Source organism: Mixophyes fleayi, chromosome 10 (assembly GCF_038048845.1).
Source record: "Mixophyes fleayi isolate aMixFle1 chromosome 10, aMixFle1.hap1, whole genome shotgun sequence".
Lineage (NCBI taxonomy): Eukaryota > Metazoa > Chordata > Amphibia > Anura > Limnodynastidae > Mixophyes > Mixophyes fleayi.
This window is the reverse complement of record NC_134411.1, coordinates 76,082,671-76,140,852: the sequence shown is the minus strand read 5'-3', so window position 1 is coordinate 76,140,852 and position 58,182 is coordinate 76,082,671. Positions and strand designations below refer to the sequence as shown.

The 58,182-nt window shown below is 40.8% G+C and overlaps 1 protein-coding gene across 1 annotated transcript; it reads left to right on the top strand.

Moving 5' to 3' along the window:
- The first annotated feature begins 13,407 nt into the window (after positions 1 to 13,407).
- On the top strand, positions 13,408 to 57,930 carry LOC142103381 (5-hydroxytryptamine receptor 3A-like). Its single transcript, XM_075187445.1, has 8 exons — positions 13,408 to 13,509; positions 16,429 to 16,473; positions 20,079 to 20,188; positions 22,514 to 22,683; positions 41,514 to 41,674; positions 53,672 to 53,876; positions 57,375 to 57,581; positions 57,665 to 57,930. The coding sequence occupies exons 1-8, from the start codon at positions 13,408 to 13,410 to the stop codon at positions 57,928 to 57,930; spliced, it is 1,266 nt and encodes a 421-aa protein (XP_075043546.1).
- The last annotated feature ends 252 nt before the right edge of the window (positions 57,931 to 58,182 follow it).

Below are 58,182 nucleotides of genomic sequence, written 5' to 3'. Positions count from 1 at the left end.
ACATTCAGTCTCTCAACACAAAGTGAACCACAGGTCTTAAACACATTGCGTTCTTTCCTGCTATGCGACGCGTCCGTCAATCCACCCTTTGTTGAGGAACCGAATAACGTAAGCGTTGCATACCTGCCGGTAACTTAACTCACCTTCGAGCCCCCAAATTATTAAAGTAATTCTATCGTTTTAAAGTAAGCATTGCCCAATCAATTGTATGTGTTTCCAAAGCACAAAGTGATTTATTTTAGCAAATGTAAATAGTCAACAATTCAATACATTATTATATTATGATACAGTACAGTACAGCCAATACCAAAAGATAAATACATACCAATGCAATCGCTTGCGCTCGCTGCGCACCCACCGGACCCGGTAGACAGTATATCTGTTAGAATACTGTGTCAGAGTTGACTGAGGGCCAGGGTGTGTGCAGCAATGATTATATACAGTACAGTGTTACACTTGAACAATAGAGATGACGTAGATTGTTTCTATAGGTCCAGACGTTGGGTGGGTCCAGGGTAAACAGATCATAGGTTGATTCAATCTAAGGAATCCAAAGGTGGGGGTCGTCTCTCCAGGGGGTCTGCTCCTTTCATAGCCAGCATCATACAAAAGGATTATTCCCTAATATCAATAACTAAAGTATGCAATGTGCGATCTCTTCGTCGACTGCACCGGACAGCTGCTGATGATTAGGGGATCAATATGATATCAGGCATGACACCTTTCCTATAACCTAAACCTTTAATAACACTACAATGTACATATAATCACTATATATATATATATATATATATATATATATATATATATATATAGACTAATAATAACCCAAATACTATCTGCTCATAAATTACAGTGTAACGGAACCAATATGAATATGAATTGTATAAATAACTAAATGTTGTAATGCGAGTGTGTGCGTGCGTATTTTACCGTGCGATCGCATCACGCCACGTGTTACGTGGCGTACGCTTCGCAATACGCACGGCAAACCAATATTAAACCAATATACTTTCGTTCATCCAATTATACGATTTCGACACTACATTTCATCATCATCATCATCATTTATTTATATAGCGCCACTAATTCCGCAGCGCTGTACAGAGAACTCATTCACATCAGTCCCTGCCCCATTGGAGCTTACAGTCTAAATTCCCTAATATAGACACATACACACTCACTCACAGACAGACAGAAAGGGAGACAAACAGAGAGGGAAAGACTAGGGTCAATTTAGATAGCAGCCAATTAACCTACCTGTATGTTTTTGGAGTGTGGGAGGAAACCGGAGCACCCGGAGGAAACCAACGCAAACACAGGGAGAACATACAAACTCCTTTAAGAACACAATTGAGAACTTCCGATCTATTCAGCTCAAACTTGGAAAGGACACATGTAGACAACGGCAAGTATTTGCTAATTAGTGTCTGTGTTTACTCTACGGCTGGATTGACTGTTTCATTTTCTCCGCTATGGAATTCTCTCTCTAATGAGAAGGGACACAATAATTTAATTAAAATCTATGCTATCAAGTGACCCCTCATTTCTAATCCTTGAAGGAATTGCAAGCACACCACTGTTGTAATCTTAAAGACATTTACCACTGCTTATTTTAGAAATCTGAGTCACTATCCACCATTTTTTCTCTATATACATACTATTGAGAAATGATGTTGTGCGATTCTAGCATGTATTAAAAGACTAATACTACTATTACAATATAAACCAGTGTAGCATTTATATCGGTTGGTTGAGGTCTTTGGTTCAGATCAGATTTATATCCCCATATATGTGTTTTATATGGTTGTATTAATAAAATATGTCCTTTTAATATTCTTAAGAGTCGGGTGTTTAGGAGTGGAAGTGTTTTCTGGTCTCAGAGCTGTATATATATTTTTTATGCTTTTGATTCAATAATAATTCTGCATTACTAAAACTCAATAATATACTAAGACATTTACTGTCTGGTTGAACAAAAAAGTTTTCTCAAGTGCAAAGTATATAATTCAATCTATATATAATAAGCCTAATATTAGAAAATCAATTATGTAAATTCAATAAAATAATTAATAATAGAACATATTAAAAAATATTAATAGAAAAGATTAATAAAAAAAGATTAAGGCTGCTGTAAAAAATACGAGATTTGTACAACATCTTAAGACTTAAAACTAATTTATACAGCGCTCTAAAATCTGTGGAAGTAACCTTCATATGTTATATGTGTGTCATGTATTAGATGTTTTATGTATTTTATATTTGCCTATCTTTATATGCATATTTGATGTGATATTTTTTAACTCCAAAAATATGTGACTTAAATATATTTCTGCAGCTTCCATTTCTGCCCTCTATATTTAAATAAGTTACAATAGATTTTAGAGCGCTGTATAAATTGGTTTTATCTGTTAAATTAATATTTAGGAAAATGAATATTTGAGAGATAATTTGATCTCTATTTTTTTTTTTTATTAATAAGAACAAAGAAGCAGACAATTCAACTAGAAACATGTTAACTAGTAATTCCATTTGGACATCTAAGAAATATGTGGACTGTTATAAATGTAATACCTAGAAATGTATCACTTGTTAGTTAATTAAAAAATAAGTTATGATTTTCAATCATCAGCTACAGGTAAGGTATTCAAGGTTAACAGCTTCATCAATTGTAAAACTGCTTTTGTATTTTATTTAATAAACCGTAAATGTGGCATACAATATTTAGGCCATACAACTAGGTGTTTGAACATCCACTTTTTGGAACACCGGCAGAATATCCTAGAACAGAATGATAGCCATCATTTTCCAAAACATTAGTCCAGTGGTCAGAAACGTGACATCTGAAACTTAACTATTGGAGGTATAGAAACAGTTAGGTTAACACCTAGGGGAGGTGGCCGTTATTGATTATTCTGTAAAAGAGAGGTCAACTGGATTTTCTATTTAGTTGCCCTCTTTCCAGCTGGTCTAAATTAAAGTATCGAGTTGAACGACTTTTAGAAAATGTGAGTCATTTGGATGGATATATAAATTAAAATAAATATTTTATCTAACAGACCTTTTTCTATAGTATTATATATGCATAAAAATATTATGATTATATCATATTATTACAAGTTATGAATTTTAACTTTTCAATCTCAATCTTTATAGGTCTTTTTGTGTCTACATTTACTTTCATATGAATAACTAATTTGAAGAACTATATAGAAAAGTGTAAGTAGTTAGATATTATAACTCTGGAGAGTGTATCTGATGGTGAGCAGGAATACTTGGTCTATTAACTATATGGTAGATTCAAAACAATGTATATGTATGTTTTCAGTACTTATCCTAATGATGTGGGCTGATATGAATAATAAATCTGTGAGGCTGATCCATAATAAACAATATCTTTTTAAATCTGTAATTGTCCGACATCAGGAGGAATTTGTGATCTAAGTTATATTGCTGGATAGAGTGAGATTGGTTTAAATAAGTAAAAAAAAAGCTCACTTTGCTTTTTCATCAGGTCTAGTGGCCTTTCTTTTTGGCTTTAAATCGGAAATTATATATATAATTATTGTATTCTCTTTCCTTTGTAGGAGACCAACAACTGGGGCGGATTTCCCTTTTCTAAACTTGTTATATTTTAGGTATTTATCTAAATAACTCTAATTTAAACACTAGGTGGCAGAAGTTCTTGGTTATATGGAACATATAGGCTGCTATATAGAAAACACTCAGTCCATAGAACGGAGACATCGGGGAAGGGAGGGGGGATGTTTGCTAAAGGAATGTGTAGAAATGGACTGTGGATGCAATTTTCTGCTCTGAAATAGGGATTTATAGCAGTACCCCACAGGAAACTGCCTATAAACTGATTATTTAACCTTCTATCCTGGAACTTGAGTATCCAAGAAATGTGATTTCTTTTCAATGGTTGATTCAGCATATGAAGCTGTTTTACATATTTATGCTAATCAAGATTGAATGGATTTTAATATTCTCTGGTGATAAACTAATTCCATTAAAGACTGATCAAGTTTTACCTTCATAGAAGGACTGTCCTCTGGATAACATAGTTCATGACTGTGAATATAAGTATGGCCTGATTAATTATTTGTGCGCTTAAAGATACGTCCACATAGTTATCATCCTGAGATTATTGATGCAATTTATGCTGATTGTTTTTAAAGATGTTTTAATTTTGATTAATGCTGTCATGTATGTAAATTAAGTAAATACGAAGTCTATATTTAAAAAAAATCTTTTTGGGAATGAAAGTTTTCATTTTTGATTACACTGTAGTATCTACTGGAAATTTACATGTATTGCACTTTGATTTCTTGTGCAATTGTTAATTAAGTCATGAAAGGCTCAATCTGCTTTTTATTAATACCATAATGTATCAATTTTCAGTCTGTATGATCATCTCGGAAATACACATTGAGGATTTTATTCCTTTGTAATCCATAAACAAAGGTTGTTCACCTATTTTTTTTATTATGGGCACTTAGATTATCCATTGCAGTTTATATTGTGTATACTAAGATTTATCAATTAGCACACATACATTAGACACTGAACTGATTCATTTTCTTTCATAGCTATTCACTTGTTTTTTATATACTCATTACTTATGGAATGCATTTTACCTAATAGAAGTGTTGCTATCTATTTGAGACTTATCACTTTGATCTAAAATCTGTTGTAGGTTATATTTAATCTCATATTTTGGAGATTTTTTTAAGTATATATTTTACCCCTGGAAACGCACAGGGATAGTATATAGACCTATATCTTCATATATTCTTTTATCCAAATACAACTCGAGATGTAATTAATTATGGTGATATTAAATCCAATTCCTTCCTTCTATACTCAACTGCGAGAATTATCTTCCTTTCACGCTGTTCTTCTTTGCCTCCCCTCTCTGCCTTGTCTTACACTGGCTTCTTTTCCTTTATAGAATCCTTTTCAAAGTCCTCACCCTCAACTACAAAGCTCTCTCCTACTCCACTGCCCCTTACATCTCCAACCTCCTCTCCATTCACATTCCTGCCTGTTCCCTGCAATCGCCACTCTTCCACCCTGATCACCTCATAGCAATGAAGCTAGAGTGGGAGTGACAAGCGCACAAGAGATGTGGTTATCGCTTTAAACAATCTTAGTTCCTATATTTTGGAGACACTTTAACCATCCAATCTGCAACATTAAATCGATAGTGCCCACATTTAAAAAATAGGCCTATTTGCCATAATGAGCCCCAACATTACATTATTAGCCCACATACATTTTACTAGAGAATCCCCACAATCCCCATATCATATTAATAAATAGTCCCACATAAACACATTACATTAATAAATACCACTCCACACACACATTATATTAATAAATACCTCCCCCACAATAATATCAATAAATGCACACACACATTACATCAATATATACCCAATACAGACACACTGTCACAAATCCGATGGATATTTAGTGGATCCCTTGTAACTGCCAAATAATATGGCTCATTCAGGGGCGCGGAGGCTAACGGGTAGGTGGGGATCCCTGCAAGAGGGTATCCATTTTGCTGCTACTATCACGCAGGTCACGGTCCCCTGAAGGAGTGTTGGCAGAGTAATAGACAGAGCCTGGTACAGAGGAGGGGTGACGGTAGGTCAGAGAAATATTGTAAGTAGTGGCAGGGAAGCTGGTTTCATAGTAATGCAGAGCAGCGGTTGAGTAGCGTAGATAGTAGAGAAGAACTAGCTGATCCGTAGATGGTAACTCAAAGCAACAGCAGGTGAGTTACTGGTACAGCAGCAGTTCAAATAGAGGCAGTAGTGGAGAAGAACTTAGCTGATCCGTGGATTGTGACACAAAGCAACAGCAGGTGAATTACTGGTACAGCGGCAGTTCAAATAGAGGCAGTAGTGGAGCAGAACTTAGCTGATCCGTGGATGGTAACTCAGAGCAACAGCTGCTGAATTACTGGTACAGCGGCAGTTCAAATAGAGGCAGTAGTGGAGTAGAACTTAGCTGATCCGTAGATGGTAACTCAGAGCAACAGCAGGTGAGTTACTGCTACAGAGGCAGTTCACTATAGTCAGTAGCGAAATAGAATTTAGCTGATCCGTAGATGGTAACTCAGAGCAACAGCTGCTGAATTACTGGTACAGCGGCAGTTCAAATAGAGGCAGTAGCGGAATAGAACTTAGCTGCTTCGTAGATGGTAACTCAGAGCAACAGCTGCTGAATTACTGGTACAGCGACAGTTCAAATAGAGGCAGTAGTGGAATAGAACTTAGCTGATCCGTAGATGGTAACTCAGAGCAACAGCAGGTGAGTTACTGCTACAGAGGCAGTTCAATAGAGGCAGTAGCGGAATAGAACTTAGCTGCTCCGTAGATGGTAACTCAGAGCAACAGAAGGTGAGTTACTGGTACAGCGGCCGTTCCAATAGGAGTAGTAGCGGAGTAGAACTTAGCTGAGCTGAAGATGGTATTCTGAGCAGCAGCAGATGAGTCACTTGTACAGCGGCTGTTCCAATAGGAGTAGTAGCGAAGTAGAACTTAGCTGATCCGAAGATGGTAACTCAGAGCAACAGAAGGTGAGTCACTGGTACAGCGGCCGTTCCAATAGGAGTAGAACTTAGCTGCGCTGAAGATGGTAACTCAGAACACGGCTGGGGAATACAGATGCAGCGGCAGTTCTAATAGAGGCAGCAGCGGAGAGGAGCTCAGCTGATCAGAGGATGATAATGCAGAGCAACAGCATGTGAGTTGGACCGAAGGAAGCCAAATCCTTACTGAGAGTGAGTACAGGTAACTCGAAGAACAGGCATTGGACAGAAGGAAATGGGAGGTTTAAATAGTGTTCCAAAAGGCCAGAACCAGTGGGAACAGGTAGGAGGTTATAAGAAAGGGTAGTTGGTAGCACATATGCAGAACAACAGACCATGTGGATGTTGATCCAAAGGTGTAATCAGGATACCGTGATCACCGCTTATAGGAGGAAGGTAACAATGCCGGTGCCCGTCCGCGGGGCCGGCGTGTGACACACACATTACATTAGTAAATACCCCCCACACTACATTAATAAACACATATTACAGCAAAACCCTACAGCCCCCTTACATTACAGCAATAACTCTAACCCCTCTCCACATTAAAGCAATCCCCCGCACCCCACCACATTGCAGCAATAACCACCCTTTCCCACATACATACACTTACTGCATCACTGGGCCAGCCTGCTCTGACTTTGGCTCGTTCTCCACTTACGACACACTGCACATCTTGCGTCAGAGATGTCTTCCCCTCTGTGCAGGGCAAGCAGCAGGAAGTGATGATGGCGGATCAGCCCAGGGTTTATCCGCCCTGGCACATGTAATAAAGGGGCTGGCCCCATGAGGACCTCTGTACCTCTTGCATGATCCACACATTCGCAAACACATGCAAACACATAGCGTTCACATGTGTTTTCACATGTGGTTTAAAGTTGCATATTGATGCAAACACAACACCAGTGTGTAAAGTGTCTTAATATTAACTGTTTTCCAGGGATCTGTAACATTGTTGCAACAAAGTAGTTTTGGATGTTTGCCATATTCTTTTGTTTTTTATAGAGAAATAAAGGTTATAGGAGAGCAGCATGCATTTCACAAGTCTCAATTTTAGCAAGACTGTTCTGCAAAAAGTATGGCCTGTTAGACCTGTGGGTGAGGCATCAGGGGCAGATTGATTGTGGAGCTAGATTTGTCCCAGTTTTGATATTTAAAATGTTAGGAGACAGCATGTGGTAGCATGTATCTTTTCCGTTTGGCAGATAATAGGTTAGAAGCAATTATATGTTTATTTTCCACTAGAAGGCAGTAGACAATGTAACATCTCTAATTTGCAAATCATTTTATCATCAGTATGGGGGTATGACTTTAAATAATGTGTGAGCTTTCCTTAAACTGCTATGTTGGCTTTCCCACTCTCTGACGGTGTTGGACTAAGCTTTCCGAACATATGGTTTATCTCCTCAACCTTCCCCAGTGACTCCATTCTTCATCTCTCCGGAATTTCCTCCTGACTTTGTACCATCCGTGTTTTACCCACGGCAGTCACATGATATTAGATACCTGAATGATCTAACTCACAAGAATATTTTTCTCCAATTCTCTGATATTTAATTTAAATGTAATATTCCCACAATTTTTTTTTCGCAATAGTTACAATTATAAAACATCCATAGCAAAGTTAGACACCACCAACAGATGTCCACAGCTGGCCTGATTTCCACTCTATACTCAGAGCTCACTCTCTCTACCACCGGTACGCGTAATCCCCATGAATTGGCTTGGGAGTGGGATTTAGGAGAGGCCATGGATGATGATGACCGGGCTGAGATCTGGGAGAATGCCACCTCCAGTTCAATTTGTGTGAAAATAATAGAGAATGTACACAAAACTTTGTTTTGCTTGTATTACGTACCAACTTGGCTTAAGAAGACGCTCCTGAACTCCTCTAATAAATGTTGGCACCTTTCTCTGTTTATGGTGGTGTTGTCCGAAAATCGCACGTTTCTGGTTGGGCATAACGAATCGGATCTTTGCTGTACTCCAACTTCTCATTCTCTTAGAGCCTAAATTTTCCCTCCTCCCTCTTGGAATCCACTCAGTTACTCATCATCAGAATAAACTTGTTCGGCAAATAATCTCAGCTGCCACCTGTCAGCTTACAGTTTATGGGAAACATCCTACCCCTCCACCACTCCAAACCATCATTAGCAGGCTTTGGCTCATCTAACACATGGAATTCATAACTAGTAATTTAAGAACTCCTCTAAGTCTTTCAACAAGGTCTGGGGTCCCTGGTTATCTTTTTTCCAGTCTCGTTCACCCTTTATTTAACTTCTAATTTTTCATCCTTCCTACTCTCTATTTCTCTTTTGGAGATCCCTCTGAGTAGCAATTTCTCCCCTGTACTATCCCTTTCTCTTTAATGGTCTAAGCCATGCTGTTCCTTTCCCCTCGTTTTTTCTGTGACTTCCCTCTTTCTCATGCCCAAAACTTGGTTGTTACGTAAATGTTTATCTGTTGTAATTTATTGTTAACACATACTCCTGTTCATTTTGTCCTTAAGCCATTTGTCTCCAGTTTGTACTGTTGTTTTCTCGCTTGCACTGTTATGACCTTCAATGAAAAAATGTGTTTTTTTAAAAGCAAAAAAATCACACAATTCTCTTCCGTGTTAAGCACACTATATATACAAACGTATTTGGACGCTTGACCATTACACCAATAGAGACTGTAATGACATTGTATTCAAATACATATACTTTAATTTGGAGTTGGTCCCCCTTTTGCAGTGATAATAGCTTCCACTCTTCTTGGAAGGCTTTCCACAAGATATTGGAGTGTTTCTATGGGAATTTGTGAACTTTAATTCTGTAGAGCATTTATGAGGTCAGGCACTGATGTTGGAGGAGAAGGCCTGGCTCGCAATCTCCACCATTCCAGTTCATCCCAAAGGTGTTCTATGGGGTCGAGGTCATGTGCGGGCCAGTCATGTTCTTCCATACCGAACTCATCAAACCAAGTCTATGTAGTCCGGGCACAGATATGTTGGAATACAAAAGGGCCTCCCTCAAAATGTTGCCACATAGCAATGTCCAAAATGACTTGGTATGCTGAAGCTTTAAGATTGTCCTTCACTGGAAATAAGAGGCCTAGCCCAAAGCCTGAAAAAAAGCCTGTGGTTGGATCACTTATAATAATTTATGTTATAAATTTATGTAAAGGAAATAGCGCAGGGCGCTTATTTATATGAATTGAAATGTACTTATTTTATTATATTGTGTGCACTTTATTTAATAGAAAATGTATTTATGGCTGAGACAGAGCCAGGGAAGAGATTCATTTGTGTTTTGTAACATTGCTAGAGGAAATCTCCAGTTAGGCATATGTGGGAAGGTAGTCTGTTTTAATGATAGCATGAAATGCTAACTAAGTCTTTTGATGTGAAGTATCAAATGCCTGCTCTGGCTGAAGACCCGGCAGGGGGCCGTTACCTGTGTGCATGTCTTGTTAGACACACAGGAAACCTAACATTGCAAACAGCACATGATGTAGGATATCACAGGTAAGTGTAAATTTTGTTAAGTATGAATTGCATTTAAATCCATATTTGGGAAAACATGGTGCATCCTCATACTAAAAATAACTCAGACTTCAAGGGGCTTTCTTACCTCCTGTGAGGCTGTGTCTATCACTGTACAAAACAGCACTGGTTTGTACTAGAGATGCTCAGGCTCGGTTCCCCGAGAACAGAACACACTCGAACTTAGCAGATCCGAGTACCGAGCCGGTTCGGCTCGGCTCGATACTTTTGAGTGCCCTTGGAATTGAAAATGATGCAAAACGCCATCGTTACGTTGATTTTTGGATTCTATAAGTACCGCTCTCCACAGCGATCCAGCCCCATTTCACAGAGGGACACAGAAGGGGTAGCACAGTTCTTGGTAGTCTGTAGAGCAGTTGGACAGCGTCATAGGCAGAATAGTAAGAGGAGGGGGTAGCAGTGTACTTCAAAGTCTACAGTGACATTCAGGAGAGCTCCATTGCCATTGCTGAAATACAAATACTAGGGCTGGCAGGCTTGGTGTAAATCTGCAGTCAAATTTTAGGGTGTTATATAGGTTGCACACAAAGAGGAGCGCTCCATTGCTCCATTGCTAATTGTCATTGCTGAAATAGAAGTAATAGGGCTGGCAATCTTGGTCTAAATTTGCAGTTATATTCTACTGTGCCATAGCTCATACAGAAACAGGAGGGGTGGTATTGTTCTTGTCACTCTCCAGTCTCAGTCATGATGATACTAATCCCTCTACCTCATGTGCTAAAGTCTATGTTCAAGTGCATTGTGGTTTTAAGTCAGGGAAAACAAATGTAAAAAAAAGCTTGTACCTTTTTAAAGAAAAAAGCACCTCTCTAATAAAGGTGAAAGTTTACTGTGGAAAAACATTAAATTGCCAAGATGCCATTCTACCCAAAATATTATCAAGCATACCAGCATCAGCTAGCTCCCTTCTCTCAGCTAGATCTCAGCACCTGCAATCTACACTGTCATCATATTGACCTTCATCAGTGTGTACATCATCCTCAAACAATACTAATTCATCCCCGCTGAAATCCACCATCACAGAAGTCTGTGTACTTTGATGTAATTGCCGGTAATGGCCTTCCTCATGGAATTTGTAGTTCATTATATGGAAGAGCTGTCGCGATTTTTGTCCAATTCTTTTAGACCAGACCAAGGGCTAGATTTGCTAAGCTGCAGGTTTGAAAAAGTGGGGATGTTGCCAATAGCAACCAATCAGATTCTAGCTTTCATATATTTAGTACTTTCTATAAAATGACAGCTAGAATCTGATTGGTTGCTATAGGCAACATTCACACTTTTTCAAACCCGCAGCTTAGTAAATCTAGCCCCTAATGTCAAAATGTTGTGCAGACTCATCTGCCTCACTACTGGGTGTCTTTGGAAATCTAAGTTTTTTCTGAGCAGCAATTTCTAGAGAAACTAAAGGAGGAGACGTCATTGTGTCATGTACCACTTGAGCTGTCAGCTTGCTGACCAGGAACTCATTGCATCTCTTGAGATCTGGGTCAGTTAGAAAGAAAGAAAGAAAGAAAAGACATAGCTTTTAAACCTAGGATCAAGCACAGTTACCAAAATGTAATGATCCGATTTCAAGATGTTGATAACTCTTGGATGCTGGTGAAGCGAATAAAGTACTTAATCTACAAGTCCAACATAATTAGCGGAATTGCTTTGTTTCATTTCCTCCAATTTATCTTGCTGCTTTTCAAAAAGTCTAATTAGGGTAATCACTTGACTCAAGCTAACAGTGTCTGCACTCTCTTCACCGGTGACTACTTCGAGTGGTTTCAGCACCTTGCACAACACGCAAAGAATTCTCCACTGCGCTGGACTAAAGTACATTCCCCCTAAATGCTATTCTTCTTGCAGCTGCTGCATTCTCCTACTTGCTGTTGCAGAATCCCGAAAATGACCCTTAATGTTTCAGGACACAGACAGCATCGCCTGCATGTCATTGTCATTTTTTAAAAAGTGTTGTACCACCAAGTTGATTGTGTGAGCAAAACGGGGAATGTAATGGAATTTCCTCCGCTGTAATGCTCTAACAATATTGGTGGCATTATCAGAAATCACATATCCTCAGGAGAGTCCAAGCAGGATAAGTCATGTTGCAATTACATCCCTTAGTTTTTCAAACAGGTTGTCAGCGGTATTACCTCTGACCTGCGCCTTGTCTCGTCTCTGATAACCACCTCTCAATCCCGCCTTCAAGACTTCTCCGGTGCTACTCCCCACTTATGGAATTCCCTACCACGATCAATCAGACTTTCCCACAGCCTTCAAATCTTTAGATGCTCTTTGAAAACCCATCTCATTTTTAGAGGTGACCTTATCCTCGATAACACTATTCACACTAATGCACCCTCACAACTATCCCAATCTCCACTCTGAGCCACACTCGCTCCTCTTGTTTCAGCTGTGCCCTCTTCCTTTTAGAATGTAAGCTCTCTAATGAGCAGGGTGCTCCATACCCTTTGTTTTCATGTCTCCATTCATTTTGTCTGCCTTGCCTGTTCTTGTTTTATTTATGTCTTGTTTTATTTATGTCCTTGTCTTCCCTACTGTACAGCGCTGTGGAGCACTATGGCGCCTTACAAATCTATGATGATAATAATAATAATATGCCTCTTAGTGAAGCAGGTGATACACAGAGTAGCCTGCCTCTGAAAAATGTGATGTACTTGGGTACATGCTGCTGTTGTTCCTGCTGGTGAAGGTGAATCACAGTCATATAATCTTTAGTTTGCCCAGTTCCGCTTGTCCACATATCTGTGGTTAAGTGGACTGTGGGTTGAATGGCATTTTGCAGCCCAATAATTAAATTTTTACGAAGCTTCTGGTAGAGCTGAGGAATAGCTTTTCTAGTAGAATGGTGTTGTGATGGAATTTGGTAACGGGGACACAAGACCTCAAGTAATTGTCTAACACCAGCTGCATTAATAGTGGATATTGGACGCAGATCTAATACTAGCATAGTCGCCATGGCGTCTGTGATCCGCTTTGTGACTGGGTGACAGCTTTCATACTTGCTAAGGATTGTTTAACAGTCAAAACCAAAACATACGAGGGCGGTTTTGCCAAAACCTAAACCAAAACACAAAGTTAATCCAGATCCAAAACCAAAACCAGAACACGGGGGTCAGTGAACATCTCTAGTTTATACTGATATGTATCATTCTTGTTCCATCTGACCTGATCACTGGTACCTTAAACCAGTGTGAACTGTCCTTGTTAGGCCTACTGGAGCTAAATAAACATCACTTGCTTCGAAGAAATGCTTGACAACTTCTTCCGTGCTGAAATTCTTGTGACCTACAGATTAAACCCAACTCTAGTCCATTTCCAGCTGTTTCTGAGGTTTGGGCCCAGCTTTCCGGTATTAAAGTTGGCATAATGCAGTTAGGCAGGTAACGTTCTCCCAGCAATAACCAAACCCAGACTCGCCCATCTGACTGCCAAACAGAGAAGCGTGATTCGTCACTCCACAGAACACGTTTCCACTGCTCCACAGTCCAGTGTCGGTGTGCTTTACACCATTCCATCCGACGCTTGGTCTTGATGATGAGAGGCTTGCATACAGCTGCTTGGCATGGAAACCCATTCCATAAGGCCCCCGCCACACGGTTTTTGTGCGTACATTAATGCCAGTGAAAGGTTGGAACTCTTCAGCTATGGAGACAGCAGAGCATTGGCAACTTTTACCCACCAAGCGCCTTAGCTCTGTGATCTTACATGGTCTTTCGCTCTGTGGCTTAGTTGCTGTTGTTCCTCAACGCTTCCATTTTCTAATAATATCACTTACAGTTGACCGTGGAATATCCAGCAGGGATGAAATTTCACGAACTGTCCTATTACCACTGTTGAAGTCACTGAGCTCTTCAGAATGCCCCATTTTGTATTATTATTACCATTTATTTATATAGCACCACTAATTCCTCAGCACTGTACAGAGAACTCACTCAGTCCCTGCCCCATTGGGGCTTACAGTCTAAATTCCCTAACACACACACACATACACAGACAGACTAGGGTCAATTTGTTAGCAGCCAATTAACCTACCAGTATGTTTTTGGAGTGTGGGAGGAAACCGGAGTACCCGGAGAAAACCCACGCAAACACGGGGAGAACATACAAACTACTCACAGATGAGGCCATGGTCGGGTATTGAACTCATGACCCCAGTGCTGTAAGGCAGAAGTGCTAACCACTGAGCCAACGTGCTGCCCAATTTTGTATCGCAAATGTTTGCAAATATAGACTGTATGGTTAGGTGCTTAATATTATACACCTCTGGCAACGGGTCTGATTGAAAAACCTCAATTCAATAATTAACCGCTGTGGCCAAATACTTTGTATTTGTAAGTTCTGTGTACTTCATCGCCACCCATGGCTAAAAAATGAATGAATAATGTCTTTACTCCTGAAATAGTAATATGGTATTTAAACAGGTTTTTCTTCATTTTAAACAGTCCCTTCCACCTTTAACTGGCAATGCACTTATCAAATCAGTAACAGCATACTCTGCACGTCTCTTCACCATGTCTATGAGTGTCTTACCTCTGTTGCTCACAGTCACATTGATGGGTGAGTTACTTTATATTAATAATTTCTCATCACAAACAGATCATCAGCACTCAGTAGTATAACTAGACTATACCACTATTCTGTAATAAGCCATGTGTATAAACCTCTTAGTGTTACATCTTGGAGCTTATTGTGTTTAATATGTTATGAGGTATAAATGAAATAATCCAGGTAATTACCAATGGCATATTACTGTACCTATAGGTGGCATTGGTGGTCTTGGTGACAGGTGGCATTAGTAATTATTATGGAATTTGGGGCATTGTGAAAAAAACTTACTACAGCTGGGATTTTGCTGTGGATTAACACTGTATCAACAAACTAATTTTCTTAAAACTAGATGTAATGTTATGCTAGTAAGATTGCAAATGTAATCCCTTGACCAGCAATGGTTATACTATGGCTTAGATTTACTTGGATTTATTAAACCTGTCACTTATTGGAGACTGGTGTGTTACTGTATGCTGGAACTTTGCAACAGATCCAAGGATTCTAAAGGCTACTTTATACCAATTGCAAAGTGCAAACCTTAGCGTTCTTTAGACATTTCTGATCTGGTCACATCATTGCATCGTTTACATTTTTAATAATTATTTTTTTTCATTATAACATAATCAATGCTGTAAAAAAGAATCCCTGTGCTTTAGTAATAAATACTTTGAGCTCAATGTATTAAGGCAAATATAGAGGAAAATATATTTGCACTGCAAAACACTGGAGAAGACATGACGGGAAAATGAGGGTGCGCACGTATAGTAATGAGATTAATTATTACCATGTGACGTATTGCGCCTGTCTATCCTTCTCTTCCATACATCAAAATGGTAAATAAATATTACATATAATGCCACTATTAAGAGGGAGCACTGAGGATCTATGTACATTAGAACATAGAACCCATAATATGTATCATAATATGTATCATAAAGAACACACACAGTAAAAGTTATGTACTAAAACCACAAAAAAGCAAACTGCTTTCGTCACGTTGCACTAGATCGATCAAAGTTTACTGCTGAGTTGGGTCCCTGCACTTTTACATCACATTTGTAAATCTCCCGCAGCGAGTATAACTAATGGCAGACACTGTAGAAGGTGCCCACCTCCAGGAGTGACCGGGTTTTATTCACTCTACCTTCTTGTTTTGCCCAGGTAAAGTCTTTTGTGAATCTGACTGTAGTTTTCAGAACCTGCTAGAGTCATTGAACCTAACTAATCCACCCCCTGATGAACGACCCATCCACAACTGGAAGAATGTCTCTATTGTGTACCTGGATTTGATATTATATACCCTTATAAAACTGGTAAGAACCAATTGTAAAATTGCTGAGAATCGTATGGCGAGTGCATGCTGTGATATCGTGTAGTCACCATGTGAAAGACGATCTACAGTGTTCAATATGATGGATTTTTACTTGACCCACTGTATTGGTACAAAATGCTCTGTTCCTGAACTTCCAACTTAATGTCCTTTTAAAGCTGCATGGGCTGAGTTAATTAATATGCAAAACATGAGGTTACTGCCTAAGTGCAGAAAGCAATTCAGAAGCAGAGCATCTGCTGTCAAGTAAATGATAGGGAGATGTTCGATTTAAAAACATATATTTTATAATTGCAAAATAATAATATCGATTGAGTAAAAAAAAGTACAACTAAATTTTTGTATGCTGCATTAGATTTCCACTCAATGATCAGATCTTGTTTCTTACAGGATATGAACCAACAAACTGTAGTCTTATATGTATGGTTATCTTTGGTAAGTTCCCAATTCTTACATTATATAATAAATTATAGCTGTAGAATTATTTCCAATATTTGAAAACAATTTCCTGGGACCCTATGTATATCATGTGCTTCAAGACTTCACTATAATAATCGCTGCCCTTTTCAAATGCAGGATCCTGTACGATATTCAATGCAGGCGCTCCCCCTATCCCATCGGAGGGGGTGTAGCTGTTGACTCTCCCATTGTCCCCCTCTCTGCCATCCCCCAATATTCCATGGTTTTATTTCCTCCTCATGGGTCTCTCGATCAGTCAACATTTGCATGTTATTGATAGCAGATGAGTGTGTCCCTTCCCAACCATGGTGTCCGACTGATCCGCAGCCAAATTTGATTCACAAGATATTCTGCCATAAATACACACTTCTCTAAGCTAAATGAATCTCAAACAAGCAATATATCTGTAGAGAACAATAAAGGTCCAGTTTAAAGATGGGAGCCATGCCCTTACTTGATATTCTTAGCAGTACAAATGGAAAGAAAGGCGAACAATACATAACAAAGGTTTTTTTTTATTATGGGCACACAATACATTTCTATTTGTGAATATCTGCCTAATTATCTGCCTCATACATAACAAAGAGCATAGAAAGTGAAAAAAAACAGATTAGAAGGCACAACAATAGAGATGTAACCTTTGGATAACGTGATCAGCTGTAGGTATCCAGGCTCTAAAACATATATAAATTGAAAACTATAAACAAACAACGCTCAATCACTAGATCAGTCAGTAGGGATAAATAAACATTCGTAAAAACATATGAAGTGATGGAATAAGGATGTATCTGAAAGGTGTTCCAACTTGTCTTCGTTAAGTCAGATCCAGAATCCTAGTTATTGTTGTATTATATAAGTAGCAATGTCCTAGTTCAATATGCTTGTAAAAGAAGGTCTTTAAATGGCAATTCCACTTGTATCTTCCCTCCAGATTAGTGTTATATAAATGAAAGAAGGACATGCCATAGAATAAATATTGTAGTGAAATACTGCCAAATGATGTGAACAATAACGTGATATTAATGACTTACGGTTAGGTAATCTCTGTGGAGCCTTGTTATAGTGCACTTGGGATCTTCGTCCTTATTTTGCTAATGTCGTTCTGTTGTTCCTCTATTCCTTTTTGCCTGTCAGTACAGGCAAACAGTAACGAATAAATGAACAATATATACAACCAACATATTTATACAATATATACAACCTACATATTTGAACAATATATACAACCTATATATTTATTTATGATGTTAAGTCTTTATTCCTAGATGGTAAAGAGATATACTACAAGATATAGGCGGAGGAGATGAAGGTTTATCTATCTCTATATAATTTGGATTGTAATTAATATTCAAACCAGTAGGTGCTAGGGTTTTCAGCTTAAAAATCAGCTTAAGTCTTTGCATCTCTAATTTATACTTAGAACTTGGTTGCATTTTACCCAATAGCATATTATCAATGCAATACCCTGTATGTACACCATTTTGGCACGGTCAGTACTATGTCTATATGTTATTTTTCATTGTAATGATTTTCAGTGACACATCAGAGCTGTTGGCCTCTTATTCAGAATATCATTTGAAATATCAATTATGACAATTTATATTGTACTATCGCAATAACATTACCTGATGGGTGGAGAGTTTTTCACTCATATTAAGATTGTTTTTAAGTTATTCTTAAAACATTACTATGTATACTAGTTTGCACACCAGAGCATTAATTAGTTCCAATCACGAGTCCACTCCATTTAGCAAGTTATATCTTATAGCAGGCTTGTTTCATTTGAGCAAGAACTTCCTGAAAAGTCCCATCAAGAGATGAAACACGTTGAGTATGCAGCGACAGCACTATTTGATCTACAAGCATGGTATTTAATTGATGCTCATATGAACATCTAACCTATTCAGTCCTTGGACTAAGTGCAATTTATTTTATTTTGATGAGACTTGCTAGCCCTTGCAACTGACAGCAAGAGCTGGACTGGAAAAGTTAATCGCACATTGAGTCTGCTACTTACATGTAATCTTTTAATATATTTTTACTTAATAAAATGCGTTACCTTTTACAATGATGCCTCTTTTTCCTTATGTCAAGAACCACTGAGACCGGGCTGCATAGAAGCACATTCTGACTACAGCGTATTTCACTACAATATATCTTCTATGCATCTCGTTCTTTAATTTATATAAGCACGGAGGGAAGATATTGTTATTATGAAGCACTACGCTTCGTGTCCCATCTTGGTAGTGGTGTCCCATGTGATCTAGTGAACACAGGAAGTGGGGCAACCTCCAGTCGTGTGCATCGCTCTACTAAGCATATACAGACATGAAGTTTAGTTCTCAACAAGGTTCTTTCAGTGTCAGCTGACATGATATAACTTGAGCTTTATCCTTTTTGTGTAAACTTACTTATATATAGATATATAAAGTGAGCAGAGGCAAAAAATATATATGAGCAACCTGTTCTCTGACACTGTTCACAAAATAAGCTTACCATCTGCATATATTAATGTACTATAATATAGTTAAGTGCGTTAACTGCATAAGTTTGCCATACTGCCTGTCTGTTGCAGTCAGTATCAACTGTGAGCCACTGCATATATGTATATATCATCTGTTACAACAAATTCTAAAATAAAACCAACAAATTGGTTAAGTCTAAAAGTTTTTTGTGGTTTAACATCTACCACCAACGCCGCTAACAGCTATTACATTTAACAGAAGAAGTGCCCTTATAATAGGTTTCATGCCCAATAGATACAAGTGGAATTGTCATATAAAGACCTTCTTTTACAAGCATATTGAATCATATAATACAACAAATACTAGGATTCTTGATTCTGACTATATGAAGACAAGAATAAGGTTGGAATGTTTTCTCAGATACATTCCATTGCTTCATATGTTGATTTATTCCTACTCACCCTGTGATTGAGCGCTGTTTGTTTGTATTTTTCAATAACAAAGAGCGCAACTGGAAATGGAATGGTGGAAAGAGTAAATATGTCAATTATAAGGCGATGTTATATTAATTTCCTACTGCCTTCTAAATATTGTTGGTATGCATAACTATGTTTGCTGCTTATATAACCAGACAACCAAAATGTGTACCTTGTTTAGAATCACGGTCTACTTTTAATCATATGTACCCACCTACCCACACTCGCCCATCTGCGTTGCTCCCTCTTATTATTCTGTACTTCCCTTCCCCCTCTTGTCCCTACCTTGAATACCTGTGTTATATGCAGAACCAAGAAAAAGTTCTTATAAAGAAGATAAAAAAAAAACCTTTTCTCTTGTTGAACTGGCAGAGTACCAAAATGTAATGTCAGAAATGGGCTGAAAACCCTCCGTAATCAAAGGCTTTAGAAAAAATTAAACCTGCTTTTTTTTGCCACATATAAAGGTGGAAAGACAATCTTCAAAGAAATAAAAAAAAATGGGGAATACTGATCAGACACAAATGAAGAACACATGAAATGTTTTGATGACATCAGTTGTTTCATTTATTTGATTCACTTTAGCATAAAATTATTTATTAGATGATATTTTAATCAGCTATGATTTTTCATACTCCAGTCTTGGCAAAATGATTTTATAAGCTGGAACCCAGATGACTTTTGTGGAATTAAGAGCCTATTCATTCCCAGTGACTACTTTTGGAAACCAGATGTCTACGTCTATGAAATGTAAGTTGGGCGATATAAACACATAGTTACTGATGATTTATGTGAAACGTTAGGAGTGCCTCTCAGGCCATGATTGTTTTTTCTGAATCTTGTGCTTTTTGAGTTAATAATAATTTTTGTTTGTGTTAATAACACTTTCTATCTGGGGAGGCATACAGTATACACAGGGGAGTTTTATTGTGTGATTACTTCAATTGTGTAATATTATATATATCAAGAGAGACAGCAAACGTCTTTTACTTATGCCATTTGCACCTATATTTCAGCGAATGTCCCTGTTTTCTAGAGATTTGGATTTGTAGGCCAAGATGACAGTGTCTGAATGGGTGATACAGTTTGTGTCTTCTGATGGTGGGAGGTGGGTGAATCACAGTGTTCCTTGGTGACTGTGCGGTAGGTGCGTGTAAACTTGACACACAGAAAAGTGATACATTGAATAGAAATGACATTTCACTCTATTTTACCACGCCTATTTACAAACACGCAATAGGCGCAGATTTACTTCCTGGGGTGCAGTTATGTAAATGTTAGTTATCTATATGAGCACCGGGTTGGCAAATAGGTAGATTTCATCCAGTTGGAAATCTCTGTGAGCCTGCAAATTTTTTTAATTACCAAATTCAGGCAAAGGTGTCCGCTTTTTCCTTGGTATTTGTCCTTTGCATGAAAGCCTTGGCCAGATCAATTAGAAATAACCCTAATGTGTCGGGGTGGGGTGGGGGTCGGAACATAATTTGGCCCTATTTGCTGATAATCTCTTAACTGCCATCACCAATCCTGCGGTATCTTTACCCACCTTAATGGTGGACTTTAAGAAGTTTGGTGAATTATCTAATTTCAAAATAAATTATGCCATATTTTTGGCTTTCAATCTCTCGATTGCTCCGTTGGCTCTGGAGGGGCTCCAGCACTCCTTCTCCTTCACCTGGCATCCCACCCACATCCAATTTTTAGGGGAATTAGTTACAAATCTATACACAGCTTTTTTTGCCCCCTTGCTTCCTAAATTCTGAATGGAGTGTCGGTAATGGTGGTCCAAAGGCTTCTCCTGGCTAGGGAGAATAAACATCATTAAAATGAATATGCTACCCAAACTTTTCTATCTTCTCTAAACGCTCCCTATTCACATTCCTCCCAGATATTTAAAGGATAATTTGTGATTTTGTTTGGGCTGAGAAACCCCCCAGATTTCGAATGGACATTCTCTATAGGCAGAAATTACAGAGTGGATTGCAATTACCCCTATTCTCTAAATACTATCAAGCTGTGTTAGGTAATAGGATTCTTGAATGGACTAGAGCCCCTGACCCTAAACATTGTGTCATGATTGATGGTCAGTTGATGGGTATCCCATCCGGAGTCCTTCCGTGGCTACCCAAACTCCCCCATTCATTCCATTCCATAATTGGACCTACTCTTCAGTGCTGGGCTAGACTATGGACTCTGAAATTCATATCTTCTTGATATCCTCTCTTACTCTACTGTCCTCTAATCCAAATTTCCCTCTGGGGCTACTCCCAGAAGCTTTTAGGTCATGGTCTGACGGGCAGTAGTCAGGAGTGGTCAGCTGATGGCAAGTGGTCATATATGTGCCTTCTCTGTCTTGTGGAAAAATTGGGCCTTCACTCCTCTGAATTTTGGTTGTACTTACAAGCCAGAAAAGGCTGTCCTGAACAGGGCAGGAAGGAGCCTGACTGGCTTTGAGGATCTCTGCTAAATCTTCCACACACCCAAACATACAATCTTTAATATTTATAACATACTTATTGTTACCCTGGAAGACTCCCTACCAGGTTATGCTGGGTCTTGGGACCGGGACCTGGGAAAGATGAGCAGTGGGCAAAAATGTCCCAATTTATTCTAGCTGGCTCTATGAGCCTTTCAGTAGTGAAGACACAGTTCAAGGTACTCTCCAGGTGGCCATATAAGCTTAGTAAAATGTATCCAGGGGTCTCGGGGTCCTGCTGGAGGTGTGGCTTGGGACCTGGGTCTTCTCTGCACACCTAGTGGGACTGCCTGGTCCTCCTTCTAGAGTCAGGTTAGACAATGCTCTGAAGAAAATCTGGGATGTCCAGTGCTGGAAGGTCCAGACTTCTCATTATAAAGACAGGATCTGTTTCACAGAAATGTTCGAGCTACAGCATGCATTTTGCAGGGCTCTGCTAAGGGGAAGGATAAGCTCATTAAACTTTACCATTTAACTTCAAGTGCTCCTTTCCATTAAGGGGATGGGTGAATATACTGCATTATAACCTCGCTTTGTCTCTGCAGCACACTTTATAACCCTTAGGGGTCATATAACACATCACAAATTGTATATTACAGGACTGAAAGTGATAAGATCCCAGTGATTTCATATTATAAACTGAATAATGATGGAAAAATTGAAAAATCTTATCCATTACGGCTCGTCAGTACATGTCATTTGGACTTGTTCAAGTTCCCCTTTGATACCCAGGTCTGCAGAGTGACCTTTGGTTCGTATATTTATACAGGTAAGCCTTAAAATATATATAGTATTGGTGAGCCAAAATACAGCAAATACATCAATCTGTGGTGCAATAAATTATTCAATAAAGATTCAATAAATATTACTCCAGTTGTACGTCAATAAAAGTCTATATACTGTAATTATGAAAATATGTCACCAAAATATATTATCTAGAACAGTGCTATCCAAACTGTCCAATTTGGAGGGCACCATTTTTTTTAAGACTTACATAATGGAGGGCCAGACATATAATATAATTATCAAGAAAATCATAAAATAAATACACAACAAATTCCATTATTAGCACAATTCCCAATTTTAAATACAAACATATTCACAATTTGACACATTTACAGAACATCTGTCATGAACAGACACATGCAATTTTATTGTAAATACTTGTAGTGAGTTAACATCAAGTCACCAGCCGAAGTCAGGATCGAAGGTGAGCTTTATTGAAAGTATCCACAGCGTAACACAGCAACACATGTGAACAGCAAAACAAATCAATGCAGAAACTTGATAGTGTATTTGCTCTTTCAGGAGGAGAGTGTAAGACTTTAACCCTCCCCACACTCCAGCCAAGACTAGACTGAATTTGAGCTCTTAAATAGGCCCAAACTCCTTGTCACACACCGGACCCTACACTTTTCTTACGGGAGTCTGAGGCGCAAGCCTGGCCTCCGCAGTTGGGCTCCCACTCGGTAGCTACGTTGCGTCGTCCTTCAATGGTGCTCGCAATCTTGGATTGTGGGCATGAGGACTCCAGTCTTTTAAAATCTTCCCTTTCACAGAATAAGCTGCTTTTTCCCCACCCCTCTCTTTCACCCAACCTATATAAGCCCCTGTTCTGGATAGATGGTGCCAGATCTTCATGCCCAGATAGCCTGCTGCTGCTGGATCGATTGACTCCTGTTTACTTTGCTTCTCAGTGTGTCCTGGTGTCCTGTATTCTGGTACTTCGCTGCATATCCTGGTCTCCAGCGTCCTGTGTGTCTCAGCTAAGTCTGGTATCCAGCTTGCAATGCTTCTCTGCAAATCCTGGTCGCCAATGTCCTGTTCTTCTCAGCTAATCCTGGTTTCAGGTGGCTGGTAATTCTTGGTTACTCTTGGGGGTAAATGTATCAAGCTGCAATTTTTCTGGCTATTTAAAATGGCTGCAATCACTGCAAATTGCCTTAAATCACTAATGATTTGCATCTCCAAACTATCTGATGTATCATCCTCCGTTTAGGAGGGTCCAGCGATGTGTGACAATTTCAAAACACTAATCGCTGTTTTTTAGACCTACTTCTGATAGGCTAGATAATTGCATGTTGTTTGAGCTCTCACCATTCATAACACAAGAGGAGGCACCATTAACTTATGAATTAAAGAGCAAGCTTTATTTGATATGATTATTTAAGGGGCAATACTATTTTATTATTATATTGATGGGACATAATATTTGATTACCAATGGGGGCAATAATAATTTTTTTGTGACTGGACAACACTTATTATTTCATGATGGGGACACAATTAAAGTGCATGCTTGTGACACTACAATTGCTAGCATGCATGGGTACAAGTGCTATCATACACTTGCATGCTGCCACTTGTACTGCCTCAAGTGTGCACTTTAATTAGTGTTCTCATCATGAAATAATAAGTGTTGTCCAGTCATAAAAAATGATTATTGCTACCATTGGTAATCAAATATTATGTCCCAATAATATAGTAATAAAATAGTATTGCCCCTTAAATAATCATACATGAAATTTGGGCCACTAATATATTAATAAAATAATTTTTGCCCCTCTAATCAAGAAATAATGATTATCCTCATAATTAATAATTGCTTTGTGCCTCCAATTATGTTCTGAATCACCAGGCGATTTGAGCTATCTTCCCTTTCAGAACCACCTCTATTTTTCTGCTGTTTTTTTTGAGTGATTTAACATCTATTTGCATAACCGCAAATCGATGGTAAATCACTCAAGATTTACCATCTTCAGTGATTTAACATAGATTTCACGATTTGTATTCTTATCATGGCTAAAAGTTGGGACGGCGGTTTGTAATGTGGTGCTTTTGAAAATGTTGTTTCTTTTCGGCAGTTTTCTATTAATTCTTCCTTTCATACATTAGAGATTAGCATAGCTCCAGAAAAAAATAAATTGCTGAAATATGGCGATTTGGGCAAATCGCAGCTTGATACATTTTACTCCTGGTGTCCATTGTCCGATATCCCTCTGCTGCTCTAGTATCATATATATATATATATATATATATACCTATATATATACACATATATATATATATATATATATATATATATATACAAGTTAACCCGTGCATGATACTCATGCATTCTAGTCAAATCAAGCTACTTAAGGTGTTGAAAAGGTTCTTGTCATGCATTTGGGCCTAGCCCAGGCCTCCTCAGGGGAAGAGCGTTACTTCCCGACGTAAGCGCCCTTTTTTAACGTGGTTTTGTCCACATGTCACCACATCATCATTCTTCTCCATCACCTCATCCTTCATTTTCATCGCCACATCTATCCAGATGTCTATCCAGACACAGGGATCTCTCTCAGCGGTCCTGAGTATCACACTCCTCTCACTCTGTCACCCCTGGCAACCACCAACCACTCCCCACTGTCACCCCCGGCAACCACCAACCACTCCCAACTGTCACTTCTCCTTCAAGAAATATATATATATTTTTTTTAAATCTTTATAAACACTTTTTTTTTTTTTTTTTTTTAAAGTTTTATTTTTGAGAAGGTCAATAATGAGCATCAGTCCAAGACAAAATCTGTTACAATCAGGTTATGCATGTTCAGGGACTAATACAATCATTGTATATCATAATAAAAAGAGTTTTGATATTGACCAAGTTTTAACTATAAGAATAGAAGAAAGAAGAGACAGAAAAGAGAGGATAGTCAGAGAAAAGTGGGCAAGATAGATTAGGAGGCGGTGTGGCAGGCTGCCAAAAGAAGAAAAGAAAAAGAAAGCAAAGCAAGAGGTAGAAGAGAAGTGGGGAGGGGGAGGCAGGGGGGGCGGGGGATGGTAGCAGGTTGAGGGGGGATATCAAGTGGAATGTTTTAGAGGAGTCATAGAGCAAAAGGAATTTGGATTTGAAAAAATGACATCCACGGCTCCCAGACTTTGTTGAATGATTTAGAGGTATTGCGCAGTATGCATGTCATAAACTTCATTTTGTATGAGTGCCAAACTCTATTAATAATTGTCTGCATAGTAGGCGCGGAGGGTTGTTTCCAATTAGTGGCAATTTGACACAGTGCTGCAGAAACTATGTGGCGGAACATTTTTGTTTGATGTTTAGTTGCGGATGGAATCCCAAGTGGGAGAAGGAAAAACCTGGGAGAAATTGGGATGTCAATCTGTAGAATCTGAGACGCAAGGTTCCGTAGTTCCAACCAGAATAGGGCAAGCTTGTGGCATTGCCACCAAATATGGAGGAAGGACCCTTCCGACGAACATCCTCTCCAACATGAGCTAGATGAGTCCGTAAAGATTTTTTGTAATCTGGTCGGGACCAAGTACCATCGATAAAGAAGCTTATAGGCATTTTCTTTCAGCTTCACACAGATTGAACTAGAGGCCGTGTTGGCTTTTATTTCATCCCAATCTTCCCCATCCAATGGACCCCCCAGATCCTCCTCCCAGGCTCGCTCATGGGAATCTTGGGTGTCTGAGTCAGGGACTCTCAGCTCTCCATATAGCCGAGATATAAGGCCATTGGTAGAAGATCGCCGGAGGAAAAGTGACTCGAATGAGGTCAACGGCCTGATTCTTAAAGATGATTTAGTGGTGGAATGAAAATTTCTTAGTTGCAGGTATTGGAAAAAAAAAAGTGTTGGGAATATTGAATTTGGTTTTTATGTCTTCGAATGAGGGAAATGAAGCGTCTGTAGTGATATTATTAAGATAGTAAACATCGTTCCTTTTCCAAAATTCAAAGGACGAAACTATACGACCCGATGGAAAATCTGGGTTATCAAAAAGAGGAACAATTGGACTAGTAGCCGGGGCGAGATTAAACTTTGAGTTTGCTCGGTCCCAGAGAGAGAGCGAATGCGATACAATTGGGTGATAAAGAGCGGACCGAGGACGTTTAGTGCGAGGGAGCCACAGGAGAGAGGAGGCGGAGGAAATACCTAAGCTTTCGGTTTCGATCGAGACCCAAACTCTGGAGGAGCCCGGGGAGTTCCATAAAATACATTGGGCAAGTTGCGCTGCCAAGAAATAGTTTTTAGAAATTGGGGACTCCCAAACCGCCCTCCCGCGTCGACCTTTGTAGGACAAGGAGCCGAACTCTTGGACGTTTTCTACCCTATATGAATTGTGAAGTATAATGTTGCAAAAATTTGAATACATAAGGGGGGATGCGTATGGGAAGGGCTTGAAAAAGATATAATAACCTGGGCAAAATGTTCATTTTGACTGAGTTGATTCGTCCTATCCAGGAAATGAGGTTTTTACTCCAGGTTTCTGAATCAGATTTAATTTGGGATAGTAGTTTAGGATAGTTAGCTTGGAAAAGCTGACTATATTGTTTAGTTATGTAGACGCCTAAATATTTTATCTTTTTTTGGTGCCATTTGAAGGGGAATTGTTGAGTGAGAGAAGATTTCATACTATCTGTGAGATAGAAATCCAGAGTTTCTGTTTTTTGAGGATTGATTTTGTATCCAGAGATGTAACTGTAGGTTTTGATGTCTGCAAGAAGGGGGGGAAGAGAAACAGCGGGATCCGAGAGAGTCAAAAGAACATCGTCAGCATATAATGATATTTTATGTTCGGATTTCCCTGTTTTAACTCCATGTATCGCCCCGTTAGATCGGATTTTTGCTGCTAATGGTTCAATTAACAGGGCAAAGATTAAAGGGGAAAGTGGGCATCCCTGCCTCGTCCCATTAGAAATTGAAAATGGGGAAGAGGCGACTCCGTTTGCCACTACCGTTGCTCTGGGAGACTGATACAAAGCTAATAGGCCGTCTAAAAACTTACCAGAGAAACCCATCGACCCCAAAACCCTAGACATAAAGGTCCAAGAGATGCGATCAAACGCTTTTTCGGCATCAAGTGCCATGATTAGTGATGGTGATTTACCAGAATAAATAGAATGTATGAGGTCAATAGCCCGACTGGTGTTGTCTATAGCTTGGCAGCCTGGTATAAATCCGACCTGATCTGGGTGGATCAGGGAGGGGAGAAGGGTGTTCAAGCGGTTAGCTAAAATTTTGGCATAGATCTTGAGGTCCACGTTTAATAAGGATATAGGCCTATAACTGGGACAGGAGGTAGGATCTTTATCTGGTTTTGGTATAACAACGATAGTGGCCAAGGTTGTCGCCTCATTAAAAGGTGAACCCATTAAGATGTTGTTAAAGAAATCTGTCATATGTGGGGCAAGGTCTATGGCAAATTTCTTATAATATTGTGCCGTGAATCCATCGGGGCCTGGGGCCGATGATGATTTCATCATTTTTATCGCTGAAATTGTTTCTATCTGGGTGATATCCGCGTTCAAAAAAGCGATATCAGTGTCTGAGAGATGTGGTAGTGAGAGAGATGACAGAAAAGATGTAATTTCTGTATCAAGAGATTCGACAGAGGCTGAGGTCTCGGGGAGATTGTATAAAGCTTTGTAATAATCGTGGAATTCTTGAGCGATTTGCACCGGGTCATACATAGGCTGCGAGTTAGGAGATTTTTTGAGTTTTGTAATCTGTTCTCGAGATTTTTTTTTATAAACACTTTTAACAATTAACAAATTAAATTAACAAATTAAAAACATCTTAGTATACCAAATTTCAGCCCTTTCTGAATTTTTTTTTCCACACACACTAAGAATTTAGTAGGTCAGTGTATAACTCCGCCCAGCAGGTGGCGCTGCAGCTTGGTTTTATTTTTTCCACACACACACACACAGACAGACTAACACACGCCACTAAGCATTTATATTATAGATATGCATATATATATATAAATATATATATATATACATGCACATATATATATATATATATATATATATATATGTATATATCTATATATATATATATATACACACGCACACACACACACACACACGCATATATGTACATATACGTGTGTGTGTGTGTATATATGTATATATATATATATATATATATATATATATATATACAGAGTCTAAACAGCAACAAAGAACGGACCTCCTTGCGAGCGTTCCTGGTGAAGACTTACGTCATGTTAAACTATGTGCCTCTGTTTGCTAGAATCCTATATTCCTATGAGGAATGGGTGGGAATTCCTCCTGACTCCCGGAAGGTTAACCCTTTCCTCAGATTTGGCAGTTTCTTAGCCTGCCGCAATACTGAAAAAATATTAACTTACATAGATACTGAGAAGTCAATCCAGCTTACAGAACAAGAGAATTGTACAGTTGCCCATACACAGAGTAATGCAAATGCAGTACAAATGGGTGTGCTAAATGTTGGGCAACACATAGTTGTGAGCTGTGAATTGTGGCTCCTGGCAAGGAGCATCAACTAAGTACAGTGTTCCAGCCACTGGCAGGGGCAGATTGGAAAGCATTCAGCTAATCGACTGACTGAGAGCAGCCACGTCTTGTGACATCCTCTGCACAATTCAGGGAGGTCACAGTGTCACAGACAATCCAATGAGAGAAGGAGGAGGAGAGAGTGCAGTGTGCTCTTCCTCCTTCCTCTGCATGGGCAAGTAAGGGACACATGAGATCTGATGGCATGTGAAGAGGCTGATGGGCATGTAAGGAGATGTGATGACATTTGGGGAGATGGAATGTGTGGATGTCTGTTGGCATTAGGGGATGTCTGAAGGCATGTAAGGGCATATAAGGGAGTCAGATGGCATGTGGGGAGGCTGATGGGCATGTGGCAAGTTCTGATGGCATGTAAGGAGCATGTGGGGAGGTCTGATGGCATGCAAGGGTATTGTGGGGAGGTCTGATGGCATTTATGAGGAATGTGGGTAGACCTAATGGCATGTGGGGAGGCTGATAGGCATGTAAGGACACGTGAGGAGATCCGATTGCATTCAGGGAGGCTGATGAGCATGTAAGGGGCATATGGGGAGGTCTATTGCATTTAAGGCGCATATGGTGAGATCTGGTGGCATGTGAGGAGGCTGATGAGCCTCCTCACATGTTATGAACATTTTGGCAATGTTGAATAATTTCTTTTTCTCTTAGCAATGTATGTGTGTATGGTATGTGTGCGTGTATTTATACTGGGTAAATGTATATGAACACACATATAAAAAGTAAAGTTGGCCCGTTGTGATACCTATAGATATTTATGATTATACTATAATATACTATACTATAGGGAGAGAGGGAGCGGGGGGAGGGGGGGGGCTATCTATACTAAACTATAAGGAGAGACGGGGGCGCGCCTATACTAAACTATAGGATAGAGGGGGGTCTGCATTTACTATACTATAGGGAGAGAGGGAGGGGGGCTATCTATACTAAACTATAGGAAGAGAGGAGGGCTGCCTATACTAAATTATAGGGAGAGAGGAAGGTGGGAGCTGCCTATTCTAAACTATAGGGATGGAGGGAGGGAGGTGGGGCTGTTTATACTAAACTATAGGGAGGGCAGTGGGGTTTTGCTTAAGCTACCCTAAAAAGAAAACTAAAGGGAGAGGGCTACACAGAGAAAACTATAGGGGGGCTATAATGTGTGAAGGAATGGGGGGGACTGTCTTAATAGTACATGGGTGGAAGGTAGGCTGTTAATTTAATGGTGGAGATTAGATGGGGGCTATTTATGTAATGGATGCTATTTTATTTGTGGGGTGATAGTGGAACAATTTAATTAATTGGTGGAGCAATTTAATTTATTGGTGTGGCCTACTAAGTTAATATGGGGTGACGGGACCTTTAATTTAATGCTGGGATGGTTTTGGTCTATAATTAAATATGAGGCTCAGTTTGGGGAGGAGTGCTATTTATTAAATGTGCATATTAATTATTTAATGCCAGGGATGTTCGTGGGAAATGGTTATATTAAACATAAATGCTATTACTTTATTGCTGGGGTTCTTTAAAGAGAGGGAATTTGGTTTATTTATTAAATGGGAATACTATTAATTTAATGCTGGGGTTGGTTGGAGGGAAATAGATCTATTCATCAAATGTGAGTACTATTACTTTTGTTGTTGGGGCTGGAGGAAGGCTTAATTATTAAATGTGGGTGTTATTGATTTAATCTCCAGGCTGGTTGGAGTTTTCTAGATTTCATGTAACCATTTTTTTTTTCCAATAGGGCATCCAACATTCCAGGATCAAGACGAGCAGGAACTGATCTAAAGACACGAGCAGCCACAAGTGGTGAAAGTGACAAGACAGGTAGGAGAGAGCAGGATAGTCTGCCAACTCTCCTGAATCTGATGGGACAGTCCTGAATTTGGGTGACTGTCTTGCTTAGTCAGGATTTGGTCCGACTACAAGGACAGTTGGGAGGTATGTCCCGCTTCACACTGTACTGCTCGTGAAGGCAGAGCTGCGTGCAACTAACAATAGTGCCTGTGTATTTGTCTAAAATGTGTCTAAAATGATAACCCCCTGTCTTAAGTGCACCAAGGCCCCCAACACCCCCTTTGCAGTGAAACATGGTATTGGTTTCCCCGGTGGGCCCTTCATGCCCCAGTCCAACACTGCACAGGTGGAAGCCTGACAGGCAGCTTCTTATACTCCCTGCTCCCAGGGAGTCATTCTTAATTTCTCTATGTTTACTTAGGGTTGAGCTCTCCCTTTCAATTTTTGACTCCCAGTGGCTGCAATTATTATAGTCCTATTATCACTAGGGAGTGCTGATTTCTCACCCTAATCATCTTTTTATGCACCATACAAAAAATAAAAAAAACACTCCTTATAGAACATTGAGTATTTCAGATGAAAGGACTGGACTGCCACCTGATCAGGTATAATTTAGTAAAAAGACAATGTTCTGAAATTTGTTTGTATATGTAAGCCCCAAGTTTTCTGTAACTGAAATATGTGGACCCACAAATATTGCATGTGTCACTAACCTAATCTGCTCTCTTACTATTTTCCATGTTTTATATGGTATGTACTGACTCACATTTATTATTTATGAATAGCTTGCATGTCATACGCTATGAGTTTGCAGGTTTGATAATTTGCTGGAATATTTTGCATACTGAATTGTATATGCTACAAACACTTTATATTCTTTCAGCAAGGTTATTTGTAGGTGGGTTTCTATCACAGTAGTGGTCAGAGGCATAACTAAACATTTGTGGGGATCATAATACCCCCCATGTACTCCCCAAGGAAAAAACACATACACACATGAGGATTGACAGGAAAGGCGGCTCCCTCAACTGCAGGACCCATAACGACTGCATCTCCTGCAACTATGGTGGGTACACCTTTGGCAGTGGTCCATGTCATGTTCTCAATACTCAATATGTAAAGAATTGGCTCAAAGCGCTTCTTGGCCTTTTGGCTGAGATCAAGTATAGATCTTCCTGCACCCATGGGTTTAAGGGAATCGAGTGGTGGTGAGGGAGTGTCACTTGGTCTTCTGCCCATAGGCTGAGATGTTGGGAGACTGAGATGCCATTGATATACCCTACCCAGGGTGAGGATCAGCATCATTTTTTTTAGTGTAATGTCATATTTAAATTTAAAACTCTCCTAAAACTCTCCTTAAAACTCTCCCTTTGACTGTTTCAGTGAACTGTGTCCTCATGCTGTATTATAGGCTATTCTTGCAGCAATATATATAGTTATGCGAGCCAATTCTACACATAATAGTTCATTAATATTAGGGATGTGCACCGGCGACTTTTGAGGTCTCGTGTTTTGTGTTTTGGATCCGGATTTTCGTTATTTTTGAGGTTCGGATTTGTCTCGCAAAACACTTGACGAAAGGTCTCGGTTCGGATTTAAGGTATTGGATTCGGATTTTTTTTGAAAAAAACATAAAAAGTTTAAAAATCAAGTTTTTGGGCTTATTTTCACTCCTAGGCTATTATTAACCTCAATAACATTCAATAACAAGCATTTCCACTAATTTACAGTGTATTCTGAACACCTCACAATATAGTTATTAGTCCAAAACGTTGCAACAAGGTATCTTTCTGGACTGCGTAGAGGAGTGGGTCACCACAATATATATTAAAAACCCTGAACTTTTATGATTCGCACCAATAATTGTACCTGGACTGCGTAGAGGAGTGGGTCACCACAATATATTAAAAACCCTGAACTTTTATGAATCGCACCAATAAATGTACCTGGACTGCGTAGAGGAGTGGGTCACCACAATATATATAATAAGAAAACCATCAACTGGTTTGATTCGCACCAATAAATGTACCTGGACTGCGTAGAGGAGTGGGTCACCACAATATATTAAAAACCCTGAACTTTTATGAATCGCACCAATAAATGTACCTGGACTGCGTAGAGGAGTGGGTCACCACAATATATATAATAAGAAAACCATCAACTTGTTTGATTCGCACCAATAAATGTACCTGGACTGCGTAGAGGAGTGGGTCACCACAATATCTTAAAAACCCTGAACTTTTATGAATCGCACCAATAAATGTACCTGGACTGCGTAGAGGAGTGGGTCACCACAATATATATAATAAGAAAACCATCAACTTGTTTGATTCGCACCAATAAATGTACCTGGACTGCGTAGAGGAGTGGGTCACCACAATATATTAAAAACCCTGAACTTTTATGAATCGCACCAATAAATGTACCTGGACTGCGTAGAGGAGTGGGTCACCACAATATATATAATAAGAAAACCATCAACTGGTTTGATTCGCACCAATAAATGTACCTGGACTGCGTAGAGGAGTGGGTCACCACAATATATTAAAAACCCTGAACTTTTATGAATCGCACCAATAAATGTACCTGGACTGCGTAGAGGAGTGGGTCACCACAATATATATAATAAGAAAACCATCAACTTGTTTGATTCGCACCAATAAATGTACCTGGACTGCGTAGAGGAGTGGGTCACCACAATATCTTAAAAACCCTGAACTTTTATGAATCGCACCAATAAATGTACCTGGACTGCGTAGAGGAGTGGGTCACCACAATATATATAATAAGAAAACCATCAACTTGTTTGATTCGCACCAATAAATGTACCTGGACTGCGTAGAGGAGTGGGTCACCACAATATATTAAAAACCCTGAACTTTTATGAATCGCACCAATAAATGTACCTGGACTGCGTAGAGGAGTGGGTCACCACAATATCTTAAAAACCCTGAACTTTTATGAATCGCACCAATAAATGTACCTGGACTGCGTAGAGGAGTGGGTCACCACAATATATATAATAAGAAAACCATCAACTTGTTTGATTCGCACCAATAAATGTACCTGGACTGCGTAGAGGAGTGGGTCACCACAATATATATAATAAGAAAACCATCAACTTGTTTGATTCGCACCAATAAATGTACCTGGACTGCGTAGAGGAGTGGGCACTGGGCACCACAATAAAATATATAAAAAACCTTCAACAGGTCTGCATTACACTACACATACGGCTGCTCCTCCATCCTCTCCATCATATACATGTTGGAGTTTTAGCATGTGACAACCTCTTGTTTTTGATAATGTCAGTGCATTTTGAATATTTTTCAATTTGCCCCACACCACTGAATGTACTTTATCTATGATACGCATCTATCTATCTTGACTGCGTAGTGTGGTGGCCCCGGTACACAATTTGGTACCGGGGCCACAATAAAATAAATACACCCTCCACGTGTCAGAATTCCACCAAACAAGTATCTGGACTGCGTAGTGGGGTGGCCCCGGTACCCAACTTGATACCGGGGCCACAATAAAATAAATACACCCTCCACGTGTCAGAATTCCACCAAACAAGTATCTGGACTGCGTAGTGGGGTGGCCCCGGTACCCAACTTGATACCGGGGCCACAATAAAATAAATACACCCTCCACGTGTCAGAATTCCACCAAACAAGTATCTGGACTGCGTAGTGGGGTGGCCCCGGTACCCAACTTGATACCGGGGCCACAATAAAATAAATACACCCTCCACGTGTCAGAATTCCACCAAACAAGTATCTGGACTGCGTAGTGGGGTGGCCCCGGTACCCAACTTGATACCGGGGCCACAATAAAATAAATACACCCTCCACGTGTCAGAATTCCACCAAACAAGTATCTGGACTGCGTAGTGGGGTGGCCCCGGTACCCAACTTGATACCGGGGCCACAATAAAATAAATACACCCTCCACGTGTCAGAATTCCACCAAACAAGTATCTGGACTGCGTAGTGGGGTGGCCCCGGTACCCAACTTGATACCGGGGCCACAATACCTCCTCCAAACATGCTACAGACAATTCGTCATTGAGATCCCATTAAGTATGTTAAAGACAGACAGGGTCCAAGTGTTATTAGTTGACTTTGTAAAGAAAAAAACTGTCCCTGTTGCACATAGTCGTGCAATGAAGACTTACTTTTTCATTTAAAGGCACGATCTTTCAAGTGTAGTGTTTGTAAGTCTAAGTCATATTATACTTTTGGTAAAATTGGTTTTTTTGGTTCCTCTTTATGTTAATTAATTAGTAATAGAATTAAAGTAGGAAATAGAATTAAATAGAATTAAAGTAGGAAATAGAGTGGTATAGAGTTGTAGTGTGGTATAGATAGAGTGGTCCACACAATATAATAATAAAACCCTCAACTGGTCTGAATTCCACCAAACAAGTATCTTGACTGCGTAGTGTGGTGGCCCCGGTACACAATTTGGTACCGAGGCCACAATATAATTAAAAAACCCTCCACGTGTCGGAATTCCACCAAACAAGTATCTGGACTGCATAGTGGGGTGGCCCCGGTACCCAATTTGATACCGGGGCCACAATACCTCCTCAAAACATGCTCCAGACAATTCGTCATTGACAGACCCCAGACAGACAGGGTCGTAGTGTTACTGTTTGACTTTGTAAACCCAAAAAAATGTCCCTGTTGCACTTGCACATAGTCGTGCAATCAAGACTGACTTTTTCATTTAAAGGCACGATCTTTCAAGTGTCAGAAAGAGAGAGAAGACACAGGAGAGGAGAGTTGTAGCTGGGGACCTGGGGTGGAAGCTCCCAGGCTCCCCCAGCATTGCCTGGAAGTCTGAGCGTGGTGACTGAGCCAGGGCAAGGAATGTGTGCCCTGGATGAGGGGGAGAACTCCATGCCACTATAGTGAACCCAAGAGAGAGGGGGACACTGCACATGGAAGAGGCCCTGGAGTGAGGGCTGCTACAAGAGGCATGGTAGCTGTAGTGTCAGATCCTGAGGCTGAGAGTACACAGAGTGACGTGTCAGAGCACAGGAGACATTATCCCCGCAGAGGAGGGATGAGCTGCAGTTGAGAGGTCTGCTGTTGAAATAGGACATGCACACTTTAACAAACCAATCATTTCAGCGACAGGGCCTACCAAACAACTTTGACTGAAATGATTGGTTTGTTTGGGCCCCCACACCAAAAAAGCTATTCATCTCTCCCTGTACAGACTAAACAGGCTCTACTGAGGCAAGATGTCGTCCTCATCCTCAACCTCTGATTCCTCTCCCCCTACAGTGTCTACTTCCTCCTCATCACACATTATCAATTCGTCCCCGCTGGACTCCACAACCACAGGTCCCTCTGTAGTATCTGGAGGGCAGTGCTGTACTTCATTGAGGAATTGATTATTCATTTTTATAAACATCATTTTTTCAACGTTGTGAGGAAGCAACCTCCTTCGCCGCTCACTGACCAGGTTCCCCGCTGCACTAAAAACTCTTTCCGAGTACACACTGGAGGGGGGACAACTCAGGTAAAATAGAGCCAGTTTGTACAGGGGCTTCCAAACTGCCTTTTTTTCCTGCCAGTAACAATATGGACTGTCTGACATGTCTACTTGGATGGTGTCAGCAAAGTAATCATCCACAATTTTTTCTATTGTGACAGCATCCAATGCAGCGAGAGTAGACATGTCTGCAATGGTTGGCAGGTCCTTCAGTCCGGACCAGATGTTATCAGCATCCCCGCCAGTGCCTCTTTTGGGAAAACTGAGCTTTTTCCTCGCAGCCATAGATGTGGAAGAAAATGAGGGTGGAGCTGTTGGCATGTCACGGTCCTCTTCAGAGGACAATCTCCTGACCAGCAGGTCTTTGCACCGCTGTAGATTTGTGTCCGCCGGAAACAGAGACACAACATACGCTTTAAACCGAGGATCGAGCACGGTGGCCAGAATGTATTCCTCTGACTTTAAAAGAGTGACCACCCTCGGATCCTGGCAAAGCGTACGAAGGGCTACATCCACAAGAGCTACATGCTTGCTGTAATCGCAATGGCTTACCAGCTCCTCCCTCACTTTCTCCAGCTGCTTCTGCAACAGCCTGATCAGGGGAATGACCTGACTCAAGCTGGCAGTGTCGGAACTGACTTCTCGTGTGGCAAGTTCAAATGGCTGCAGAACCTTGCACAACACGGAAATCAGTCTCCACTGCGCTTGACTCAGGCGCATCCCCACTCCTTTGCCTATGTCGTAGGTGGCTGTGTAGGCCTGAATGGCCTTTTGCTGCTCCTCCATCCTCTGCAGCATATAGAGGGTGGAGTTCCAGCGCGTCACAACCTCTTGTTTGAGGTGATGGCAGGGCAGGTTCAAGCTTTTCTGATGTGCCTCTAGTCTGCGGTAGGCACTGGCTGAATGCCGAAAGTGTCCAGCAATTTTGCGGGCCACCGCAAGCATCTCCTGCACACCCCTGTCACTCTTGAGGTAATGCTGCACCACCAAATTAATGGTGTGGGCAAAACATGGGACGTGCTGGAAATTGCCCATATTTAATGCCCGCACAATGTTACTGGCATTGTCTGACACCACAAATCCCCATGAGAGTCTAAGTGGGGTAAGCCACTGGGAGATAATTTCCCTCATTTTCTCTAATATGTTGGCAGCGTTGTGCCTCTTATTAAAGCCTGTAATGCACAATGTTGCCTGCCTTTGCATGAGCAGCCATTTTGTAGATGCTGCTACTGATGCAGCTGTTGCTGTTGCTGCGGAAGGGGATGCATCTACCCAGTGGGCTGTCACAGTCATATAGTCCTTCGTTTGCCCAGAACCACTTGTCCACATGTCCGTGGTTAAGTGGACAGTGGGTACAACCGCATTTTTAAGAGCACTGAGGACACTTGATCGTACTTCTCTGTACATTTTTGGTATCGCCTGCCTAGTGAAGTGGAATCTCGAGGGGATTTGGTACCGGGGACACAATACCTCCATCAACCCTCTAAATCCCACTCCACTGATGGCGGACACCGGGCGCACGTCTAACACCAACATTGCAGTTACAGCCGCAGTTATACGCTTTGCAATAGGGTGACTACTATCGTATTTGGTGGTCATGGCAAACGACTGTTGGACGGTCAATTGTTTGGTGAAAGACTTAGCGGTCTTACGACTTCCCCTCTGGGAAGATGACCGACTAACAGCAGCAACAGCAGCAGTGGCAGTAGTAGGCGTACCGCTGCAGGATTCCTCGGATGAATCCCGTATTGAGGAGGACTCAGTCTGGCTGGTGACTTGGGCTGCAGGACTGAATCTGATGGAGATTGTGGAGGAAGTTGACGAGGAGGGTGTTGCTGGTGTGTATCCAACTGGACCACGGGATTTAGGTGTCCCTGTACCGATGAGGGTCCTAGCCCCAGTTCCTGAACTAACCACTGAACTATGAAGGTTATTCAGGTGACGTATAAGGGAGGATGTTCCTAGGTGGGCAAGATCCTTACCCCTGCTTATTTGAGCTTTACATAAGCTACATATTGCCATACATTGGTTGTCTGGATTTGGATAAAAATAACTCCAGACCGAAGAGGTGCATTTTTTGGTCTTCTGACCAGGCATGACGATGGGCTTTTTCATCCCATGGACATCAGCTGTTTCCCCCCCTGGTGCCTCATTTACAATAACCACATCACCATCCTCATCATCAAGTTCCTCCACAGCGCCAGCTACATCATCAATAGCCTCCTCCCGAGCCACCTCTTCCCGTACAGTGATGGGAAGGTCAGGCTTGACAACCACCAACACGCTTGGACTCGCCTTGGGGATTTGTGATAATTTCTCTTTAGAAGGCAGAGTTGTTTGCTGTTTTGTTGCTGACAGCATAACTCTCTTCAATTTTTTGTAGGGGGGGGGAGGAGGAGGAGGGCTAAGATCCGTGGGTGAAGCTGAACCACTAGTCATGAACACGGGCCAGGGCCTAAGCCGTTCCTTGCCACTCCGTGTCGTAAATGGCATATTGGCAACTTTACGTTTCTCCTCAGATGATTTTAAGTTTCTCTTTTTGCTACTTTTTCTTAACTTGGGCTTTTTGGATTTTACATGCCCGGTACTACGAGATTGGGCATCGGGCTTGGAAGACGACGTTGATGGCATTTCATCGTCTATGTCATGACTAGTGGCAGCAGCTTCAGCATTAGGAGGAAGTGGGTCTTGATCTTTCCCTACTTTATCCTCCAAATTTTTGGTCTCCATTATATGTAGCACAAGATACTGCAGAATGTGTGAACTTGGTAATATTGCAGTACCAATGGACTTATAATGCTGGATTGGTTTTGCAAATTTGGTTATAATTATTATATATATTTTTTTTTTTTAAATTTTTTATTTTTTTTTACTTTTTTTTTATTTTTTACAAACTTGGGAATAATGGGGAAATAACTATGCCCTTAGAAGCACAGAGCACAGGACACAGCACCACTGGACTGAACAGGACACGGCACAGGACCCAGCAGCACTACGGAACTCAGCAGGACAGAGCACAGGACACAGCACCACTGGACTGATACTGCAGAATGTGTAAACTTTGTAATATTGCAGTACCACTGGACTTTTACTGCTGAATGTGTGAACTTGGTAATATTGCAGTACCAATGGACTTATAATGCTGGATTGGTTTTGCAAATTTGGTTATAATTATTATATATTTTTTTTTTTTTTAATTTTTTTATTTTTTTTTACTTTTTTTTTATTTTTTACAAACTTGGGAATAATGGGGAAATAACTATGCCCTTAGAAGCACAGAGCACAGGACACAGCACCACTGGACTGAACAGGACACGGCACAGGACCCAGCAGCACTACGGAACTCAGCAGGACAGAGCACAGGACACAGCACCACTGGACTGATACTGCAGAATGTGTAAACTTTGTAATATTGCAGTACCACTGGACTTTTACTGCTGAATGTGTGAACTTGGTAATATTGCAGTACCAATGGGCTTATACTGCAGGATTGGTTGTGAAAATTTTGTGGTAATTAAAAAATATTAAAGTAGTTTTTGGTATTTTATAAAAAAAACTTTTTTTTATTTTTTTAAACACAGGGGAATATTGGGGAAATAACTATGCCCTTAGAAGCACAGAGCACAGGACACAGCACCACTGGACTGAACAGGACACAGCACAGGACCCAGCAGCACCACTGACCTCAGAAGGACAGAGCACAGCACACAGCACCACTGGACTGATACTGCAGAACACAGCACAGCACAGCACAGCACAGCACTAAACAGCACAGCACTAAACAGCACAGAACTAAACAGCACAGAACTAAACAGCACAGAGGACCACCTAACACACCCTCCCTCTACCCTGATCAATGCCCGAGTGAAGATGGCGGCGACTAGCGGGGAATTTATAGGATCCGAGTATCGCGAGATCCGACAACGGGATTATGAGTCAGAGCCTCAGTTTCACTTTTGAATTTGGCGCCAATACCCGGATCTGTCTCGGATCCGACTCGGATCCGCAACGTTCGGGTGGGCTCGGATTTCAGAAATCCGAGCGCGCTCATCCCTAATTAATATGTATATTGTGGGGTCATTTAACAAGGAGGGCCATTCAAAGTCAAACCTCCAGTTCACCCATTTGCAGGTTGGAAAATGGCAAGTACTCATCATCATCATCATCATCATTTATTTATATAGCGCCAACATATTCCGTAGCGCTTTACTCCAGGTTGGGTATAGAACTTAGAAGAATGTCCTTGAAATCCTCCTATGGGTCAACTGACCATCCATATCTGCTCCATCAGTTGTGGTAGCACCGGCCCTGTTCATAGCTGAACTACGTTTCAAAAATGTAAAATTTGCCATTCAGAGGACAAATGTGATTACAAAAATGATCTCTATATTTAGGTAAGACTGTATAATTGGCCAATGAGTTGTTAATCAGCAGGACTCCCTAATTTTGTTTTCATCTCTTTTGTATAGAACATGTATAAAAGTTATGTTAGATATTTGTTAGATATATACCACAAGTTAACCCGTGCATGATACTCATGCATTCTAGTCAAATCAAGCTACTTAAGGTGTTAAAAAGGTTCTTGTCATGCATTTTGGGCCTAGCCCAGGCCTCCTCAGGGGAAGAGCGTTACTTCCCGACGCAAGCGCCCTTTTTTTAACGTGGTTTTGTCCACATGTCACCACCTCATCATTTTTCTCCATCACCTCATCCTTCATCTTCATCGCCACATCCTTCATCAAGCTACTTAAGGTGTTAAAAACTCCCCACTGTCACCCCCGGCAACCACCAACCACTCCCAACTGTCACTTCTCCTTCAAGAAATAGGTGGCGCTGCAGCTTGTTTTTTTTTTCCCCATACACGCCACTAGGCATTTATATAGTAGATCTCAAACTCGCTTACATAGGCTATGGCTTTTATGGTCATTAATATAAATGTGACTATCAACTGCTTTTATGTTCCACCAGTTATGGATTTGATCATGGTGCCAAAGACCAACTCTTCCCAGGTCGTTAAAAACTCAAAAGAAGCGTTTATTAGTAAAGGAGACTGGAAACTGATTAACATCACTGTACATAATTTGACATATGGTTTCCTGGACAAAGGATTCAGCCAAGTCATTTATGAGGTGAGGCATTTACCAACAGCTTGATTAAACCAGATAGATAGAGGTGTTATAAGACAGGAACATTTTTTTTTCTGTATAAAGTATTAACACATTAACTCTTCAATTTGTAACAAAAGCATGCTAACACTTAATTGTCTGTAAATATTCAGCAAAACATTTCTGTTGTTTCTTTTTTTCTTTAAAACTCTGCATTTCTTTTAAACTGCATAAAAAACACAGAGATAGTGACACAGTCCAACAGTAGCACGGAAAGCAGCAACTCAAATCACATTGACAGCACACACCAGGAAAACATAGGGGCTAGCATTTCAGTTATTTCTAATGGAGAACTTTTTATTTATTTCCATATTTGTATTCATGGTTGCCATCATCAGTAAATTTAGTGACATGCAGTAAAAATATAGGGCTTTATTTCTAGAAGAGACGTAAACAGCGTTTTTGTGCATATGATCCATACAATTACTCTGCGCATGCCCAGAATCGGATCATACGCCACAGAACACAGCAATGTTCAATTCATCTTCGAGCGCAAAGGACGCTTACTACAGCCTACGATTTCAGGTTAGGGAATGGGGCGGGGAAAGGGGGGCGTGCCCCTAGTCAATGTACAGTAAGGGCGTGCCAAGCTCGAGTGCACGTAGCAGCATCCAATCCAAGCTCAGGGCATCGCTCAGGTACTTGTTTTTCAGCCATATCTCTTGCTCCAGCTACAGGTCTAGTCTAAGTGCTCATAATTTGTGATGACGGCTGAGTATATATGCCAGGACATGTGCTTGCAATCAGGATCAACTGTAAAAATGTATTTTATATACTGCAGACATCCATTGAAAAAATCCCCCAAAAAAACTCCACTTTTAATTGTTTTTATGTTTTATCACTAATGCCTATATTATTAACAGGCGACATTAATTGATCATTTCTTTTTTCTGCGTGTTCTTTTGTGAGTTTATATTCCACATAGGTATTGGACTTATCCTGCAGTGTCTTGTCTAGTAGGTCTAAACCTGTATTCCTCACGCCAAGTATCTTTAGATGCACTCCTTGTTGAATTCGTACATGTGTATACCCGATTTGCATGCGTTTATTAAAAACGCACATTACGTTCAGTATGCGTCCCTTAATGAATCAGACCCATAGTGTCATTATATACATAAGTGTAGATGTATGTCCTGCCTTGAGCTCAAGAGAACTGACATCAGGAATTGGTGGAAGGGATCAAGTATCTTGTCAGTTATTACTGCTTGTGTGTTGTTGAGTAACACATTTGTGTTACATCGCTCCTCCACACTTGCATCCAATTTTTATTAGCACCAATTTACAGTAAGTACCAAACAAATTTTAGACACTGCAGGCTTGTAAACCCCTTTCTTATCTTCTACGTACCTCCTTCCCTCTAGATGCTGTTATTGCTTACATGTTTTGACAAATTTTAATCTAACATAACAATGAAGGTAGATTCAATTTGGCGCATGGTGACGCGTTATGTATCTGGAATTGTCCGCTGAGACATATCGCGTCTGTCCCTTTTTCCCTCAAGTACCATAATGGAATAAACCAACAAAGTTTACCCAATTTACAAAGTTGGCCTTCCTAGAAGCATACACTTTAGTTCCAGGCCCTCCTTTGTTTTTGTTAACCCCATAAACATAGTTCACCTTAAAATAACTGGTACCTAATCAAGTGAATTACTGGTGGTCAGTTCATGTACAATCCTTTTCGATAGAATTATTAGTTGACCGCTATGCTGGGACTATACATCTTTTCATTATTTAATGCAAATAGTTACCCAGGTCTGGCCCAGCCAAACTGATGACTATGATTGACATTGAATTTTTCACCCTAAATGCTTTACCTTTTACGGTAAAATGCTTTACTGGTATTCATTTGAGTGGCAGTATTCAGAGCCCAAAGAACTTTCTTAATATTTCTGGAGTAGTTATTGGTATCCAAGAGGTTTAGATATCTCATTGAATTTGTCTTCCTCTTACTTAGGAACCATCCCCAAAAGTGATATAACCAGAACGTTTATAGAGATCTAACAAATGGCCCTGACATTCTCTTTAGTCAAATATCTCAGCTGATGCTTGGATTTCCCCTTTAACTAGTCTTTTCCAGAATATGCAAAAGTGTTCTTCTCCAACTTCATTGTCTTTGGGGCATTCTGTCTGTGTATGTGAAACAGTGCAAGATGAGCAAATATGTCTGAATTTTCAAGCTAAACAATATAACACTGTTGTGCGTTATATGCCCAACATTCCATCCTTGGCCTAAACTACTCTTTTCCACTAATATTTCTGCTTAGTGACATGACATGGGAGACTAAGCATGGCCAGAAGGCCAGGTCATTTTGGCCAAACCTTAATTAAGCATTCTAATCATCTTTTTCGTGAACATTCCACCATCTTTTCCCCACCTGGAGTCGACCAAAAACACTGTTTTGTGTTATAGTCGACTTTGAAGCTAAAGTAGAGGATCGAACCATTGTATTACATGTAGACTTTATTTCTTGCTTTAACATGGTCCTCCTTATCTTGCACTGCCTCCCTTATGACTTCAAATTAGGGATGTTCATTGACTCCTGTGTTTTGGTTTTGGATCTGTATTAACTTTGTGTTTTGGTTTTGACAAAACTGCCCTCACCTGTTTTGGTTTTGGATGTGTATTTTGTTTTAAAAAATTGCTAAAATCACATAATTTGGCTCTTTTTTGGTTCCTACATTATTATCAACCTCAATGACTCTAATTTTCAGTAACTTCCAGCCAATTTTGACCACCTCATAGGTCACAATATTATTTTCACCCAGTTGTGGCCAAAGACTGCAGTGAACTGGCTGGATGCTAAGCGACAGAGCAACAGCACAAACACATGGCAGTTTATAGCACATTTAGGAAACACTTCCACACAGCAGTGGCAGAAAAGAAAAGCGGTGCAAGATGGAATTGTCCTTGGGATTGAAAAGGACATGTACAGTTTAACAAACCAAGCACTTTAATGACAAGGAGTGCCACTTTTGTGGCTGAAGAGCTTGGATTGTTTGGGCCCTCACAAAACAAGCAACCAAAGGTCTTAAGGCAGCTAAGCTAACAGTGCTATCATTGAACTCTACAGTGGCAAGATGTCATCATCCTCACCTTCATCAGTATGTACATCATCCTTACACAATATTAATTCATTCCTGCTGGAATCCACCATTACAGAAGTCTCTGTACTTTGCTGTAATTGCTTGTAAAGGTCTTCCTCGTGGAATTTGTAGTTCATTTTGATGAACATCATCTTGTCCACATTTTTAGGAAGTAGCCTCCTACGCCGATCGCTGACAAAGTTCCTGGCTGTGCTGAAACTTTTTCTGAGTACACACTGGAGGGTGGGCAGCTTAGGTATTGCAAAGTGAGTTTGTACATGGGTCTCCAAATTGCCTTTTTATCCTCCCAATATATAAAGGGACTGTCTGACATGTCTACTTGTACATTGTAATTAAAATAATCCTCCACCATTCTTTAGATATTGATAGTAGGATCAGGTGGCGTTATGACAGAGATGTCACGACTTTTGGGCAATTCTTTTAAACCAAACCAGATGCCAAAATGTTGTGCTGCTCATGTGCATCACCACTAGCTCTCTTGGGAAAGCTAAGTTTTGCAAACCACAATGCAGTTTATAGTACATCTATGAAACATTTTCACACAGCATTGGCAGAAAAGAAAAGTGGTGCAAGATGGAATTGTCCTTGGGCCCTCCGATCCACCCTTATGCTGGATATTAAAAAGGACATGTATAGTTTAACAAACCAAGCACTCTAGCGACAAGAAGTGCCACTTTTGTGGTTGAAGAGCCTGGTTTGTTTAGGCCACCACAAAAAATGCTACCATAAGGCAGCAAAGCTACCAGTGCTATTAATGAAGTCTAAGACTGAAGCGAGCTGGCTGGTTAATTATTGGTCAGAGCAATGGCACAAACACATGGCAGTTCATAGCACATCTAGGAAACATTGCCACACAGCTGTGGCAGAAAAGAAAAGTGGTGCAAGATGGAATTGTCCTTGGGCCCTCACACAAACCCTTACATTGGATTGACATAAAATGATTGATGGGCAGCAGACTAGATAAAGTTAAGGCAACAATATAATGACAGTATTATTAGGACAACAATTGAAATGTAGACAGTATTATCTCTTGCCCTTTCCCTGGCCCTATCCCTAGACCTGTCCCTATCCCTGTCCCTAGACCTGTCCTTAACCATATACCTAGCCCTATAATAATACTGTCCACATTTGAATAGTCTACCTAATCATACTGTCCACTATGTGAATTGGCGACCCAATAATACTGTTGACAACTAAATTGTTGACTGTTGCACAAGCTGATAGCCCAAGGCCAGAATGTCAAACAATGCAAGATGGTATTGTAGAGACTTATGAGGACTACACATGTAAACAAGACACCCTCCAGCAGAGGGTGCAACAGTTACTGGAGTCCATGGGGAATGGAACAGATTCTTCCTCACTATCCTCAGAGAAGCCAGCGGCACAAGACACTATGACTACACATGACTGTAATGGTTATAGTAGAAACCATTTGAAACCCTCAACAAGCTTCTTCACTACAGCAAGCCACCATGATCATTGATGAAATTCTGAAGAAAGTCATGGACAACATAGACAACATAGAAATAATCAGTTGATGTCTTTGTATGCCTGCTGTACCTCAGATGTTCCACCGGGACCCATTGATCAGAAATTCCAGTCCATTTTTAGTGGATGTGCACTAGAGGATAAAAAAAAAAAAGAAAAGAAGCAAACGTGCATGGCTTAATCTTTCAGACAATCGTATGCTACTGACAGGATCAACCAGGTAGCTTCCTTCTCCCGGCGGAAGAGGGCAGCTTATGCACAGTATCAAGCTACCTTGAAGAACCAATCATTAAATCCCACCCGGTCACCAGTATGTTAAAAAGGTTTAACAAACTCTCACAGAAATAGGAGGGGAAGCAGGTACAGTTTAACAAACCAAGCACTTTAGCGACAAGGAGTGCCACTTTTGTGGCTGTAGTGCTTGGTTTGTTTGGGCTCCCACAAAACAAGCTATCAATGAACTTAAGGCAGCAAATCTAACAGTGCTGCCAATGAACTCTACAATGGCAAGTCATGCACCAGTGGAAGCCGTTGTTGCACGTGATAAAAAGGCCATCGTCATACCTGGGCATAAGACCAAAAAAATCCACCTCTTATGTGTGAAATTATTTTGACCCAAATCTTGACAACAGTTGTCTAGCCATTTGTAGCATTTGTAAAGCCACAGTCAGTAGAGGTAGGGACCTTAATCATCTAGGAACCTCAACCATGTTACGGCATTTGCAGCAGTTCATGACAAGCTCTTGAAGCTCTTGAGAAAATCAGAAACTTATAAAACAATAATCAGTACAGCATCAGCTAGCTCCCTTCTCTCAGCTAGATCATCAATATCCTCACTCGTGATCAAAGTTAGTCCTGCATCCAAGTTGCTAAAGCTAGATGACTCCACCCCTATCCAGGATTCCTCAGAAGAATCCTTGAGCGGCTGGGCCCGCTGCTGCTGCTCCTGTTGCTCTGGGTGGATATTCATATCAGAAGCAGGCCAAGAAAAAGACTACTAGCAGTTTCAAACAACAATTGACTGTTAAAAAATCCTTTGCAAGAGGAAGCAAGTATGACAGTTGTCACCCAGTTGCACAGTGGATCACAGGCGCCATGGTGACTATGCTAGTATTAGATCTGCGTCCAATATCCACCATTAATGCAGCAGGTTTTAGACAGTTAATTGAGGTCTCGTGTCCCTGTTTCCAAATTCCATCTCCAACACCATTTTACTAGACAAGCAATTCCTCACCTGTACCAGGAGGTTACAAAAAACCTAATTATTGGGCTACATAATGCCATTCTACCCACTGTACATTTATCCACAGATATATGGACAAGCAGAACTGGGCAAACAAAAGATTATATGACTGTGACAGCCCACTGGTTTGGTGAATCCCCTACAGAAGCAGGAACAGCAGCAGCATCTAACAAACAAAGCCAAATCTTTCAGAGGCTGGCTACTCTGTGTATCACCGGCTTCACTAAGAGGCATACCACTGACAACCTGTTAGAAAAGCCAAGGGATGTCATTGCAACATGGCTTATCCCGTTTGGACTATCCTCAGGATGTGTGATTTCTGATAACGCCACCAATATTGGGAGAGCATTACAGCTGGGTAAATTCCAATACACTCCCTGTTTTGCTCACACTATAAACTTGGTGGTACAGAGCTTTTTGAAAAATGACAGGCCCGAAAACTTTTGGGACGTTTTCTGCATTCTGCAACAGCATGTAGGAGATTGCAAAAGCTGCAAGAGGAATACAATTTGCCCTGCCACCAACTGAAGCAAGAGGTGGTAACAAATTCCACCCTCTATATGCTTCAGAGGATGGAGGAACAGTGAAAAGCCATCCATGTTTACTCAACAAGCCATGACATTGGGAAAGGAAGGGGAATGTACTTAAGTCCAGCGCAGTGGAGAATGCTTTCCATGTTGTGCAAGGTGCTGGAACTATTCGACGTAGTCACCTGTCAAGTGAGTTCAGACACTGCTAACTTGAGTTAAGTGATTCCCATAATTAGACTTTTGGAAAAGCAGCTCTGGAAATTGAAGGAGGAGATGAAACAAAGCAATTACGGTAAGTATATCGGACTTAGATCAAGTACTTTATTTGTTTTACCAGGATCCAAGAGTTATCAACATCTTGAAATCGGATCAATATATTTAGGTGACTGTGCATGATCCTAGGTTTAAGAGCTGTGTCTGTGCTTTCTTTCACACTGACCCAGATCTCAAGATATGCAATGAGCTCCTGATGAGCAATTTGACAGCTCAAGTGGTACATGACCCAACAACGTCTCCTCCCTCAGTTTCTCAGGCAACTGCTGCTAGGAAAAAGCTTTCCCAAGAGACCCAGTGGTGATGCAAAAGAGTCAGCAAAACATTTTGACATATGGTCTAAAAGGATTTCCCAAAAATCGTGACACCTCTGCCATAAAATGAACTACAAATTCCATGAGGAAGGCCTTTACCGGCAATTACATTAAATTACAGAGGCTTCTGCAATGGTGGATTCCAAAAGGGATGAATTAATATTATGTGAGGATGATGTACACACTGATGGGGGTTAGGATGATGACAGTGTAGATTGCAGATGCTGGGATCTAGCTAAGAGAAGGGAGCTAGCTGATGCTGGACTGCTTGTTGTTATTTTGGGTGTTATGATTCCTAGTGAATTCAGAATGAGGAAATAGCAGTAGAAACGCCAAGTGTCTTTATTTAGGCAAAATATGTGAACAAGGATTCAGTTCATGGAATATGCTGATTTCAGGTAGCAGAATTAACAGTATACTCCAATACACAAGTATGAGCAGGTGTGATGAATGACAAGAATAGTCCATAGAAGTAGCATGTTTCAAGCAATGATTTAAATGGCAAATACGGTTCGAAATGCAGGAACAAGTAGATTACTGTTAGCAGTCGCGGCGGCCGCGGGCACCGCCAAGACTCTCACCTAGTTCCTGCAGGCGTCCCGGTCGTCGCTATGGCAACCAGGACGTCACTTCCTGCTTTTACCCAACCGTTGCCAGGGCAACGGTCGGATGCTAATTACAGGGGCGCTGCGTCCCGGCAGCTGGGAACAGCCGGGCGCATGCGCAAAAGCGCCCACAGGCCTGTGGGCTGATTAATATGGCAGGATTGAGTCTGCCCATGTGATTTCAGAGCTAGGCTCTGATTGGCCACTACTGGTATTTAAGGCAGTGAGGTCTGCAGCCTCACTGCTGGTTATAGCGTTCTGTCCTCAGTCCTGCTGCCTGCTTGTGCTATCCGTTTTGGTTCCTGCTACCTTGGATTTGACTACCCGTGTTTGACCCCTGCTTGTTATTGGACCTGTGACCCTTCTCTTCTGACCTTGACCTTTGCCTGGAATTCGGATTTTGCTTCTCTGCCTGTGACCTTTTGACCTAGGATTCTTCTTATACTATAGTCCACCAATCACTCCACTTCTGGGAAACTCCTTTAAGTCAGTATAAGCTACTCGACCCTCGGTCGGCCCGCAGCCCAGTCTGTCCCCACCACTAGGGGCTCCAGCGAACACCTGGCCTTCTGAGTAGTTCCCGAGTTTCACTATACTGACTTGGGAGTTTCTAACAATTACGTTACCCAGGTGCCAGGAGGCACAAGGCACCAGATTATGGAGGCCGGGATCAGGATTCCAGTTAGCAAGAGGCACAAGGCAGTCCAGGGAAGCAGGACTAGCTGAGTCCAGTGATCAGGCAGAGTTCAGGGCAACAAGCGTACAAACAGAATCCAGTAGTCAGGCAGAGGTCAGGGTCACAAGCGAACATGCATAATCCGGTAAACAGACAGAGGTCAGAGCAACAGGCAAACAAGTAAGTCCGGTAATCAGGCAGATGGTCACAACGAGAGATCATACAGCAATGATGTAAACTGGAATAGGGTCTAAACAGGAAACGAGCAGCAGCCAGATATAAATGATGAACTGCACAGAACACAGATTGAGGCAGGTATATGAAGCTCTGAGACAAGTGCTGGTACTTAATCAGGTAAGGAGATTCTCTCCTACAGGCAAATTGTATAGTTCAGGGGCAAAACAGCAGCCCCTCTGGTGGAATTAAGGTACTACTGCCACATACAAAGTATAGGCAGAGTCGTAACATTGGGTAGAATGACATGTTGGCAATTTTATGTTTTTCTACAGTAAACTTTCCCTTTATTTGAGAGGTGTTTTTTTCTTTACCAATGTAAAAGCTTGTTTTTTTGGACTTCAGTTTCCCTGACTTAAACACACTATGCCAATAAGCATAGGCTTCAGTAGATGATGTAGAAGGACTAGTATCATCATGACTGGTGGCAGCTCCTGCTCATTTGTCGACTGATTATGATCCATAATGATGGCACAGAGCAATGGCAATGAGGAGTGACAAGAACAATGCTACCCCTGATTCTGTGTGAGCAATGGCATTGAGCAAATGCACTGTAGACTAGAGAGTAACAAGAACACTGTTATACTTGTTTCTGTGTGAGCAATGGCACTGTAGACTGGAGAGTGATAAAAATGCTACTACCCCTCCTCTTTCTGTGTGAGCAATGGCACTGTAGATTGGAGAGTGACAAGAACATTGCTACCCCTATTTCTGTGTGAACAATAGCACTGAGCAATGGCACTGGAGACTGTAGAGTGACAGGAACATTACTACCACTGTTTCTGTGTGAGCAATGGCACTGAGCAATGGTACTGGAGACTGAAGAATGACAAGAACACTGATATCCCTGTTTCTGTGTGAGCAATGGCACTGTTGACTGGAGAGTGTCAAGAACACTGCTACCCCTGTTTCAGTTTGAGCAATGGCACTGTAGACTGGAGAGTGATAAGAACACTGCTACCCTTGTTTCTGTGTGAGCAATGACATTGAGCAATGGCCCTGTAGACTGGAGCGTGACAAGAGCACTGCCACCCCTCCTGCTTTTATATGAGAAATGGCACAGAGCAATGGCACTGTAGACTGGAGAGTCACAAGAACATTGCTACCCTTGTTTCTGTGTGAAGCAATGGCATTATAGACTGGAGTGACAAGAATACTGCTACCCCTGTTTCTGTGTGAGCAATGGCACTGAGCAATGGCACTGTAAACTGGAGAGTGACAAGAACACTGCCACCCTTCCTGCTTCTGTGTGAGCAATGTCACTGTAGAGTGGAGAGTGACAAGAACACTGCTACTCCTGTTCCTGTGTGAGCAATGGCACTGGAGAGTGACACGAACACTGCCACCCCTCCTGCTTCTGTGTGAGCAATGGCACAGAACAATGACACTATAGACTGGAGAGTGACAAGAACACTGCTACCCCTGTTTCTGTGTGAGCAATGGTACTAGAGACTGGAGAGCGACAGGAACACTGCTTCCCCTGTTTCTGTGTGAGTAATGGCACTGAGCAATGACACTGTAGACTGGAGCATGACAAGAACGTTGGTACACCTCCTATTGCTGTGTGAGCAACTGAGCAATGGCGCTGTGGACTGGAGAGTGGCAAGTACACTGCCACCCCTTCTGCTTCTGTGTGAGCAATGGCACTGTAGACTAAAGAGTGTCAAGAACATTGCTACCCCTGTTTCTGTTTGAAGCAATGACATTGTAGACTGGAGAGTGACAAGAACACTGCTCCCCTTTTTTCTTTGTGAGCAATGGCAGTGGAGACTGGAGGGTGACAAGAATGCTGCTACGCCTCCTGTTTCTGTGAGAGCAATGGTACTGGATACTGGAGAGTGACAAGAACACTACCACCCCCCCTCTTTCTGTGTGAGCAATGGCACTGAGCAATGGCACTGGAAACTGGAGACAGACAAGAACGCTGCTACCCCTCCTGTTTCTGTGTGAGCAATGGCAATGAGCAATGGCACTGGAGACTGGATAGTGACAAGAACAATGCTACCTGTCCTGTTTCTGTGTGAGCAATGGCACTGGAGTCTGAGAGGAATACTTCCACCCCTCCTGTTTCTGTGTGAGGAATGGCACTGTAGACTGGAGAGTGACAAGAACGCTGCTATCCCTCCTGTGACTGTGTGAGCAATGGCGCTGGATCTCCGGTGGAGGGAGGTACTTATGGAGTCCAAAATCTGCAAAATCCAACAACGCGACGATGACGCTTTGCCTCAATGTCAGATCCGAGGATGCAGGAAGTACAGAGCCGTCTCGGCTCGTTACTCGGATTTGCGCTGTTTGGGGGGCCTCAGTTTTTAGAAAATCGAGCCTGCGCATCCCTAGTTGATATGTATCAATGAATTCATCATGTGTTATCAATCTGATTACTTTTGCCGGCATGTAGAAATAAGTGGGGAAACAAGGCACAAGCAAGCATTTACAGTATGTGTCCTCAACCCCTAGTAACTTAACCCTTGCAGCGAACTCGTTATTTCTACGTCTACCTTTCCTAAACCATCAACTGAAAAGATTGCAGCTCTGCACATTGCATAGGGATCTATGGACACTGACAGGAGATATTTTGTCCGGTTTAACAATCGAATTAAACAATACGATGAGCTTTGGAACGATAATCGTTCATGGTTCAGTGTACACACTTAGGGCCTTTTTCATTAAGGAAAGATAAGTAAAAAATTGAGTGAGTTTTCTCCTGGACAAAACCATTTTACAATGCAAAGGGTGCAAATTAGATTTCTGTTTTGCACATAAGTTAAATACTGACTGTTTTTCATGTAGCACACAAATATCAACTTTAAATTTCAGTGTACAAATACGCTATAAAGTATTTGTGTGCTACATGAAAAAATAGACAGTATTTAACTTATGTGCAAAATAGAAATCTAATGTGCACCCCTTGCATTGTAACATGGTTTTGTCCAGAAGAAACCTTACTACAGTTTTTACTTATCTTTCCTTAAGGAATCAGGCCCTTAATGCGATATCGGGCCGCACGGTCGTTTATCGTTAGATTGACCCAATAATTAGCTGAAAGTACTGTAGTGTGTACCCAGCCTAAGACCCACCTATTGCTTCCTTTGGAGTTATGGGCTGGATCCATACTATTATAATGTGCGCTAACAGTGTTATGCTTATTCAGCCTAGACTAGGGAGTTCTGGATCTAATAATGGTAGAGTAGATGAGGATTTCTCTTATACATATAACATGATCACTGATGGGGACAGGACCTTTCCAGGGTGGGGTTGGATAGCTGCTGGTTTTGACAGGGAACATAGGTTTGAAGGATAAGGTTCTGTCTGGTGATGTGTGTGTGAGGCCACCGTTTACGTTCATGTTAAAGTTGTAATGGTGGCTGGTGCTATGGTGTGTAGTGTTTTGTGGTGGTATGGTACTGTGATCATGGCTATGAAGGTTAATAGTGAGCTGCACTTTGTAATGATTACCACTAAAATGACTGTGTTCCATGTTTGCTCTTCAGATTACCATACAGAGAGAGCCTATTCTCTATATAATTAACCTCATCGTCCCAGCCTGTTTCATGGTTTTCCTGGATATTGCCAGTATGCTCATTCAGTCCTATGAGGAAAGACTTAACTTCAAAATCAATGTCATCTTGGGGTTCTCGGTGCTTTTACTGATTCTGAATAATATTATGCCTCAGTCTGATACTACTCCGCTGTTGGGTATGTATTCATTAATAGATCATCATTTAACCTATGTTTACGCTCTATGTGCCAAGTACACTTTTTGACAATTATGTTATTATTTTCTAAAACGAAAAAGATTTAAATGCATTAGGTGCAGGGCCTTCTGGCTATCTGTAGATGGTTTTTAAGTTATTGCTTGTTTATATTTAATAAGCATATTTATAAGACAAAATTTGAAAAAAAGCATAAAAAGCATAGAGCGCTGCTTTAAAAATCTGAAAATGTGTCCGTTCATGAGCAATGAAAGTACTAGTGTATTAGTAAGTTGGAATATGTGCATACCTGAAAACAAATGTAATTATTTTACAGAGAAAGACAAATTCTGCTGTCTTCACTTTTCATGAAGGACAGATCAATTCTGTCACTACACACAGCCATATTTCTCTGAAAATTTGCCCTACATATCAACATGTCACTCCTACACTAACTAACTGGCACCCCTCTAATCTAGTATGCAATGCCCCTTCTGCATACAGAAAATTTAATCTATTGAGAATTTGGGACAGCTGCTGATTGTTCAGAAAGTGAGAGGAAGGAAACAAGAATTATAGGGGGGAATTCAATTCTCCACGATGAGCTGCCAGACAACACAGCGATGACCGGCTGCATTTATTTATGGGTACATCATAGTGCGAGCAAAAATCAGTCATGTTACATCACGGCAGAATGCCTTCAGAATTCTCCCCCATAGGGGTATAGTTACTAAACTGCGCATTTGAAAAAGTGGAAATGTTGCCTATAGCAACCAATCAGATTCTATCTGTCATTTTGTAGAATCCACTAAATAAATGAAAGCTAGAATCTGATTGGTTGCTATAGGCAACATCTCCATCTTTTCAAACCCGCAGTTTAGTAAATATACCCCATAGTGTCAGTGAAAGGGATGGACCTATTTAAGCAACCTGTCCATTAGGTGATCTGTGCTGCTTTGTACCTGCCCTATCATTAAGCAGGATATCGGGTGTAAGTGTAATACTGTGAAAAAACTTTACTAATTAAACTAGGACTGCTAGAAAGGTAAGGGTTAGAAGTCTTCAATCCTCTAATCTAAAATTGTTGTCATACTTCTGAAAATTGATTATAACATACTCTCTTGCATTTTAAATTCTCCTCTTCAATTCAAGTATTGACTTATAGCACCAAGAATAAAGAGAGATGGCAACAATTACATCTGAGAGGCACAAAAAGGGATTTTTTTCAGTACAGTTAGCATAAAAATAGGGACATTTCCAGGAAATAAATGTCAAGGGATGAATCTCGAATATATGGCACTGTCCCTTGAAATTAGGGAAACCCATGTTGCCTGCAAATTGTTTTTGAATACGAGGACTAGCACAAGGGATTTCTGGCTAAACTTTTCCTCCCAGTTGAAGGGGAGCTGGCATACATCGTAGGCAGCCCTGAATGTTTTTACTTCTTGGGTAACACCAGGCCAAATGAACCTGCACTGCAGACAGTGATCGGTATTGCAGATGTCTAAGTGCCTGGAAAATGGGACATTGTGAACCAATGCTAACAATAAAGCTATATACTTTTGGTGTACGATAAGGTGTTGAACAGCCATCCATGGCTCATAATGAGAACAAAAGTTATAGATTTGATATAACAGGCCCTCATCACATATAATCCAGTTCTTGTGGCTGGTGAATCAGCCTGTCAGGCTAGAGAAGGTTCAGTCTGTTGATCCTTCCAGATCTCTGCTCGGTCTACCTCTCCCATGTCTACCTCTGGGCAATGTGTGTCATTGTGAGATGACTCAGGTATCAGTGCTGGATTTGCAGTCAGGGTTGGTGGTGATATGGTCACCTGGTTGGGGTCCTGTCATCTGATGAAGGGGCCTCTCTCCTGAGCTGGCTGCAAGTGACCTCACTGACAAATTGGCTACATATGCCAAGCATTAGATCGTTACCTAGCAAAACATCTATAGGTAGGCTTTCCAACATTCCCACTTCCACAGACCTCTTTTCATGCCCCTAATCCAATTCAACATTTTGCCATGGGAGTATCTTTAATTTGGCCTCTGCCAAGGCAATACAGATCATTCTGTTGCAAAGTACTTTTTACCTCAGAACCATGTCAGGCTGTATTTAAGTAATTAAAGTGCCTGAGTCCCTCAGCCCCTAGACCACTTCCACTTCCCCTTCATCTTTGCAGGTTGCTGTTGTTCCCAAATATTCTGTGGGACACCCTCACCCCCCCCCCCCCCCCCCACCACCATGACCTCCACCTGAAACACAACAGGCAATCTTAACCTTTATTGTAATTTGTCTGGTACCCCCATCTCGTAACAACTCCACCCATTCACTAATGTCAGCTTTCTCTGTAATAATAAAACCAGTTATCACTGCAATAGGGCTCTTCACCCAGTTATAAATATGCACCTAAGCCTCTACATTTCTAGTTTAGGTGATGGTCTAAATATTTTCCAAAATTATGTTTATGAAAAATAATAGCTAGAAAAGAAGAAAAGAATTGTTTTGCTATACATGTATTCTGTAAAATGAATGTGTGATTTTTTTCATTGTAGAGGAATGTTTGGGTTTTTCATGGGTTTTCTACTTTCCAAACATTTTTTTAACCCACACATAGGAAGGGGGAAAGATCTTACACACTGTAGAGAAATGAAAGCTAGCTGCTGATAGGATGACTATAGGCTCAACCAATAGGGATTTATCTGTCATTACTAGCCATTAGCCAGTGTGAAAGATCCCACCGTCCTCATAGGTGTTCACAGAAGCAGACTAGCAGAAGTTCCAACCGATATTAAGTGTTGGACCTGCTAAAGTCGGTGGTAGTCAGCATATCGATGCTGACTACCCCGACAAGACTTACCCCGACGTCTTAACACCGAAGGGCTCCTTCCTGACGAGGCAGCAGGACGACTGATGTGCCCACCGACTGCAAGCACTGGCGATAAATGAAGAAGCCGGCTCGACTTGATGACGTCACTGGGAACTGCGATGCTGATATCGTTGCTGTTAAGGGGGTAATGTAAGTATGCGGCCATGGACAATGTACAACGCCTTCGGCGTGAAGACCTCGCGGTAACTCTTGCCGGAATAATCAGCATCATTCTTCCGTACCTCACCCATTAAAGTAAGTAAATTGTAAAGTTCCTAGATGAGCGACCCCCAAGTACTAGTGAGAAGGGCAGGGTAAGGTTTACAAAAATTTTATGTAAGCTAGGAAACCCCTTTTGCTAATTTGCATACAAAAATTAATTTTAAAAAAAAATGGCTAAATGTGTTTGCAAATAGAGCAATGTATGTTCTCAATTTTGGAAGTAAGTCTTTCTCATTGACACACACACGTGAAATATTACATAATATGAAACATTTCATGTTCTTTGACCTGTGCTGCTAAATAATTTTGGCAAATAGATTCACTTTTGTGCTATATCTTTTTCCTTTAATCTTGACCACTACACTAAATAGTAGTTATTACATTTTAAGCACTCTTTATTTCCTTGTACAGGTATTTTCTGCTGTGTGTGTATGGCTATGATGGTCCTTAGTATTATTGGAAATATCTGTTCCTCCTACATGCTGGAGTTGTCTGCCACCCTCCCACATGTCCCACCATGGTTAAAGACTCTTGTCCTGCACTATCTGGCATATATCTTGTGCTTCAGGAGAACTTTCAACAAACAAGAACTGGTTGCTGATGGGGCAATGCACAAAGGTTGGCATACACAGAAATGTATACTTAAGGTACAGGTGTGCCATAGCACAGGTGTTTTCATTAAATTATCTTATCTGTCAAAGGTTCTGAGGTAGAAATGAAGACCTTTACCAAAAATAAGAGGAAGAACCCACAGAAAGTCAAAGACAGCCCAGAAGTAAAGTTGTTGAAAATGGTTTTGGTCGAAATCCTAAAGATCCACCAGGAATTGATCCTCGCTAAGAATGAAGAAGAAGCCAAGTCAGAATGGTTTAAAGTGGTTCTTGTCATTGACCGTTTGATTATCATCTTGTATTTCCTCACTGTGGTTGGAATAGTAATCATTCTGATCAATGTTTGGTCTATGTGAATTATATTTATAAATAGCAAAAGTGACCTGGTTATTGCTCCATGTGATTACATACAAGTTTGCCTTTCCTATTATTTGTTTAATCATGTGGCCAGCGATGGATTCATGCTTTTGGGTGCTCGGGACAAGTAACTCGGCAGTGCCCCATGGTCTAAAATTATTGACGAAAAAGAGAGAGAAAATCTGTGTTATTGTTACCATCATATCTCTCTCATCGCCCACTCCATATCTCTCTCATCGCCCCCTCCATAT

What these genes read in the sequence shown, in the direction of transcription:
- LOC142103381 (XM_075187445.1), top strand. Translation starts at nt 13,408, where the DNA reads ATGCTTGACAACTTCTTCCGTGCTGAAATTCTTGTGACCTACAGATTA. An exon ending in GGTTTGGGCCCAGCTTTCCG is followed by an intron (nt 13,510 to 16,428) that starts GTATTAAAGTTG and finishes TGTTTCTTACAG; the next exon opens with GATATGAACCAACAAACTGT. An exon ending in TCAGCCAAGTCATTTATGAG is followed by an intron (nt 41,675 to 53,671) that starts GTGAGGCATTTA and finishes TTTGCTCTTCAG; the next exon opens with ATTACCATACAGAGAGAGCC.